Source organism: Sciurus carolinensis, chromosome 13 (genome assembly GCF_902686445.1).
Source record: "Sciurus carolinensis chromosome 13, mSciCar1.2, whole genome shotgun sequence".
Taxonomy (NCBI): Eukaryota; Metazoa; Chordata; class Mammalia; order Rodentia; family Sciuridae; genus Sciurus; species Sciurus carolinensis.
The window spans coordinates 63487948-63560036 of record NC_062225.1 but is presented as its reverse complement, the minus strand read 5'-3'; the positions used below and the strand labels follow the sequence as shown (position 1 = coordinate 63560036).

At 35.1% G+C, this 72089-nt stretch overlaps 1 protein-coding gene and 1 non-coding gene across 3 annotated transcripts; one reads left to right on the top strand and one right to left on the bottom strand.

Moving 5' to 3' along the window:
- The first annotated feature begins 8918 nt into the window (after positions 1 to 8918).
- Positions 8919 to 8992, top strand: Trnas-cga (transfer RNA serine (anticodon CGA)). The gene has a single exon. It is a non-coding gene; the product is annotated as a tRNA-Ser (tRNA).
- A 5008-nt stretch (positions 8993 to 14000) lies between these two features.
- On the bottom strand, positions 14001 to 65948 carry Atl2 (atlastin GTPase 2). 2 transcript variants are annotated; one of them, XM_047522486.1, is made up of 14 exons: positions 65796 to 65948; positions 39601 to 39845; positions 30700 to 30834; positions 30342 to 30446; positions 26664 to 26714; positions 26313 to 26369; positions 24701 to 24793; positions 21810 to 21948; positions 20918 to 21045; positions 19884 to 19940; positions 18848 to 18919; positions 17843 to 18274; positions 16356 to 16370; positions 15859 to 16260 (listed from the first exon to the last, which is right to left on the bottom strand). In XM_047522486.1, exons 1-14 carry the CDS (start codon positions 65911 to 65913, stop codon positions 16153 to 16155), a joined length of 1755 nt encoding a protein of 584 aa, XP_047378442.1. In that variant the 5' UTR covers positions 65914 to 65948; the 3' UTR covers positions 15859 to 16152. The 2 variants fall into 2 exon arrangements, with proteins under 2 accessions (XP_047378443.1, XP_047378442.1); XM_047522487.1 differs by lacking the exons at positions 15859 to 16260; positions 16356 to 16370 and adding an exon at positions 14001 to 15768.
- Positions 65949 to 72089: the final 6141 nt, after the last annotated feature.

Sequence of the window (72089 nt, the reverse complement as noted above, 5' to 3'; positions counted from 1 at the left end):
ACCTACTAGAAAAAAATGTAGGCCCAACTTTCTATCATATCAGTTTAGGAAGCAAATTCCTCAACAAGACTCCTAAAGCACAAGAAGTAAAATCAAGAACCATAAATGGAATAGTATCAAACTAAAAAGCTTCTTCACAGCAAAGAAACAATCAAGAACATGAAGAGAGAGTCTATGGAATGGAAGAAATTTTTTGCCACCTGTATCTTAGATACAGCATTAACTTCCAGGATATGTAGACAACTCAAACACCAAAAAAAAAAAGAACTGAACAGACACTTCACAACTTCACAGAAGAAGAATTATGATCAGTCGCAATTACAGGAAAAAATGTTCAACATCTCTAGCAATTAGAGAAAAGCAAATTAAAACTACACTGAGAGATTCCAGTGTAGTTCTCACTCCAGTGAGAATGGCAATTATCAAGAATACAAATAAAAATAAATGTTGGCGAGGAGGTGGGAGAAAAGGAACACTCATACATTGCTGGTTGGACTACGAATTGGTGCAACCACTCTGGAAAGCAGTAGGGAGATTCCTCAGAAAACTTGGAATGGAACTATTTGACCCAGTTATCCCACTCCTTGGTATATTCCCAAACAACTTAAAATCAGCTTACTACAGGGACAGAGTCACATCAATGTTTATAGCAGCTCAATTCACAATAACTAAGCTATGGAACCAACCTAGGTGCCCCTCAACAAATGAATGGATAAAGAAAATGTGGTAAATATACACAATGGAATGTTACTCAGCCATAAAAAAGAATGACTTCATGACTTTTGCCACTAAATGGATGGATCTGGAGACTATCATGCTAAGTGAAATAAACCAAAGGCCCAATGTTGTCTCTAATATGTAGATGCTAACACACAATGATAGGAGTAGGGAAGAAAGAATAGAAGTTCACTGGATTAGACAAAGGGGAATGAAGGTGGGGGGAAGAGGAAGGACAGTAGAATTAAATGGACATAATTTTCATATGTTCATACATGAATGTACAACCAGTGTAACTCCACATCATGTATAACCCCAAGAATGGGATCCTAATTAGAAAAAGTTATATACCATGTATGTATAATATGTCAAAATACACTCTGTTATGTATATCTAAAAAGAATAAATTTTTTTAAAAAATCTTGTCAATCGACTGGCTGACCAAGCACCAATCAGATTCTTCCTGTACTTGAACTATCACAGAGAGAATAAATCTTGAGATGAAAATGATTAAACTATTATGTGGAGTCAAAGCTGGGACAGCCATTTTGTTCCATTTCAAGCACCAGAAGCCACCAAAGAGGAGACAGAAAGACATGAGAGATATATAGGTCTTGGAACTAAATAGAGTAGTCTCAGTTCCCAACATTCCAGTGGCGTTTCCAAGTGGCCGAACTGTCTTGTCCTTGGTTGTCTGAGTTTCTCTTGAAACTATACAAAATTGGGCAGAGTGTCAGAACATCCTTTCCTTACAACCAAATAATCTTCCATAAAGACACTGAGAAACAAGTCACAGTCTCCTAGAACAGGTACAAATTTACCCACAGAAGGGAAAGCCGCCTCTAAGGGTGGAGACACGGAGACTCTTCTGGGCAGTAGATGCAAGGGCACTTCTCTAGCTCAGGGCAAACTGAATTCCAGAGCCAGTGACGGCAGTGGTACTCCTGAGGACACACAAAGACACTGCTCAGCTGGGGCGAGCAGTAGAGTTGAAGCCAAAACCAGGAAGACTTTCCAAAGAAATATGCCTTCAGCCTAGCACATTATTGCTAGAGCTGAGGGCCAACACTTAGTGGCCAGTCCAAGCGGCTTCCCAGGACCCTCCGTGGAGACTGGCTGGTGCTGGAGGACTGGGAAATTCACCAAATCAGGAGATGAGGATCACGACAGGCCAGAATGCAAACAAGTCATTTGAAAAAAGTGATAAAACTAGGAGACATAGCCGACTTTGGATATGACCATATGGGGAAAGGTTCCCATCCAGGAACTGTAAGTAACTCAGATGGTGTTTGTCATGAGATTACGAAACATGGCGGAAAACTTGTGGTTCCTGTAATTTGTCTGCCTCACAGAGAAATTATTGATTTTCTTCTGGAGGCAGAATCATCAATTTGTTTTGCAGTGTTGATAGTTCCCTGGCTTCTGGAAGAAGCTTGAATCAAAGAATTAAAATGATCATCTCTACATTGGTTTTCTTCCTATTTATAAAGAGGGGCTATTGCTATTACAATGGCTTTCGGGCTACGGAGATAGCTCAGCTGGTAGAGTGCTTGCCTTGCAAGCACAAGGCCCTGAGTTCAATTCCCAGTACCACAAAAAAAAAGTACAATGGCTTTCACAAATATCCAAAATGTAATTATTCCAAAAAATATTTACCCTGAAAGAAATGTATGTATAGTTTTCTTTTTTCCAGACTCGACAACAGGGACACCTAGAATCAGGTAAGCAATAAACATAAATGCAAAATCAGATGCTAGTTTCCTTCAAAAGTTGAACTGTTAACAATCTGCACTGGGAATGCTAGGCTACCACAAACACTTTTGTAAAGTGGACTTCATCTGCCCCCTGCTGTACTCTAGGTGAATGACAGGACGTCCTAATTTAGCATCCACAGATAAGATTATTTGGCAGGTAGTAACCTTCCTGGCAGTAATGTAAAGGCTATGGCAGCAGACACAGGGCATGTTCACCACTGTGTCCCCAGTATGTAGCATATAATATGCACTTAATAAATGTGCTAGGTGAATGAATATGCAGAGAAGGGAAGTATGCTTACAGACTCTTGAGCAGGTTAATACTAATATTTATCAACCCAAGAAAAAAAATGCAAATGTTTGCAATGCTCTGTTAATAAGCATTTGAAAATAACATGGTGCCCACTGGGCACACATTGTCAACAATCCAAAACCTGGAATCCTCTAATAATTTCACTAGGCTACAACTCGTTAAATTAAAATAGTAACACTTAAAGATACAGGCAGATTTTTCTAAATGTGACTGCCAAGAAATAATTCTTTGAAAACTTAGGAGCTAAAATCCACAAGGGTAGAAAACCATAGACTTGTCTCCAATATGGCAGAACTTGTTGAAAGATCATATAAAGTTCCCTGTCATCTTCCATCCCTTGCTCCAGGGGACTCTTGCTGCCAGTCCCCCAGTGACTATCCATAGTTCTTGCAAGGATTAATGAAGGTAAAGATGAGAAGAAGATAGACACCATCTTATTAGGGTACACTTATTAAATAAGTTATGGTAGGGTCCTAAGATGGGCCTGACTTCTTCAAGAAGCTGAGCTTTGAGGAACACATGTATGAATCAAATAAGCCTAAAAAGAAAAAAGAAAAAAGAAAAATGGAAAAGGCATTTCAGACTGGGGGAAATGACCAAGAAAAGACACACTGAGCATGTCCCTGAGCCACTCATGAGAACAGAAGCAAGCCTTTCATGAAGCTGATCCCATCTTGCGTACTCTGACAGTTAACTTCAATGAAACACCAGTTTTCCTCCTGTTATTTCTGCAGTGACATTCACTAATCCCATGGTAACAACTACAAAAATCAAACCTTGAGAGAATACCATACCTATCCAACAAAAACAAACGAAATTTTCAAATTTTGCATATTTATCCATATAACATTCATGAGAATGGATTCTAAGACACTAGATCAAGGTAGACTGAACTAAAATTTTGACAAGGATTCCTTTGGCAGAGATTCTAAATGTAAATAATCAAGCAAACTGGGAGAGGTTCTAATTGTTTGATCATCTGTGTCCTGAAATCTGGACTCAGTAGTAGCCTCCACTAAATAAAGTGGGGAATGCCAGAATTTCTGTGGTGTAATGTAAAAGACTGCTTCTAAGCCACCCAATGCTTACTCCATAATTTAATGAACTCAGGGCCATGAAAGTGGGGACAAAAGTTATGTCTAGGCTCAAAAAACAGACTTTCTCACCAAGGCAGGTCTGCATTGCTGAGGGCCTAACCTGTCAACTGAAGCATCCAACTCTGAGACTCCAGCTGAGTGTGAGGATGAAGGGAGACCAGTTACTAACCCTAACCCTTTCATCACACAAAGACTGATTTGTTTTCATTGATTGGGACACACACTTATTCTAGTTCTGGATTTGTCTTCTCTGAATGCTGTCCTTTGTGGACATACTAAATACCTTAACCATGGTCATATTCCCCTCAAAGGTGCTTTTTATGTAGGAACTCACTTGACAACAAAAGTAATAATGCAATAAGCTGGTGCTCACAGGATATATGGTTAGTCTAGTGAAAGCTTTCACTGCAAAGCAGGTAACCTTATAGGATGGAGGAACGGTCTTCTGGAATCTCCATAACCAGTCAAGAGACAACACTATGTAGAATTGGGTGTTGTCCTATCAAGAGTAGGATAGACTTTTCAACACTATTATGATAGTATTTCTCTGGGAACTGATAAAGGCAGATGATCGACCTTTCGATCCATTTAAAATTGTCATTTGCCATCCTTATGATTTTAGACTGCTGGTTTAGAAATATTGATGTCCAAGAGATAAAATGTTTCCACCAGGGGAATATGTCTGTTTAAAATGGCCACTTGTTTCTTTATACCACATTACTAAACAAGCAAATAAAAGGGGAGGGTGTGTTTACTATTTTACCTGAGGCCATTGATCCTGGTTATCAAGGGAAGGACTGATGCTACATGAGATGGGCAGGAAGGGACATTTGAAAACTAGAGGATCCTTTGAAGAAATATCCTTCTACTGTCTTGTTTAATAATGAAAGTTAACTAGAAGAACCCTGGAGAATAAAGAAACACCAGAGACTCAAATCCCTTAGGAATCAACAGTTTGGTCACTCCGCCAGGTAGAGTCTAAGTTCTGAGTACAAAGGGAACATAAAATGGGAAAATATCAACTGCAGCCTCATTTTCCTCCTTCTTTTGTGTGTTATATACGTAAGTACATATGTTAATTATTTTTACTACCCTGCTGTCTTCCCTAATTATTCTAGATCGTCGTTGTTGATTAATTTTGTAGTTCGTTTACAGTTCACAGAATAATGGTATTGTGCTTAGGGGGATGAACATTAAACCAAACCCTAAATGGCATTTGGAGATTTCCCCTTTTTAGGAAGGAACAGCATGTTTTGTATAAGGGACAGTTCCCTCGTGTTGTACAGGTAAGAAATCTGAAGATTTTGGAAAAAGCATGCACATTGATGCTGGACAACCAGAGGGTGAAATGCAGTGAAGCGTGTCACCGGGCCTACTGCAAGTCTTCCAAAATACTCCCCTCACTTTGATAATTCCCCAAGAATAAATCCTGCCTCCCTCAGACAGAATTTAAAAAAAAAAAATACACAGAAAATTTGAAATTAGGAGGCCAACAGGTGTGTTAGTTTCTATCAACAAGATCTACAGGTGCAGAAGTTGTTTTGGAAGTGAGTTTTCTGGAAAAAGCAGTTCAGACCCAGGGAGCCAAGGCAGCATGGCGATGGTCAGTGGTGATGGCGGCTAAAAAGTTTTCACCATCCACACAGCAGAGGCCATGTCACGCTACAGTTCCCTCTACGTCAGAGCTATTCCACGAAGCCTCCCTAGCTTCTCTAAAAACTCTGCAAGTTTCTAGCCTTTGTGATTCTCCTCCTACTTAAATTATCTCGAGTGAATTCTGTTGCTAGAACTAAGAAGCCTGGCCTGGGGTGCCAGGGTGCACATCCTGTAATCCCAGCAACTGGGGAGGCCAAAGCAGGAGATTCACAAGTTCAAGGCCAGCTTAGGCAATTTAAGGAAAGAAAGAAAAGGGAGGGAAAGAGGAAGGGAGGAAGGGAGGGAAGGAGGAAGGAAGGAAGAAAAAAAGAAAAGAAAAAGAATGGCAGGTAGTTTAATGGTAGAGCGCCCAAGCGCCCCTCAGTTCAATCCCCAGTACCAAAGGAAAAAGAAAACGAAAACTGAAAAATCTTAAAAGCCCTCTGGAAGAGTTTAGTAGCCAAGGGGCAATTGGTCTTGCCTCTCTCAGTCTGTTTCCTCATCTTTGAAAACTTACAAGCACTGTTGTAAAGATTTGAAATAATACAGGCAAAGTATCTCCTACCTAGGAAGAACTCAAATCATGACTTCTTATTTCATTAAAATATATGCCAAATCTCCTTCTTTCCCCCGGGTCATCACTCTCTCACCTTAATTATTTCAGTCACCTCCTAATTGCACTTTCACTACCCTGTCCCTCTTGCCCCAAATCTATTCTCATTGCAATATAGAAAATAATCCAGTCAAGTCTGTTCCTATCTTCTGTTCAAAATGCCCTAATCGTTCCCAGTATTCTTCCTACCAAAAGTTCCTTTCAACAGCTGACAGGACCTACGTGATCTGGCCTCCTTTCTGCCTGGCTGACATCATGTCTTAACTGTTCTACCCTGTCCTGGCATTCCCCATCACACTTGCCTCCTGATCATCCCTTTCGAATGATACCTACAATCATTCCCCAGACCTTTGCAAGGCAAGCACTCTACCAACTGAGCTATATTCCCAGCCCACCACCTGCTTTTATATTTTTAAATTTTCTGATCTGACACACACTTTATACTGAAGAAAAAAAGTACGGGGTAATTTTAAAGAACAGGGTTTACAATACAGTCCCAATCCCTAGTGTTTACAAATGGAACTTGGTCTGCCTGAACCAATCTGTCTTTGGGAACAGAAGCATAACAGGAGTTTTGAAGTATCAAGAAAAATTATCCAAAACTTGGAAATAAAGCATAAGAGGACAGCATATCCTTTCAAAGTCACACAAAGGCTTTGTTTAACATTGCCTGCCAAGGATATTTCTTAATATAGGGTAGTGGTTGTCAAAGTATAATTCAGGGACCTCTGGGAGTCCCTAAGACACCTTTGGGATTCTGTAAGGTCTTCACTTTCCTACTATAAGCTGTGAGGTCAGATTTTCTTCGTATACTTCAACCAAACCAATATATTGTAAAATGAATGCAGAAGCTGATATGAGAATCCAGTTTGCTGATAAGTCTATCATTTGTTCATTTGCAAAAGTGTAAAACAATGTCATTTTTATCAAAATATTTATTTGAAATTTATCATAAAAACGTTAACATGTAATAATAGGACGCTTACATACTGGAGAAAATATTCACAAACACTGAAATCTGAAAAGGGTTTAATATCCAAAATATATAAGAAAATCACACAACTGAATAGTAAAAAATTAAAAATTGGGTAAAGAACCTCCATAGACATTTCTCCAAAGACAACATATGTCAACAGACATATGAAGGTGCTCAACATCATTAATCCTCGAGAAAATGCAAATCAAAACTACACAATGAGAAATCACCTCTCACCTGTTAGAATGGCATTCAAAGAAAAAGATGAGAGGTACTGACCATTGGCAAGAATGGGGAGAAAAGGAAATTCCTGTGCACTGTTGAGGGAATGTAGACTGGTGCAGCCACTACAGAAAAGAGTATGGAGATTTAAGAAGAAATTAAGGCCGGGCGTGGTGGTGCACAACTATAATCCCAGCAGCTCGGGAGGTTGAGGCAGGAGGATCACAAGTTCAAAGACAGCCTCAGCAAAAGCAAGGCACTAAGCAACTCAGTAAGACCCTGTCACTAAATAAAAAATATAAAATAGGACTGGGGATACATCTCAGTGGTTGAGTGCCCCTGAGTTCAATTCCTGGTAACAAAAAAAAAAGAAATTAAAAATAGAACTCCCATATGACTTGAAAATCCCTTGAAGGAAATATAATCATCACCACCACGTAGTACACTCCTACGTCCACTGCAGCACTAAAAAACAAAAATATCTGTCAATGGACAAATTTAAAAATTCTGATACTCAATGGAATGTTACTCAGTCTTAAAAAAGAAGATCCTGCCATTCGTGACAAGGATGAAACTGAAGTACATTATGTTAAGTAAAATAGAAAGAAAAATACTGTATGATTTAATTAATATGTGGAATCTACAAGAAAGAAAAATCAAATAGAAATAGAGTAGAATGATGCTCACCAAGGGTAGGGGTGGGGAAATGGGAAGATGGAAGTCAAAAAGTACAAAGTTGCAGTTACGTAGGATGAATAAGCCTAGAGATAGAATATATAGCATAGTAATACTGTATTGGACACCAGAAATTTACTAAGAGGATTTTAAGCAGACTTACCACAAAAAAAAAAAGGATAACTGAGATGGACATGCTAATTTGCTTGACTATAATAATCACTAAGCATATCAAACCATGTTATATCCCTCAAATATGTGTGTGTGTGTGTGTATACACACACACACACACACACACACACATATAAATTTTTTACAGTGAACACATACTAGGCTTGTCATTTTTAATTTATTTAAAAAGTTTAATTTTTAATAGGATAAATACTGCTAGACCAATTAGAGTCCTCAGTTTTTTAAGAGTGTAAAGAGATCCTGAAACCAAGTCTGAGACCTGCTGATCTAGATGTTTGACTTTGCTAGTTATTGTTAAGGGCTCAGACTACTGAGTACACTTGTTTCAAAATACCCTTCATGGTGGACTACAGAACTCCTATTCCTCTCATTCTCTGAGTAGGTTTGCATTTTATTGGCTTTCTTATTAAGAAAGTGAATAAATTTTTATATAGATTATATATTTGTAGGATGGTTATGTTTAATTTTAAAGACTATACTTTCATAGGAGGTTTTTACCTCTGTTCTTTTCTCTGCATTCAAAAGCAGATAAGAAGAGAACATCATGAAGTTTCAAATCATTTTTAAACACTTTCCTAATGAATGACAAATGCAATGATCAACTACGCCTAAAACTAATTTGTTCCTTAAGGAAAGTATTTAAAAGAAGAGAACCAATCCAAAGTTTGTGAAGGAAAGTGGCATAATATGTAAGAATATGTAAGGTTAAGAATGGATTTGGGGCTGGGGATATAGCTCAGTTGGTAGAGTACTTGCCTCGAAAGCACAAGGCCCTGGGTTCAATCCCCAGCACCACAAAAAAAAAAAAAAAAAAAAAAGAATGGATTTGTCCTGGGCATGGTAGCACACACCTATATTCCCAGAGGCAGGAGGATCAAGAATTCAAAGTCAGCCTTAGCAATTTAGTGAGGTCCTAAGCAATTCACCGAGAACCTGCCTCTAAATAAAATATAAAAAAGGGTTGAGGATGTGGCTCAGTGGTTGAGCACCTCCGGGTTCAATCCTTGGTACCAAAAAAAAGAAAAAAAGAATGGATTTGTGAATGAGTATGGTGGCACACACCTGTAAGTAATCCCAGTGACTTGGGAGGCTGAGGTAGGAGGATCTCAAGTTCAAAGTCAGACTCAGAAACACAGTGAGACCCTATCTCAAAATAAAAAATAAAAAGGGCTGGCTGGTAATATGGCTGAGTGGTTGAGCTCTCCTGGGTTCAATCCCTGGTGGAAGGAAAGAAGGAAAGAAAAGAAGGAAGGATGAATGGATCTGTGATCTGGGAAACAATATTCATTTTAATGCAGAAGAATATACTTTTGATCTATTGTCAGTATCTGTCCTTCCCAGCACAGGCCCCACTTATCTCTCAGGAAAATAAGAGATTACAACAATTTCAATATTTTCAGTTCTCACTGTGCAGAAACCTTCCCTAATCAGAAAAATAGAAAACAGCAGGAAAAATTCACAAGCCTATTACCCATTATGAAACACTGCACTAATACAGCATTTTACACTGCAGTATGCAAGAGTGATCTGAGAGGATTGGTAGAAACATTTAAATTCATATAGTGTGGATGAAACACAAGAATATGCATCTATATAACAAGTACTCCAGGTGATTTCCGACTAAAAATAGAAGCAAACCCATACTTTAAGAAACTATCCTAGGGCTGGGGAGATAGTTCAGTTGGTAGAGTGCTTGCCTTGCAAGCACAAGGCTCTGGGTTCAATCCCCAGCACCGCAAAAAAAAATAAATAAATAAAAATAAAAAACTATCCTAGAGTTATTAGAATTACTACTTAACTATTCTGCTTTCCTAAGAACCATCCACGTATCTGTAACCTAAACAGCAATTTCCTTACATGGTCCATAAGACCCTTCACCATCTGGCCCAGGTCTGCATAACTTCATTTCCACTGCTACATCCATCTCTGCCCTTAGTCAACCTACACCACTGTAGGCCTGGCTTCCCACCCCAGTGCTCTCACTTTAGTAAATATGAGTGACCAACCTCTGAGCTTCGGATAACTCCTAGAAGAATCAGAGATGAAAATACTCTTGGCTACTGCACTGGCACAGGCAATAGTACCTAAATATGTTTGGTTTCTTCCCCCTACAAAACCTTCACTCTTCACACAGAAAGAATACTGGTCTATCCTAAGTAACATGAACATTTCTTCTTATAGATACACAATGATCATAATAAGGATTTTATCTTCTCGACAAGCTGTAAACCCAATTTGGGGAGAATTTAGGAGCAGATACTGAAGCTACATTGGAACAAACTGGTATGCTGAAATTCTAAAGAAAATCCAAATCCCTAAGAGTAGCTCACCCTAGACCTCCCCAAAGTTATTTTACCACGAATTTTGGTTAATGATCATGTTGCTTAGTATTTTGATGCCAAAAGGATAAAACTCAACCACTGATATTTAGAAGACCATTGCCAAACAACTATCCAACTCATCCACAGTAGATGTTTTTTGTGTAAGGAAGGCAGGCAGGTAGAGGGGATGAAGTTGACTATTCTAGCACATTTTTAAATACTTTGAGCCTTTACTATGTATAAAAACACTTGATAACAACTACATATACATGTACAATTTCTTCTTTCCAAGGAGCTTAATCCAGTTGAGGAAAAATACTGATAAATGCTTTCTTCCATAGACAAATAGCAACAGTCGCTATGATTCAAACTTCATCTTGTTTATTCTCTTCAGAAAGCAGGAGGTGCAAAGTTAAAAATAGGTATAGTTTGGAAGACAGATGCATTTTTTTAATAAATATCATCCCCGTACAAAGGATTTAAGGAAACATCTATCAGGATTTTGATACATTCTCATTATATCCTCCTGAGATCCATAAAAGACAGATATTATTCCCATTTTATAGGCAAAGCACCTGAGGCTGAAATGTTACATAAGCCTTTGTTCAAGTTCACAAAGCTTAGAAGTAGTCATGCTGGGAACAAAGCTCAGGTTTAATTCTAACGTCCACTTCCTTTTCCTAGAATTACAATTTAAGTATTCCTCTACTCTAGGTTACACAAGTTGTAGGTTGTCTCTGTATTTTGTTAAATGGGATTTAGATGCCATTTTAGATGATCTTTCTTGCTTTGTCAGTGACTATAGCTCTATAGACTTTCAGAAGGATTATGTTATTTACTAACTACCATAAACTTACCAGGTTTTAAAAATTCCTAAAGGCCTTGAGGATGCAGCTCAGTGGTTAGAATGCTTACCTAGTATGTACAAAGCCTGAGTTCAATCCCCAACACCAACAAAACAAAAATAAAAATCTTTTTTCTTTTTACAGTGCTGGAGAGCGAACCTAGGGCCTTGTGCTTGCAAAGCAAGCACTTTACCAACTGAGCTATCTCCCCAGCCCAAAAATAAAAATCTTTAACAGCCTAAATGAAAAAGTTGGGGGGAAGTAAGTTATGGACAAGCTTCAGGAAGTACAGAGGGCCAAAGGAAATCGACAGACAGGTCTTAACACAAGCAAAATTGAGAGTGCAATTTTCTGTTCCTGTACCTGCTTGGCAATCACTCTTCACGTATTATTATTTGATTCTCTTCCCAATCTTGTAGCAGGGGAAAAACTATCACAAAAAGAAAAAACTAAGAGTTATTTTTCTTTCTGAAGTAATACAAGATCTGGTGTTCGCTTCTCAAAACCCCATTTACCAGCTGGGTATGGTGGCACACAACTATAATCACAGTTGTTCAGGAGGCTGAGGCAGGAGGTTCACTCGAGCCTAGGAGTTTGAGGCCAGCATAGGCGACAAGTGTGAGATAGCAACTCAAAAAAAATTTTTTTTCTGAGATGTCCTCAGAATAATTAAGGCAAACTATTGTTTGAATATTAAAAAATTAAAAATTTTGGAAAATGTCCATGTTATATTAAAAAACCATATGTAGGATAATCCTATTTTGTGTAAAATAAAACCAAGAGTATGTATTATGCACATGCAGACATGTCAATAAGCATAGATTTCAATAGTACATATATCAAACTAAATAATGGCTAACTGAGGTATTCATTCAAACCAAATGGACAGGGGGATTTCCACTTCTTGATCACGATTAATTTCTTACATACGGGTAAATCTTCACCGTGATTCAGTATTAGCAAAATTGTATTTCACCTACTTTTTAGTGCTTTTCAGAATGCAGTCAAGACAGAGCTTAGGGATGTTACTCACCTGTGTCTAAAGCTTAATACCGATTCAAACATCTGGAAATATGTATGTAGCTGAGTCCTAGGTTTGCAAGCCTGAGATACTTAAGACTTTGTTTTTGATGATGTAATTTCCTATAAATCTCACAGAATTGTCATGAATATGAAAAGTACAAATATATATGTGGAAATATTTTACTAAACTATGCAACAGCTGAGATCCCAAGTCTTTATACACATATTTAGATATTTTTGGTCATCCAAAAAGTTGCAAAAGTCACAAATTTAAAGACCATAAAAGTTGTATTTTACTGCAGAATGTTAAGGGTAGCTCAATTCCTCAGCCTAAACTCCAACAAAATACAAATCTGAGAAGAGGAGATCCCAGTATCTAGTATAAGACTTAGGTAGAGAGGGTGGCAATTCCATGCATGCTGCTTTGGGAAGTCCAAAATTGGCTTTATTTGACCAGGAAATCAACAACTGAAGGATCCCCAAAGTCAAGTTCTATGGAAGAGGTTCCTGATTAAATCCAAGTAAGACAGTCATTTGATTTGTAAACTCTTGCCAAAGGAGAAAATGACTGCCAAAGGCACAATGGCCAGCTCTCCAAGCAGATTTGCATCATCACCCACAACTATAAACACGAATGGAAAAGCACTTAAAATGTACACATCAATTCTGGTCTAGTTAGTAGGTAGAGATTCAGATTACAATTTTTAGGGTGAAGCCTAAAAGTGTGCAAAAGACCTAAGCAACCTATACTAGCAGACAAGCAGCAAATCAAAAAGTCTATTTTAGGCTAAGCAATTGCTTTCCGAAAGGCCGTTTTGGATATTTACAGAGTAAAACTGAATGGTGATATCAGTATTTTCTGAAATTTGATGGTGTATTTTAATGGGTTCTTACCCATATTAATACCAAGACTCTTTTTTTATTCCCATATTGAAGCAATGAAACTAAAACTAACAGTCTATATCAAGAGGGAAGTCTCTAGACGCACCCAGCTCAATTTTGAAATTAAAATAAACTTCATTTTGGAGTTTGCTAAAAATAACCCTCAAAAGTGAAATACTGCTATTCAATTCTAAAATAGATTATTTTCTTTGAGGCAAGGATGACCAGTCATCTACTTTCATGAGAAATAGACAGGCATATTCAACAGCAGGGTCACAAATGACTGACCCTCTCACAAAAGTAAACCATGTCTTAATTAAGAAGAGAAATCGTTTGTCATTGAGAAAATCATCTTTTTAAAAACCTAATTTGCGATATAGATTACTAAAAATTATACCACAGAAAATATACTAACACCAAAAGTGTTTCAAAAATTTTGACTCTGTCTTTAATCCCTTTTATTGCTTCTTGATTAACAATGTTCAGAGCCTTTCAGCTGAAACGGAAGTGCTTTCTTGGAGTTCTGTAGAGAATTGTGTCATCTTTGGAGAAAACATCTCTAACAAGAAATACTAAGAAATCGAATGGTCTAGATTTCACAATTTTTTTTTTTAAAGGTAAGCTAAGTCTTCCATGTCAGAACAACTGCTACTATATAACAAATTTTTATTTTTTCATTCATAAAAACAGTCCACAGCATTCATAAAACAGGGTGGTTAAAGAAATAAAAAGAGACACTTTTTAGGTGGATTCTTTATGTTTAAGAACAGATGAGTAGGCAGCAATTTAATACAGATGGAAAACAAATACAATCCATATAAAAGCAAGATTTGAATGGAGGTGGGAGAAAAGCTATTATCAACCAAAGTAAATTTAGAACTTTCATGCAAGCAACTCCATATCTGAATTTTTTTTACTTAAAAACCAAACTAAGTGCTTTAGTAGGTGTTTTACTGTAAAGAAGGCTACAAAAGTAATTTTAAAAGGTCAGCCTTACATATACTACACTAACACGCACCAAAAAAAATAGAGGGAGGGAGGAGAAATTAATAAGCCTCAGCTACACCTAAGCTACTCACAAGTTTTCTCTTACATAGACAGACACAGAAAAACAACTTTACAAGCTTAGCTTCAAGGTACAATACCTTAGATTTCTCACTTGGGTGTTTCCTGCTCATGCTCTTTTCAGTATAAACAAATATGGTTTATGTAGTGGAACACATACTTGAAGAATTCCTTAAAAAAGAATCACAAATTTCATTTTATATATACAACAAATTTTTAATTATGTACTGAAAATAAATTACAGGAAATAACTTTAAAATGCAACAGAGGACAAGTCACAATAAACATTCCCATTGAATTCCCTTGGGGGGGGAGGGGTGAGATTGCAGTGCTCAAGGAAGATAAATATCACAAATATATCAAAAACTTCAAATTGTCTATGCATTCACACACTGACGTGAGCCACAAACATTCCTTTCACAGGAACTGTACTTATTAGCCTACCACAGAACCAGATTTTGCCATAAACTACAAAACTTTTAATACAAAATCGTATTTATATATTTATAATTCATATACATGCCCTATCTGTGATTTTAGAAAATAAAAGCTACACACTGTACAGACACTCTTAACTCATAGCTGTAGGCAACATTTTTGGATGGAATTTCTCCCCCAATAAAATTAATGGCATATTTTATGTACATGAAGGCTAAACTGCAAAAAGACAGTTCAGTTTCCCAGATATGCATCTCCTTTTAGGGCAGGTTTATAAATTTAAAAAGGCAAGACAAATGTACACCTCAGAATAACTTTCTCAGCTATAAGAGTTGCCATGTAATTTTTGTGAAATTTCTGATACATGCATTTATGTAATACTGGTATTGAAGGCAGTAAAGCAATATATACTTTAATGTAGTGGCTCAATAAAGGCTTCATTGTCATTCCGATCTGATTCTTGATACAGTGATTCATAAATTCTTTAAAAATTAAAATTTCAATGGGACGCTGTATTAAAGAGACTCTAAATAGATTTCTTAAAATATTTCCCTGAAATATCCTTTTACATAAGACAAATTTCACTAACATTAGATTAAGTAAAAAGAAGAAGAAAAAAAAAAAAAAAAAAAGAATTAAACATGGCACAAATGTGCATGATATACTAATGCTCCTCAGCCAATCTCCAGGTCTAAGGAGTCTTTAAATGAATGCTTAAAACCAACAAACAATTTTCACACTCTGTGGCAGCCATCTGTGAAGCCAGTTATACTAAACTACTTCTACAGTTGATTGTAAACTTTGGTTTATTTTTATTTGAGTTCTCATTGTACAGCAAGCATGAAAAAAGGGAGAGTGGAGTCCATGAGGAGATGAACTGTCAGTCTGTCTTTAATCTGGCATGATGAGACACCTGGTCAGTCAGGCCTGCTTTGATAGAGTTTGTTACAGACTGCCTTATGTTTTCCTCCATCAAATTATCACCCAGGGGCTTCAATACCTGTGGTATGAGAAATGTGCAAAACAAACAAAACATGAGGTAAAAAAAGAGTTACATATAAAAATAGATATAAAAATTCAATTCAAAGCAATGACAAAAATAACCAGGAATGTGAGAAATAAAAAGATGTTTCTCCCAAAAAAAAAAAGTTATGATGATACAAATAATGCATTTAGACATTTTATAATGCAACAAAAATTACTTTCCTCTTATTCAAACCATTTACAAATCCTATGAGATGGATGTGCAATTCCATACCCTATATGCAGCATCAAATCTGGTATGTATACAGCATTTATGCAGACCGGCCCAGACGGTCCTGCTTATTGTCCTACATGTATAAGTGTGAACACTTCAGATAGAGAAAAAAGTTAAAAATACTGTCTAATTTTTCTTCTTGTTATTGTTGGATGACAGTCTCTGTCGCTGTGCTGATGAAAGAGCACGATGAACCATTCGACGTCTAGTAACTTCAAACAGTTTGGAAAACACCTAAAACATGGAGTGATTTGTTAGGAGAATGACTCATAGTGCCTTGATGCTAAAGAGTTTACGACTACAAGAATTTGAGACTGTAGGTTTCTCACCTTCCTGGGACTCCTCTGAAGCAAAAGAAAAGAGAAATGCAATAAATTTTAGACAAGGTTTGTTGACACAGCACAGATCTTCTCTGACTAGTGAGAACCTTACCTCAACAATACTACTGAAAATAATTTTCCATAACTCAGATTCTTCCATTTAATTGTTTTGTAATATGGCACCTGTGAAATTCTATAATCAATGCTGAACAGATCAGTGTTTTTTTAAAAAAAGACAATGTAAAATTATTGAAATTCATGTTGCAAAAAAATCAGTAATGGTTCAAAATGTTAATGCAGATCATACTTTTTTTAAAAAGTGAGGTGGTGATAGTTTTTAATCCATCTTCTCTTTAGCAGTTATCAAAGGACCATGAAGTAGTAAGATTTATAAGAAATCAAATTCTAAATTTTAACAAATATCCCAACACAAACTTCCAATCAGATCTTAATAAATAAAGTACTTTTCTAAAGAGAAAAGACAAAACCCAAATTAACACAGTTGGGTCATAATGACCTTATTACAAGAAAAGTCTATATCCAATCAACTTTCTTCAAAAAATGGTCTACTTCTTCAGTCTTTTAAAGGCAAAACAACCATGCACCTGCAAACCCTAAATCTCTAAATAGGTTCAACACCTTACTGAGCCAGAAGGAGCATACAAAAATGCCTATCACATTGTTCATTGATAATAACCTCAGATTTCATTCTGGTCCTTGACATGACGTTCAGATATTTCACGATGATCATTTTAATGACATCCTTAAGGAGAATTATCTTTAAACAGGCAATTCCAACATACAGGTAGCAGATATATTAAAAGGCACTCCTTAGTAGATACTTGCTGGGCAAGAGTTCACAGCCTGAGTCTGAATTGGGGTTTGAGGTAAAAGATTATGACTGAGGTTGGTTTTCAGCTCATGATGCTTTGCTTTGTCCTTTAGTATTTCCATGGTACAGATGTCAAAGTTTCTTTGGAAAAAAATCCCTGGGATTGTTCTTGTGGTACATCAATAAATCACCACTTTCTTCATGGAAGGCAATGAAGACCTGTCTGTCATCCAATGTTTTTCCTGCACTGCTTCTTGGTTGTATTAGTAAGAAACTTCTTTTTCTTTCCAAAAGCATGACTGTACTTCCAAACTTCTTTTCCTTACCTTTAAAACTATTCATTGATTATATTTTCTTTTCTCAAACAAAAAAATTTTATTAGAGATCCTGGTTCTGCCCACTGACTGGCAAAATCAGGCCTATAACTTAACTAAGAATCTATCCTGAGAATATTACAGATTTAGGCTAACCAAAATACATTATGACTTTAAAGAAAAAGAAATCTTCAATTAGTACATCCGCATCCACACAAAACAGAAAACATATTTTTATCATGTAACACAAAGTAGGTATGTAGATGTGTAAACACTGCAAGGGAAGGGGGGGAATGGAGGGAGTCATAGAGAAAATGAGATTAGTCACTGAAAAACCAAAAGATACCAACCTGTTCCCATAGTGTTTCAGCAATCTGATCAATCATTGTTCCAATTTCTCTGAACTCCCCAGAGTATTTAACATATGCCCAAGTACAAAGGGATGTCAGTGCTAACCCCATGACAAGGTTACACAAGACAGCTATAGAGTTTAGGCCAATGAAGCCAGTCAGTCCTGAGATTATATACATAGCAAACATGACTGCAAACAGTGTGGCAGGAGTACGAGCAGCATAGAAGATATTTTTGCCATCATTGTGCTTTATAAAATTTGCATAGGTTTCTTCAATTTCAGCTTCAAGCTGGTCCTGATAACGACGGCAGAACTCATCTCCACCCATTTTTTTCACAGAACGAAATTGTTTAAGTGCTACTTCCTTGAGATCCAAGTGTTTTCGCTCCAGATCTGAAGGTGCAATGTAAGGCTTGTCACCACCACATACCTGTACAGACAAAATTACAGTAGGAGAGGTAATTAACACTAGAAATAATTAACCCTTGAAAGAAGTTCGCTGCTCATAGTATTAAACCACTTAATACAATTTAGTTTTAAATTTGTATGTAATATTTTCAGATTATTATAGCCTATTATTTCTTACATGTTTGACTCAAACAAGTAATTTTCCAAATATGAATACCACTAAAAGCGAAGTAAAAAAACCTTTACACTGCACTTGATACCTGACTTCAAAAAGATTACTTACTGATACAGAACTTCAAAGGTTGAACAAGCTTACGGCAGAAGCTGCTACTAGCCTTAAGCTAATGTTACTTTTATAGCAAGTTATTAAGAACAGTGCTTTGAATCACAAGTCAGAAAACATTTCAGTAGAATAACTTACCATCTGAATTTTGCACTCTAATCATGTGAATTATTCTTAGTTTTCAACAGAGATTATATGGGGGAATTGTGGAATTATATGACAATATGTAAGGAACGCTAATTTGCTCAATTACTTTAAATTCAAAAGTCTCCTATCCCACTCTAGTATCAAATTTAAATTTTAGTAACAAACCTGTTCCATGCTTTTGCAATAGAGATCTCTTGCTCCTGCTACGGCAGCAAGATTATTAGCTTCAGCTGTTGCCTGAAAAATAAAATTAAACATACCATTATTGTGCAAAGAAATACCCTATGACTCTACAAATTCCGATTAACGCAATGAATTATGTATAGTGAACAAGTCTAAATTGAACCAGAAAAAAATATCAACTTAAAAGTTTTCCTTTCCTTTAGGAGGGTACATCAGTAGTTTATGATGCAGGCTTCTAAAAGAACAGTTGCCTAAATTTTGCTTTGGTTCATACTTAAAGAAGTTTTCAGAAAGTACCACATGTTTAGGAAATGGATAAAAATAAATAGACACAAGCCTAAAATGCGCTAAGTCTCTAGATGCAAGGAATCATGAATTCCTTCCTTACACATAGTTCTCTCATTACCAGATTCACATAAGACATGCTTTCAAACCTATAAAACTGCTTACTACATGAGTTTTACAGAAAATACTATTTAATCCACTATAAAACTGAGAAACTGCCCAAAGTAGTATGTCTTAAAAAATAGAACCTGGATTAAATAACACTATTTCATAAAAAAAGAACATAATTTAAAGGGGTAGAGCCTATTCACTAGAAGCAGCTCTAAGTCAATATCAAATGAAAATAAACCTTTTTTCAAACAACAGTCTTTGTCAAAGACTCAAAGAACAGAAGTAGCTTAGTTCAGACAGGCCCACATTAAACCATCTTATGCAATAGAAATGTTCCTACACTTTGAGCATCTAAAGAGAAGGTACCAAGGGCTTTATTCCTATTGGCCTACACAAGGTTCAAGGTCTGCAATCTGTAGTTACTTTAGAACTCATGACACATACTGCCATATAAAATTTATTTTCCATGCAAAAAAGAACATTCCCCACACTGCTATTCCCAGAATTTTTCTTTAAAGCAAGACATTTGTTCTCATAAATAAGGTTATGTACAACCTCCTGCCCATTCCCCCTCATCCCATAAACACACACACAAACACAGAGTCTCAGTCTTTTTCTCTACCTGAAGCATGGACTTTGGATGTGGAAGTTCCTCTCCTTGATAAATTTTAATGTAAGCCTAAAAAGACAAAAGATTCATTATACTGTAGGTTACACAATTTGATTTGACATTCCCCAAGGAAAAATTATTAAATATAAAAATAATTGGCACCATAAAAGGAAATTCTAGGCTTTAAAAATCATATACTCACATTTCAACAAAATTAATTCTATTATCAAATTATTAAGTACATGTAGCTAAATAATATCCTAGAGAAATGTTTCTATTTATAATTCCAACTTGTATAAGTTCTATTTCATATGTACAAGTTTTATACATAAAATGCCATCACTTTATGAAAAGTAATCCCTAATTCTCCCCAATGGTCAATCTTTCAACAACTTTCTGACTCAAAAATTGATTTATAACTAAATGAACATAGTATGAAAGTGATCAAGCATCTGATAAGTGAACAAAAATACACTCTTAGTTAACTGTTTCCTCCTACCTACCTATAATGACTAATAATAATACAACCCTCTACAATGGTCTTGTTCTGGCCGGTAAGCTATTAAGAGCTAAAGAATAACAAAGACACGGGAAAACTAATGAATAATTCATTTGAACTCAAAAACCAGTAATAGATACTTTCGACAGCTCTTATCAAGTCCTCAGAATTCTAAGTCTGAGGGAATGTTTTTTGTAAGAACTCAGGATACAGAATTATGTTTCCAATCCCTATTATCACTCACAAATGACAAAGCAGTATTTTCAGTATAAATTAATGGCTCTTCTCTCCACGTCAGAGATGGAGAACAAATAGAATAATTTTGTGAACAAATAAAATCATTTTTTAGAAGACATAAGTAGTCTGCTACTATCTCTTAAGTACCCTTAAATGTCAATGCACCCATAGGCACAAAAATACAAAAGTTTTCTTTTGTTGTTGTTGTTGTTTTAAAGTAAAGGTTAAGAAACGTCTTATACATACAGATGAGTTCTAAGCTGGCTACATTTCTACCCTAGTCAAATTAATAATTTAAGATTCTGCCTACCTTAAAATATTCTACAAGATCTCTACAAGTGACTTTAGATCCACTTATCTCTTTTTCCACCAAATTTTCAGGGGCAAGCAGCAATGGAACCAGATTTTGAAGCTCTCGTTTAAAGTCTTCATCAATATCTGGTGAATATGAAATTGGTCAACATATTAGTCCAAAATAAATTTACAAATAAGTCCCCATTGATAAGAATTCATAAAGTTCTATTTTATGAAATAGAGTACAAATCATCACTGAAGTAGAATCATTTTTGTAAAAAGTTCATCCAAATGTGCCATATCTCTTAGGAAAAAAATAAATTCCCCACTACCCTAATATACCATTTGTCACACTCCCCCATAATTCTTCTAGTTCAAATTGTGAACTACCAAAACAACTTCTGCATTATTAAAACTAAAATATCCTTTTCAAGAAGCAAACAATTTAAGAGATTAAATTAAATTTTAATACTATATTTTGCTTTTCCAGCCATACCGTAACTCGTTAATCCTCAAGACTCTTGCCGTCAACACACAAATTAATTCTAAAACAAACATGAAAACTTACACTATCAACTATGAAACAGAGAAATTTAAGCCTGATTACATCAATATAATAAAATGGTTAAAGCTTTTTAGCAGACTGCAATTAGATGAAATATTAAGATGTATTCAGACTTCCAAATTCTCAAGACTTCAGTTCAGAGCAAAAAAACACATTATAAAATAGGTTAATCAATATGCTAGATGGTTGCAAACAAACCAATAAAAGCTAGAGAAACAACACTGAGCGCATTCCAATCACATTATTATTCATACATCATTATGTCCTCTAACAATTAAGACAGGAACTTTAAGGAATTATGTATTTGAAAAAACTTGATTTTAGCAAGAATGGGAATTCCTACCTTTCAATCTCCCATCAAAACTAGGATTAGTTGCAACTTTAAGACCAGGATGTGGCAAAAGGAAGCAACCCAGATTTGAGAAACAATTGTGAATGTGCTTCCTTACATTCTGTAGCTCTTCATGTTGATTTTGTTTTACCTGAGGGCAGAAAGAGACAGGGTGATGGTGCAAAGAGAAAGAAAAAAATTTTAATGTTAAAAAAGAAAATTAACATGCATACTCTCATGTATGTACATTCAACTTAGATGGTTCTAAAGGCCCATTTCTGAACACTTCGATAAAGACCTTACATTTTCTTAAAACCAGAAATGTTTTTTCCTAAGTAAGCTGCCTGAGATACCAAAAAAATACAAATAATAATCAATGATAGTATCTTATGTCTGAATAACAAGTTGTGGATATAACTTATAAATTGATTTACCTTTATTTATTTATAATATTTATAAGTATTTATAATGTTAAAATAAAACAAAACAAAATGAAACAAAAAAAAAAAAAATACTCATATGCCTTCAATAAAAAGATTAGCCCCTGATCAGAATAAGATCCAAGTCAAAAAGCTCCAGTATAGTCCCAACTATCTTAAAAATAGTATTTTAGGGCTCTCTTTAAGTGATTATCTATGATTTATGCTAGCTATCAGAGCTTTGAAAAGACAGACCACTGTTTATTTTCTGGAAGAAAACCTTAGAAACATTTTGGATAATTATTAACTCATCTAGAAGTAATTCACATACTCTTCTAAAGGTTCTTCTCGATGGCCATTCTAACAAAACGTGCTATTCATAATTAAAACCTGGAAACCACCTAAATCTCCAACAACGGAATAGAAAAACAGTTGTCTATTCCATCAGTGAAATGTTATATAGCAATGAGAATAAATGAACTAAACTACATGCAACAACATGGTTTAAACTCAGAAGCGAAATATTGGTATAAATGCATTCTACTGTCATGTACAACTAATTAAAACAAATAAAAGTTAAAAGTTAAAAAAATATTGGGGCAAAAATTGTAGACACAAAAGAACATATCTATAAGTGCTTGTATTCATATGAAGTACAAAAACAAAGCCTGTTAAAAGGATAATGGTAGAGATTTGGGTGGGGATAAGAAAGCACATGGAGGTGGGTGCTTCTGGGTAGCTTCAACACTACATTCATTTTGTACTAATTTATCAAACTACACACATGACCTGAGCAACCTCCTGAATACATGCATGACTTCAATTAGAAGTTTAAAATCCATCTTGCTTTGAGGTACCTAATTCAGATATACTCTGTTAATTTCTTCTGAACAAACCAGAAAAAAAGCTGTGATAAATGCAAATATCTGAAGGAGCTGAAAATGCCTTTCTTTTTTTTTTTTTTTGCCTTTCTAATATAATAATCCAAGAGTGAAGAACTGGTCTTAATCTCATTTTAGGAATAAGAAAATCAAACTATACCACAAGTCTTTGAATGTGATTGAGAAACCAAATGCATCATTCTCAGAGAATAAAATCTTATTCGCCTACTATATGAATAAAGGGATCTCTATGTATCTTTTGTGTATGTTAGTAGATGGTAGCCTGTAACTATCTGACCTGCAGGTTTCCTAATTATTTCGATAGGAGGGTACTTTAGGGATAAAGGATGATGATCTTGTTGGTGAGGTTATTTTCCAGGAATGCCTTCATGTGGCATATCAGAAAGGAGTGAGAACACTTGGATCCTATATTCAGTTATCAATAATTAGTTAAGTAACCATAAGCAGGTCACTTTTCCAGGCCCCAGTTTCACTCTGTATAAGAAAAGAAGGCTGACAAACTATGGAACTAGCCTAGGTATCCATCAGTGGATGAATGAATAAAGAAAATGTAGTGTAATACAAAATGACATTTTATTCAGCCATAAGGAAGATGGAATTATGTCATTTGCAGGAAAATGGATCAAACTTAAGAACATTACATTAAGCAAAAGAAGCCAAACTCAGAAGGGTCGTTTGTTTCTCTCATCTGTGGAAGCTAGAAAGGAAAAAGGAGAAGAAAGGTGTGGAATGTGTCTCATGAAATTTGAAGGGAAATCAGTAGATCAGAGGATAGGGAACAAGGGGACAAAGGAGGAGAGGGAAAGAGGAAATACTGGAGAATGACAATGGCCAAATTATATTGTTACATTGTGTGCATGCACAAATATGTAACAGCAAATCCCACCACTGCATATAATTATAATGCTCCAATAAAAAATATGAAGGAAAAAAAAGAGAAAAAGGCTGAACCAGATAATGCTTAAAATCCCTTTTCTAGCTCTAGATGCTGTCACTCTATCACAGATAGTATAAGATAGTATTCCTTGGAGAGGGGTTCTCATATCATCTATGTTGAATACATAAACATTAACCAGCCTGTGCTAAATGTTGAGAAGCTGAGCTTAGAAAGAGACTAGTGAATATTCTAAGTGGATCAAAATCTCCTTTAAAAATGTTGACCCTCAGGAAGCTAAGGTAGGAGGATATCAAACTTCTTGAGGCTGGCCTGGACAACTTAGCAAGATCCTGTCTCAAAATAAAAATCAAAATAGGGCTGGAAAAATATCTTATTAATAGAGCACTTGCCAGACATGCTGGGGGTAGAATCCCCAGAATGAATAAAAGGAAGGAATGAATGGAGGAAGAGGTAAGGGGAAGGAGGAAAGTAGAGAGGGGTAAAGGAAGGTGGGGAAGAAGGAAAGGTGGGAAGGTTGATCCTTTGAATATTTATTTACTGAGGGACAATTTGTTCTGGGGAGAAAATACACGTAACCACTTATGTACATACAGTTAGTGACTGACATTGTAAGCACAGACCAGGCAGCCCATCCCTTTGTCTGGTGAGGTGCTTGTGCTCTCCCCTCCAGGAAATGGGGCTTACCTGCAATCTCTTTTCAAGGAATTGTTTTCCACCTTCCAAACCATATGAATGTTCATAAGGATAACTCCAATCTCGAATCAAAAACATTAATGTCTATACACAGAAAAAATATAAAACATTTTTTTAAAAATCTTAAGAAAAACCATAACGTTAATAATTAAAACCTCCTTTCTCCCCTAAAGAAGTTAAAGTAACTAAATGGTTAAAATTACTCGTGGTTATATTAAGGGCCCAAAAACATACTCAACCCCTGTACCAAGTAATCACCTCCACTTGAATTTGACTACATAAGAAAAGTCACCCAAGCAATAATATATGATTTTAAAAAGGAACAAAAGGCATAGCCAGGTATTTAGATCATAATTTTAAATCAAGGTTGTATAATTACAAGACAAACCAAATCAAGATGGCTAATTCTATGCTGATTATAGATTTGATGTTAATACCACTATTTTCACAGAATGTTTTTTAATTCATACAGATAAGTTTCTCCACCTCAGCGCTACCGACATTTTGGATCAGATAATCCTTAATTATGCGTGTCTGTCCTGTGCACTGTAGGATTCTGAACAATATTTCTGGCTTCTATGCACTACATACCAGTAGCATTAACCTCCCCAAAACTATGACAACCAAAAATGTCTCCAGACATGGACAAATGTCTCCTGGGTGGTAAAATTACCCTATTTCAGAAAATCTCATAGATAATATATTTTGACCATATACATAAAAGGAAGTCATAAACCTGCCCAATCATTTCATAAGACTGTTTTAACCAGAACAGCAAGACAAAAATGAGACAGAATCAATGTAAACCCACTACCACTAATAATCACTAGCAATGCTATCAGAGAGGAAGGATTTCACACACTGATGAGCAATCACAGCAGTCATTCGTCCCCACCCTAACTGCAACTGACCCAACAGTATTAATGGCAACCTGCAAATTGTAGTTGATTTGAAAAATAAACTACCTAGAACATTTTCATATTGAACCAAAATAAAGAGTAACGGACTAACTTCAACTTGTAACATACCACAAAAAAGAAACCCACCATTATTTCTGGAAAGAGAAGTTATATTACAGTAGTTGGAAGTAATTTTAAAAGAATTTCACTTTTTACTCTACATAATGCCATATTGTTTAAATTACTAAAATAAGTGTGTATATCTTTGCAAAGTTAAAAAATAGACCTATAACATTTTGTAGTAGTATATCATCTATAAAAGAAATGTGATATGACTGTCTTAAACTTCTCATCTAAGGGCTGGGGTTGTGGCTCAGTGGTAGAGCACTCTACTACCATGTGTGAGGCACTGAGTTCAATTCTCAGCACAACATAAATAAATAAATAAATAAATAGCTAGATATTGTGTCTATCTACAGCTAAAAATAAAAAATTTTTAAAAAGAATCAATCTAGATTTGTTTGTTCTATTTCCTACTCTGTTGGCCTCATACTGGTATTAAATTGGTGATAACACTACCAATGGTCAGTTTCAACTCCACTGATTCAGTTGCTACAAATGAGTTTGTTGTAATATCCTGTCTCCGAAGTTATAAGTCAATAAGTCATAAGTCAATCTTTTAAAATGAGAAAACACTTACTTACCTGAAATGGTTTCTGGTAGATTTCTTCCATTGCAAGTCTTCCATACTCTGTGAATAACTATTAAATCAAGTTATTTAAACTAATGTCCCCAGGGAAAATGACAGAAGATATTTAAAACTGTTCTATATCAGAGCATAAGCTGTCAGAACTTTTAATATCATCTGAAAGCTAAGTATTTAATTTTCTAACACATAGGGTATATGTTGAAATTTTCCCTAGTTAAGAAATCATAGGTTAGTTTTAAGCCATATAATATTCAGTTTTGTTATTCCATCATAGGCTTCTAAGTATAAACTCACAATAACATAATTCAATTTTAATACTTAAGCACATATTCTGAGACATACATACTTGCAAGTGTTGAAGATCATCTTCTTGAATATTCTGAGATAAATTATATACCTATTAAAACAAAATTCATTTTGTTTTATTAGCATCTTATTTTGAATGCGCAGCTTATGTATAATTTTCCTTGTGAAATCTAAGGCTATTTTATACCTCAGTACAAATGAATCACTCAGCCACCACCTTAATCAGTGGCATATGGAAAGGACTTTCTCTTTTTTCCTAATAGTCAGATAAGATATTAAGAGGAAAGGAGTGATGGTAAAATATGTAAAAATCATGAATAAATGAATATTCACTGCCTAAAATGGCAGATATTTCCCCAAAAAAAAAAAAAAAAAAAAAAAAGTGTATTGCAATAGCCAAACTATAGAACCAAACTAGATGCCCTTCAACAGATGAATGGATAAAGGAAATGTGGTAATATATACACAAAGGAATATTACTCAGCCTTAAAGAAGAACATTCATGGCATTTGCAGTCAAAGGATGGAGCTGGAGAATATCACACTAAGCAAAATAAGCCAATCCCATAAAACCAAAGACCAAATGTTTTCACAATGGGAGGCCCTCTAGGGGAAAATAGAGGTACTATGCATTAGACAGAAGGGAGTGAAGGGAGGGGAGGAGTTATGGGGGTAGGAAGAATAGTAGAATCAATCAGACATGCCCTATGTACATATATGATTACACAACCAGTGTGATTCTATCTACATTATGTACAACCACAAGAATGAAAAGTTATACTCCATTTATGTATGATGTGTCAAAATGCATCCCACTGTCATGTATGACAATTAGAACAAATGTTTTAAAAAGTAAAAAAAAATTTTTTAAATATATTATGTAAGTTTCTTTTTCTCCTCAAAATTTAATGTCATAATAATTTAAGGAAAAAAAAAAAGAGTAAAGGTTATTTATACACCATTTTTCCAAACTGGAGAATGTGAGGGGCAAAATTTCTACAAAAATAAATTCCTCCCTGGTAGAGTATATAACTGATCAGAGGGAATCTCATCTAACTTTGATCTACTGCAATTCTTTTTTACTTAAAACTCATCAGTCTAAACAATTTTAACAGAAAAATTTTAGCAGACTCTGGAAACTAATAAAAGTAACAGCAGGTGGCACTCTTGCCCTGTCCAGAATTTTCTGGAGGCTTTCCAAGGCACATAGACCAGAACCATAATAGAGGTTTTAAAGTACACTCAGGTAAGAGAAATTGGAGAAAAGGTTAGGTCCGGTCCTTCCAAGAAAGAGCTTCAGAAGAGAACTCAGGCTATTATAGGAGAAGAGTGGGCATACTGCTAATATATCTAATATATACTGCTAATATATATTATATCTAATATATAATTTACTTATATCTAAGTAAATAGGGGTACTCAGAAAACAATTTGTTCTAACAGCAAATAAATGATAATCTAGATGAACTTGGAGATTGAGAATACATACACTTGATGTAAATCAGCAAACCTAAAATGATATTCAAGTCACTAATTAATTCTAAAGAGTATTTTTAAAAAGTGATAAATGCCTGAGGTAATTAAACTTTAAAGTAAACCTGACAGTATGACTATATCCATCCAGTAGGCCTTAGCTTTTAGAAAACAGGTCCAGATCCTCTCATTGTCAGGACCAGGTCACAAAGAAAGATGGAAACTTGTTTATCTTAGATCATTAGTACTTAGAATACTACCCTGGATTTAACAGGTGCTAATAATTTGTTGAAAGAATAAATGACAAGATCAATTTGTTACTGATATATCAGTCAGAATTTATTTAAGGAAAGAAAACTAACCCCAAAGGTCAAGAAGAAAGCATTAATAGATATTTTAATCATCTTGTTTTTTTAGAATCTACAAAGCACTTTATGCATTATCTTATTTAGATCTCTTAACAACAGCCACCTGTGACATAGGCAAAATGGGTAAAACTTTCACTTTACAGATAAGAAAGTGGCTAAGTAGGTTTTAAGTTACTGTCCAAAACCAGATTTCTAACATCAAAAAGTTGAATAAATAAACAAGAGAACCCCAGAGATATATTTTAAGACACTCTCTCATTATAATTTAAAGCAAGGGCTACTGCCAGCTAACTTGAGGGACTACACTATGATAAGGCAAGCATGAAGACATGGCTTCTATGCTATTCCAACTGTGCCATTTTGCAAAAGCAGAGAAAAAAAGTAAAAGAAAAAGGAAAAAGAGATAGTATCACTTAGTGGGTAATGGCCATTATCCCCAGCCCTATAAGGCTGAAAAGTAGTCCTTTTTTAGCTCATCTTAATATCCTTCTTTCCACTCTGACACCTAGGTACTTCAAACTGAGAAAGAAGGGAAATGGGAGCTTACAGAGACTGGTTGTATGTTCCAGTTATTATTGGAAAGCATTACAAAAGTTTCAAGATACTGTGACAGTATTACTTATAAACCACTATCAATAAGGAACATTTCTTATCTTGGGAGGATATTCACAACATACTTTTTTATGTACTATCATCAACCGGACCTAACAAACCATCTTCAAAACTTTTCAATGAGAGATATAAGCACAGATAATCTTAGAAATGAAAAAGTAATGAAATGTGTTGGTTTAATTCAGAACAAACTGTCTAAATTATACAGAAATGGCCTAACTTGAAGAAACTAGAACTTGATAGAACACTAAACAAATTAAAAGAGTACAAGTGAAAAATAGAAGGAATTTTACCCTTTTCTAAATAAAACTGGTCCTGTACTATACATTCCTAGTTTATAAAAATATCACTTAGGTTTCTTAAATTAAATATGAATTAATACTTATGCTTCTGTCTACTTTAATTCAAATAATCAAATACTAGTTGTCATTGACATCAAATACAAAAAAACACTTGTAAGTTTAATACTTGTTCTTTGTTTTGCAAAACTACAAGCATATTCTCTACACTTACTATATCTGGCAACCGTATAACTGATTTCCTACAGTTAACATGCAATACCTTTCTCTTTTAAAAAAGAAAAGAAAGCATAGATTCTACAATGAAAAATTCAAAGAAACTGGTTTCTGGTCTATTGCTTCCTTTGTTAACTATCCAAAATACAAAAGTTCACATTACGGGTCAGAACACCAAGCATGGAAATGTAAATAGCCAGTAAGAAATGTAAACAGTGCTCTTTAATTTTAATTGTATTAAATTTTTTCTTCAAAATATAGACATATACACAATGGAGTACTACTCAGTCTTAAAGAATGAAATTATGATATTTGCAGGTAAATGGATGGAACTAGAGAATATCATGGTAAGTGAAATAAGCCAATCCCAAAAAACCAAAGCCAAATGTTTCTCTGATAAGTAGATGCTAAACCATATTGCGGTGTGCAGGAGATGAAGGAACTTTGGATTGTGCAGAGGGGGAGTGAGTGAAGGGGTGGGGCGGTAGGGATGAGAAGGACGATAGAATAAGACATTATTACCCTATATACATGTATGATTACACTACTGGTGTGACTCAGAACTATGTACAGCTAGAAGAATGAGAAGTTATGCTCCATTTGTGTACAATGTGTCAAAATGCATTCTGTCATATATAACTAATTAGAAAAAATAAAAAATTATTTTTCTTCAACCAAAAGACATTTTGAGGAGAAGCTGAAGGTACTAGGATCATATGAACTGATGACATCACTTAATCTCATGTCTCACCTGCACAGAGCTGGTCATAGTGCTCAGAGCAAATACAGTTGCACAGTCTTTAATAGTTGACTGGCTATCAAAGGCACCCTGGGTATCCATTAGCAGCACAGCCACCTAGGAATTCAAAAGTTTAGCATACTTAGTAAACAGTCACCAAAAACGAATATAAAAATCATACATTAAGTGATAAATTTCAAAAGCAATAATTAAATCAAGAATACTCATACTCTATATATTTTAATGTAAAAATCTGTACATTAAAGTTACCAGACATTAAATTCCATGTAGTTTTGATTTTTTGCAACAGAAAATAGCTCAAAAAATATATATAGGAGATAAAAATAGAAAAGTATAAGTAAAATTTTACTTTTGTTCCATTAGGTCTGTCAATCACAAATACTTCATTCCACACTTGTATGCCTGTTGTTTCTCTTTCACAACCACCTCGCCAAGTAAAGCCAGTCAATGGTTCATTGTTTCCACCAATCCAACTTTGAGAATCCTGTTAAAGTCAAAGATAAATGTAAAATAAAACACACAAAAATAAGGGGGGGGGAAAAAAAACTAAAAATATTATCCATTCCATATTTTACAGATGAGGAAGGTAAGTCCAAAGAGATAAAATACACAATGTAACATCATCCAAGTAGTTAAAAAAAAGTGGTCCTAAATCCTGTGTGGGTTTCTATAGTGATGCAGTTTCCCTCAAACCTTAAGTTTCTCAAGTCAGTGCAAATTTCCCCTCTAGGATTCTAGGTAAGTAGAGTCACAACCACTTTTCCCTCCTTGGGAAAGATTTCCTATAATGTAAAACAAAAAATAGATAACAGCTATTTTAATATCTTCTTACATAGAAAAGTAAAATTAAGTTCTAGAAAGAATGACTGTCAAAAGAGTATTCCTCTCTTGGTAGAGCTTATACTAAATGTTTTCATAATACCTTGTTGTCTTTAAAACATGAGACTTTAAAAATAACAAAGTCTGTTTGGAACCTGATTCAAACAATCCAACTGAAAAAAAAAGCCTTATTTGAAATGAACAGAAATCTGAACCCAGAATGCATTATCAATTGGGATAAATATGATTGTCTAATATAAATGATGTCATAGTTAAGAAACAGTTGCAAGAATCCTTATCTGTTAGTTACTCAAATATTTGTGGTAAAAGGATATGACTGGCATTTGCCTTAAAATATTTCAAAAGGCACACATACATACACAGAAAACAGATGAAAGAAGACCAGCAAAATGTTGGTAAGTACACTGGGGTTCATAATGCTATTTTCTTTATTTTGGGGTAGATTAAAATTTTCCATACACACACAGTGTTTTAATTAAAACTACACGGCCATAGTATTATAATTAAATATATGGGGCTAGAGGTACAGCTCAGTGGTAGAATGTTCTCCTAATATGCACAGGTCTTGGATTCAATCCCCAGCACCACAAATAAATAAGAAATAATATAACAGTTAATATACCATAAGGCAGTTTATCTAGAAAATTAAATCTGGGACATAAATGAATACCTCTCACAGATGTCAAGATGTCTTATATCACAAAGGAAAAAGCTGTTTCAGAAATACTTCTGATAAGCCTGAATATCTAGTCCAAAACAGATTATAAAGCCCAAATTAATGGTGGAAAGAAAATGTTTCAAAGCAGAATCAATGAGGAATGAAACAATTTATGAAAAAAATAGCAAACAAAAGTCGCCAGACCGTAATGTAATATGATACAGCCTCAAACTTTAAATAATCTACAATCATTCCACAAAACTCCCATCTCTACTAGGTTACCAGTCTTATAAATCATAAAATTCTCTATCTGTTTTCTTCAGGTTTCAATAAGTTCAACTAAAGGCCCTCATCTCTGACGGTTACAAGGCTGCCACAAGGCACAACTCATTCACAGTACATACAATGAAACTGTGCTTCATAAAGCACCCTTCCTGAGGATAAACCACAACTGGTGGTCCTGCCTCTGGTCTATATTTTAGATGCTCCAAATGTTCTTGCACCTCCTTTCTGTACTCCAACCCATTCTTTTCTTCTTACAGCTAATTTTCACAAGAAATGTAATCATGCCACTGTCCTTCTAAAAAATCCATCTGTGCTTTCCCCATTACCTATAAGACCACCCAGAGATGTGTTTCATAACAATGCTCCTTTACTTTCCCCATCTGTTTCTGATATTCTCCATACATCAACACTTACACGTCCAGTTTCTACCATATCCCTTCATCAAAAAAAGAAAAATCACCACTCCCCAAATGCAAACATTGTTCAGCTCAGCCATACCCTTCTTTGCCTAGACTCAGATTTTTTTAACATAGTGTGGGAATCAGATGCCACATGTGAGAACCTATTCAATCCCAAACAAAGCAAAGAAATCTGGATTTGAATGAACTATTTTTAAAAGGTCCAACCTACACAAATAAGTTAAAAGAATCTATCCTCTTAGAGAATTCTGCTTTTAATCTATATTTTATTTATCTTGCTTCTCTATCTTCTCTATAAGAATATAAGTTCCATGAAAGTAGTTGTGTTTCATTCTCGTGAATTTCCATAAATAGTTCCTGGTTTGCAATTAGGAACTCAAAACATTAAATGAATAAAAAAATTTACTTATAAACCTTAATGTGCTCCCTTTTGAGCATGGGTAATAGATATAAAAGAAATATGAGCTTCTTTATTATTTCTAGAAACAATATAATGACATGGACAAAGCAGTAAAAATAATTTTTTTTTCAAGTATGGATGACTAGAATCATAGGCTAATGTGCTTATTTTAACTCCTCTTCGAAAAAAATTTTTAAAAAGAATTAGTGTCTCATAAAAATCTATGTATCATTGCTTCCTAGTAAATGGGAATTTTGTACAATATTATATGGATTAGTTAATAAAAAGATGAAAGAAAAGGTAAATCAGAAAACCAAGTTAATCAGATTTTCAAAATTTTGAAATGTTATTCCTCTAACATACTGAACACCAAAGCTCTCATAAAATATATTCATTCATTCATTCATTCATTCAATTGGAACAGTTAAATGAATAAGGTAAACCTCTAGATTAAATCTGGCAAATAGTTCAATGAACTAATGAACCTGTAATAAGTACAATGTTTTAAAATAAAATACACAACTATCAGAATGGCTACAATTAACAAGACTGACAATAATATTTACAAGATATACAACAACTGTAAGTCTCCTACATTGCCTAGTGCAATTGGTAAAACCACTTTGGGAAAATATTTGGCAGTTGCTAGTAGAGCTAAAAAGGTACTTTATCCTATGACCCAGGATTTCTACTCCTGGCTATAAACCTAACAGAACTGTGTATATTACCAAGGCTTGTACAAGAATATTCACAACTTTATTTAGAAGATACAAAAACTAGAAACAACTCATGTATATCCATAGAAAATGGGATAAACTGTAATATAGTAATCCAATGAAATATCACTCAGCAACAAAAAATGCTATTTTTGATGCATTTAACAACACAGATTAATCTCTTACACTTAATGTTGATTGAAAGAAATCAGACACAAAGTATACATACTTTTACAATTCATGTCAAATTCCAAAATAGACAAAGCTAATCTATGGTGATACAAGTCAATATAGTGGCCTTTGAGAGCTGGAGATAGTAATAACTGCGACCGGAAATGAGTGAGTCTTTTAGAATGCAGAAAGTGTTCTGTCTTCATCTGAGAGGTAGTGGTTACAAAATATACTCAAAAATTCACTGGCTATACTAAGGTTTATGCATTTATTGCATTTAAGTTATACCACAATAAAAAAAATAAGATGACCAAAGAAGAGGCATTTTAAGATATTGTTCTTCCTCCAAGTACATTTCTTTCTTGAAAAATGCATATGAAACAAGTTTTCCTTCATGTATTCACATATTTCCCACGAGTCTTTTAACTCAGACATTGTTAGCCTTAGAGTGGAAAGTGAAATCAAATTCATCATCCATAGGGTCGAATCATATGTTTCAGGTAAGTTATACAATGTACTGTATATGATCCTTAAATATAGCTTTTAGTCCTGCTCTCTGGCAGCATTCTAGAAGCAACCCTTTAAATAGTAAAAAATAAAAACTACATAATAGGATAGTTTCCTTTAAAATGGCTTTTATAAATATGGGATGAGTCAAAACTCTATGTACCAAACAAAGCAAAACCCTTCATTCATTTTGCTTGGAAATCAGTGGACAGCAAGAAAAGTTACCACATTTACACTAGCACATGTCCTTCTATCAAGTCTGTTTCACCTTCTGAAGTAAACAGTGAAAGCAAACATCTATAAAAGAGCAATTCAGTGTAGGAACATCCTGTATGGAAACTCTACATATTATAATATGTGAGAAAATGATGAAACTGGCCATGCTACTTAGTTTGGACCTCATTTCTTAAACTAAGCAAGTTGAAATACTAATACTACTAGTAGTGTAATGTAAATACTTAGCAAGTGCTTAATAATCAGAGTACCTAGAATTCAATGAATACTCAACTGTTATATTACAAGATACTATGCAATGGAAGAATATATCTTCATCTATGAAGTCTTCTTGTTGAAAATGAGTAAAACCTGACTCTGATCAAGCCTATAGATTCAACTAAAATTTTTACAGAAAATTCATAAGACAAAAACAAGATAAACCCCACCAATGGAATAAAATCATTGAATTCAGAATGGGAAGCTCTATAACACAACTGGTCTCTTCAACAAATAATTGCCAAGAAAAAAGAAACAGGTTTAAAACAATTTAAAAACAGCTAGTCATAATGTAAACCTCATCAGGTTGAATTCAAACCATTAAAATGCAAATAAAGTAACTAAAGCAAATGAAAGGTTTTAAAACATTTCACAATATTAAAAATTATTACTGCTTTTATGTATGATGACACTATTGTAATTTCCTTATCTTTAAGAGACACTGAAATATCTATAAATGAAATTATATGATGCTTGGGATTTACTTCAAAACAACATATTAAAATGTGGAATGAGCTGGACCTCATACGAAATGAGACTGGTAAAAGTTCATGATATCTAAAAATAAGAATGTGGGCATTCATTATATGATTGTCTAATCTGACATGCTTAAAATTCTTTATAATAGTTTTTAAAAAAAATAAGGAATGATATAAAGTAAAAGGAACTCTGCATAGAATTAAGGTCCCTATCTAGATGAGTTCAACAATAGCTAATATTATTATTAGTGTCAATATATTAAGCATTGTGTTAAGTTTTACATACATTACATAATTTAATTCTACTACATTAATTTTTGAGTTATATAAACTGATTCCAGGAATTGAATGTACTTTTATTGTAGCCATATGTGACAAGCTGATCAGTATTTTTCTAACAACTCCTATTGGTACTGGAGAAATCTATTTCACTTTGAAAATATGTCACTCACAAAAAATCAGCTAAAAATAATTAGATCAAAGCAAATATTCATCAACAGATTAATGGTTAAATAAAGCACGTATAATCAAACAGCAGAATATTAAAGCAACAAAAATAATGAACTGTGATGTGTACATCTTACCATTAAAATGTTAACAAAATAAGCCAAATACAGAATATCTACAGTATGATTTCATTCATGTGAAGTTCAAAAATGGAGGAAATGAGCCTATGATGAGAGATCCAGAATAGTAGTTACTTTGGGGAGATAAATATTAACTGAGAGAGAAAACAAGAGATGTTCTATATCTTCATCTGGGTGGTGGGAATATGGTTGTATACACATGTAAAATTTCATCACACTGTATAATGAAGATTGTGTAACTTTCAGTATGTAGATTTTACACTTAAATTTTTTTTAAGTAAAAAAATATTACCTGAACAATACACCTGAACAACCAAAGAAGAATTAGAAAGGGAAAGACAAACTTGAGGGTATACACAAATATTTTGAAAATGGAAAAAAAAAAAAAAAAAACCTCCTTCCCACCACTAGTACCAATTTTACCTGATTACAGATTTTAATCTTTTGTATAACTCACTTTTACACATGAAATGATATTTTTAAATATTGATATAATAGACTTAATAGTTTTCACATAAATTTTTACATTTCAAAATTATTTCATTTAAAACTTAACAATGAATTTTACAAGTAACACATTTCTATTCCCAAATTATTAGGTACAAAAACAACAACTAGACTTCTATAGTATACTTCATATATGGCATAGATTGTGGAACCAATTTAGATGCCCTTCAATAGATGATGGATAAAGAAAGTGGTATATATACAGGATGGAATGTTGCTCAGCCATAAAGAATAAAATTATGGCATTTGCAGGTAAATGGATGGAGTTGGAAAACATCATGCAAAGTGAGATAAGCCAATTCCCCAAAACCAAAGGTCAAATATTTTCTCTGGTAAGTGGATGCTGATATATAACGGGGCGGGTGGGGGGTGTTAGGGTGAAGGGAAGAATGGAGGAACTTTGGATTGTGTAGAGAGAAATGAGGGGAGGGGCAGGGAGAAGAAAAGATGGTAGAATGAGACAAACATTATTACTTTATGTACATGTATGATCACACAAATGGTGTGAATCTACATTGTGTACAACCAGAGAGATGAAAAGTTGTATTCCCTTTGTGTACAATGAATCAAAATGCATTCTGCTGTCATGTATAACTAAATAGAACAAATAATTAAAAAGATGAATGTCTGGATATCCTTATAAGTTCAAAATATTTTCTGAGATATGAATTCAATAAGTCAGTAATTCTAGTTACACTTTTATGTCTTGCAGTTCTTAATAATAATTAATTCTGACATGAAATGAGGGAATTTAGTCTAGATAAGCCTTTAGTTCACCTCTCAAAACTTACAAAAGAAAAATTCCTTTCTTCCCATATTTCAAGTAAAAAGCAACCTGTTTTTTTTCCATCGAGTAGTAGCTCAAAAACTATAAAAGAAGCTGCTCACAAGAAAATAAAACCTAAAAATGAGAATTCCTCCTATATTTGGAGATTTAAGATATAAATCTCAAAATATTCTTAGATTTTAAAACCCTTCTACTCAACTGTATGCTTTTATCTAACAAAAAGCTCACATTCGGCCTTACATTACTATTCCTCTACTAATCACTCAAAAAAACACTCATCTATTTCTAAAGTATAAAGTAAAATGTTTACACACTTAGCTCCTTTAGTGAACTCACACTTACATAAATGATTCAGGTCAGCAGAGAAGATACTAAAAGAGGATATAAACGGCTGCTCTTCTACTTCTCTCAGGAAGCATACCACCTTTGCAGGCATATAGGTTAAGGAAATGAATTCAAATCTATTCCATTATTATTCCATTTACCTTCTTTACTTACATCGCAATGAAAAAGAATTATTAACCACCTAATCAGTATGTTATCTCCCAAATGAGACACTATGTAATTTAATTTCTGATTAACAGAATAAAGTAACATCAGGAATTCTAAATGGAAACACTATAAATTAAAGTACATAAAGATAATTCAACTTAAAGCCAATAACTAGGTATGTAACTTTACTGAGGTCATCAGAACCTTTGCACGGCCTCAGTACCTCCTCCAGAAAAGGGGGAATTCTATTAGTTTCACAATTGTGATTATATGACAAATGTGGGCTGCTGCTCCTCCTCTGAACAGTCACTAATTTGACCAGAGATGGAATCAGAAATGCCACCTGAGGTGAAACTTACCTGTCATTCCTAGACAAGCAATCTAAGCTTCTTTCCCCTTCTAACATTCTACTTACTATCTGTGACCTACCTGGAATCAAATGCATTTACAGCTCAGAAACAGATATGACATACACAAGTTAAGATAAGGAGTTAATAAACCTCAAAATATAGAAACTGTAGCAGCTTCCAATTTACAGATTTTTTTTAAATGCCACTATTTATACATTTTTCTATTTCAGATATTAAGCTCTGGAAAATAATCAAGTCTAAATGAAAATCTTTTTAACATTCCTTTTCTTAATTTCCTGAACACACAAAATGTCACTCCTTAGTATGAACTACATTTGTAATACTCAGGCATACCTGAAAATGTCTGAAGAGATACCTATGAAAAGAATTTAGTAAAAAGCTCCCTGGAAAACCAACTGGGAATGTTTACCTTATTTCAAGGAATACTCAGATTTACACAGAACTTTAAAAGGTGAACACTCAGATAATTACACAATTCTGTTAAGTCTTACTTCTAGTGGCTTCTGAATGTCAAAAATCCCTCTAAATAGCCATCCGCCCTAAGTGATTCACTCCAAAATTTTCAAATCCTTCTTCTTGGTCTCTATGAAACTTTGAATTCCTCAGACTTGACTCCAGCTTTTAGAAAAACAATGAGTCAAGTGGTTTTGGGTTTTTTGTTTGTTTTGTACTGTTTTCTTTTCTTTTATTTAAGGAAGAAAGGCAAAGTTAAGGAGAAAGGGATAAATAACTAAAAGTAAAAGTGTGTAGAGGGAGGGAGATTCATCAGTCAAACAGACAATAAGTGTCTACAAAACACACAGTTGCGCTACGTACCAAAGATAGAATAATCAAGGAAAGTCCCACTACTAACCAAAGGGTAAACCAACCATAAAACTAAAGTAATAACAATAAAACATGTGCCATAAGAGCTGGGAAGAGAATTAACAAACTTAGAAGTCAAGAAAGGCCTACTATGAAAAGTTAGCAAAGAATACAACAAGATTTCAGAAATAATATGACATATTAGAAGAACAGCAAACACTATAGCATACTTGATATAAGGATGCAAGTGGTGGGGCTCAGATATCAAGGAAGGCCATGGAAGCCACTCTAAGGAATTAAGACCGTATTCACTAAAAGTGACTTATTTGAGGAACACAGTTATACTTTTACGAAGATCTCTATCAGAAAACTTCACTAACTGTAAAGGTGTCTAAGAAAAAGAAAGTGAAGAAATAATAAAAAGGAAGAGAGAAGATAAATAGTACTTCTGATATTTTCAGGGTACACTCAAACATGTTGGGTTAGAACTACATTGCCTAGAATATAAAGGTTCAATCATATGCATCAATATGTATTCTATTCCCAAAAGGAATTACAGAGATAAAGAAGAATCAAGAGCTCAAACTTACATTACTGTCTTAACAGAGAAGTCTTATTAAAGAACAATATTTCTGTAAAATTAAAGAAACAATTCTTGGTTTTATCTATTTTTTTGAAATAACTGGTTGGCAGTTATTTGTTTTAATTAGGTTCTACTTAAAAGACACTATTCACCTTGTTATACATATATCTAAGCATGAAGTCCAGTAGAAATGATTTCCCTTTACGAAAAGCTCCTGCCACAGACACCACAACTATGTTAAGATCTCGTATGTGCTCCTGTAGCAGTATCTGCTCCAAAGCTTCTTCATCAAGCTCAAAGTTATGGTCATCTTCATGAGCAAGGACAATCTGTACTGGACAAGGTTTCTTCATAACCTCATCAGAATTTACTAGGTCATCATCTTCATAATCCTCCCCTAGAATTTTAAAAAGAAAGAAACAAATTACTTTAATCCCTGCATTACAAATTTTTCCTTAAGGACAACATCTAAAGCAAAAATTCAAATGTACCACCCCCTCATTCTCATTTGAGAAAAATTTAATAAAGTAATAGATTGTCAAGTAGTTTTAGATTTCCCACTCTCTCTGTAACAGGACAAAGAATGTCAGTCAGATCTACCACTTGAGCAATGCATCATTCTGTGAATGCTTTTTGCTACTGTATGCACCAAGAAAATACAAACTGACAGGGGATAAAATCAATTTCGCCTGATACTTCAGATTCCAGTTTTCCCTGTAGGCATCACCTGGAAAATTATTCCACATTACAAAGACTGAAACATATATATGAATTTTGAATGTTGTCTTTCATTCTGGAATTTAAAGGGCAAAGTTAGAGTCCTAAGAAGCTTCCAAAAATGACATGATAAAGCTAAGTTCCTAATTTTGTAGGAGTAACCTAATATGGCTAAGGTTATAGCTCAGTGGTAAAGCACTTGCCTAGCATTCACAAGGCCCTGGGCTCAATCCCCAATACCAAAAAAAAAAAAAAGTAACCTAGTAGTATAGTCTTTCTTATCAAACACTATAACCAGATATGTTATTTAAACACACAAAAAGTTAACTTTCCAGGAAAGATACAACACAGTTAAATTCCAAATTAATATATTATTAGGAAAGTCCAGATAAATAATAAAACAGTATGCAAACTGTGATTAAAAGTTTCCAAGCTTAGTCAGCGGTTAAGACCACAAGCTAGAGGGCAAAACTGCCCAGAGGATGTCACAACTTCTTTGTTTTCTCATCTGTAAAATGGAGATAATAACAGTACCTCCCTCATAAAGTTGTCATCAAATGAGATGAGTTGAAACATATATGGCACATAGTAAGCACTATAGAAGTTCGTTATTTATGTAATAGTAGTTTTAGAATAACCAATCCAACAGGAGAGGCTTTTATTTACAACTTGAAATGCCAAAACACTACAGTGATTTTCAACTGCCCAGTAGTTAGGTTCTAACATTACCCATTTCACGAATTTGGAAGCTGTCCTTGAAACATCTCTCCTTTGCATTACCCCTAAATTTAAGCAACAGCCACATTCTTAACTTCACCTTCATGTCACAATTTCTGCTGATAGCATCTCTGTTCCCATCACCACTATTTTGACCCACTTAGACTACAGTACCCAACTGCTCTTCTTTCATTAATGCACTTGTTCTCTTCCCCTAAACCAATACAACTGGAAATTGTAGGAACTAAATAATGTAGTCAAATATAAATTTGATTGTTACTCTCTTTCTTAAAATCACTGTTACAGAAGGCTAATGATTAAAATCCTATACACGCCTTACAAGATCCTGTACATGCTGCCAATCTATGGCTGCATTTGGTGCTACTCTCTCCTTTTTAAACGAAGCTAGTCTTTCTTTAGCTCTTTATGCTATTAAGCTCTTTCTAGACTCGGACTTCACTTGTGACATTCCTCTGTCTGGAATACTCCTTCCCATGCCGTTCCCCTAATCAATTCATATTTATTCATTAAGTCTCAGTTTAAATGTCATTTCCTAAGAACAAGAATCTTCCCTGAGGGTCCTAATCAAGTTTAGTCCTTCTATACTCCCTTAATCTGAATCTAACATTTGAATATTTATGTAAGTAATATTTATTGTCTCTCCTTATAGTGCCAAACCACTCCTTGAAACTCTCAATTATTGTCCCACTATAACCAGTGTATTAAGAAAAACAAGCAAAAACAAACAAACAAAAAAACACCCACACCCTCTAAGTTCCTTAACCCAACCTCCACAGTACTGTGCCAGGACCCCTGCCTCCCCTCTTATTTCATTTTATTACATACCCCTGTTCATTTCCTCAAAGCCCTGGGCCATCTGGCCTTCTTGTTCCTTTAACAGGATAAACCCATTTCCCACCTTAGAATACTTGCTCTGTGATTTTATCTCTGTATGGAATGCTCTGTCCCTAGAAATTCACATGGTATCTCACCTCCCTCACCTAGGCCTCAGTTCCCCTCAGTGTGGTCTTCCCGGACCACACAATCCAAACCATAGGCCCCACCCCTAACACTTTAAAAGGGGATTTTTCATAGTCCTTTTCGATATCTAAAATAACCCTTTTTTATTTATTTACACGTGTATCTCCTAGTTCCCCCTCCATACAATGTGTGCATCACTTATGTGTGCATCACCAATTATCCTATTGATCATTCTATCTTCCAGCAACAAAAATAATGCTTAACACTTAGCCCAGAAGATGCCTAATACTTTTTGAAAGAATATATTGAAGCATTTCAGGAATCTTACACCCACCCTTAGCTATTTTAGAAACAAATGTAACAATCCATTAGGTTTGGGGAAATCAAAGCCAAATCAAGGGTAGTTAAGTATATCAACCACAAAATTACAATGAAAACCATCAAGTTCCACAAAGTAAAACACTTTAATTTAAAAGGAACTCAAAATTAGTAAGTACTAAAATACCACAACAACCAAAAGTGGGGACTGGTGATTTTATAAAAAAAAAAAAAAAAAAAAAAAAAAAACCAACAATTTTTTTCTTGTTGTAAAGAAAACATTGGTTTTCTTTTTTCCTTATTTGAAAGGAGGAACCCCAGGAAGAAAGTCTTTATTAACATAAAATTTCACCTGGATTAGTTAGCTACAGTTACCATGTGGCTAGGTTTCTTTTATAGGCATGGATAAAGACAGGCACCTCAGATAAACACATACATAGACTAAAGACTTTTTAAAGGTAAGTGTGGCAAAAACATTTCAAAGGTATAATGGAGCACAAAGTGATGTGATTCACCAGCCTTAACTCCCCATGATGATATCTCCACCAAATCTGGCATAAAGATAAAATATTTCATCACACACTGATCAACTGAATAAAATACAACTGTATGTTAATTTCATTAGATTGCCTGTAAATATCAGCATCTGGTGATTACCTACAATTGCAAGTCTCTTTCAATTTAGCAATAACCCAAGATTTTAAATGGCACTAAAATCCTGTGTACAGAACACTTATTATGTTTCCATTCTCATATGCCAGAATACTGGAACAAGTAGATTTCAGTCCTACAACATTTTTCCTAATTCAGTTCCAAGTCAGTTCTCCCTACTCCAGCCCAAGTGGGTCTTTCAAGGTCAAAGCTAAAAAATAACTACAGATGATCACCTATTTCTCAAATTTCTCTCTACACCTTAGCCCTAAGTATATCTAATAATCTATTTGTTACAAGTCCTATAAAAAGGCACCTGTCAAAAAAAAAGACCCATGGTTGCCAGGATTAAGGGGCAGGGAAGGATGAATAACAATTTTTTTAGGGCACAGAAATGAATTCTCTATGATACTATAATGGTGGATAACTGATGTTATACATTTTCCAAAAACCCACTGAATATGTAACCTCGAGAGTGAACCCTAATGTGAACCATGGACTTTGGATAATAATAATGTGTCAGGGAAAATTAATTAAATTTAACAAATGAACTACTCCAGCAGGATGCTGGTAGTAGAGGGAGGAGGAGGAATGTGGGAACTGTACTTTCTGCTCAATTTTGCTATGAATCTAAAATTGCTCTAAAATAATAAAATCTACTTAAAAAGACACCTGTCTTTTTAGTGTTTAATCATACTTCATCTTAAATCTGTCAAATTCATACATTCAACATGGATTCCAACAGCAAAATTTACACTTCAGAGCTGACCTAGATCTGTCAGCAAACTTCAAGCTTAATTATTAGATAAGACAATAAAATGGTGCTACAAATCTGCATTACAATAAACTGTTACTAATATTAGGTTACATCAACTCAAAACTAAACTTACAAAAAGAGAACAAAGTAAAGATTAATTTACTTTTCAGAAGCAATTAAAGTTTATTTTAGATTATTATTCATATTTCAAACAGAAATCTCAAATTTTTATGGAAAGTAATCTTAATTTCATCTACTTGGTTCATTTATAAAAACCAGATATCTGAAAAAAAGCAAAGTAATGTTTTAGAGCCCATTACTAGGACCTTGACTTTTATAATCTATATTCGAATGAAAATAGTAGCTAAGCATTCAAAATTTCATTCTAGCACATATTGTTAAAAGTCTTGGAATACCTATTTTTAAGAATTTATTTAAAGGAATAAGCAAAAAAGCAAACAAAGATGTACAAGTTTACCAGTGTTATTTCTGGTAGTGAAGATTAATGCTGTGTTTCTCAGACATGGAAAGTATCCCAAGTTTTAGTCATATTATGACATATTATGTAGCTTAAAAAACACTCTTATGAAATGGACAGCATTTATTTTTTCAGCATAAAATTAAGTAGGAAAAAGGCAGACTTACAAATATAGATCATCCCCCAATTTTGCTTTGCTTTGTACCTATAAAAATATAGGTAAATGGGGCAAGAGGAGATTGGAGGCTTCCAGTCATTATAGCAACTGGTACCAGAATATGGCTCTCTAACAGAAGAAGCAATAAAATTAGACAAAACAACTTAAGGCATTATTTTCAAACCCTTACAACATGCAGTATAAGACAGTAATCCCTAAGAAGTCAACCAAAGGTGAGCCCCAAAGATCACGCCCAGTTCTCTGAATGGGAACAATTCCCCCCAGAGCATCAGTGATCTAGGACACAAGCAAATAAAGATCTGAGTTCAGGATTACTAACACAGTAGGAATCTGTAAGGCAGGGTGCATGAGGAAAGGAGCTGTGCAGAGGTGTCCCAGAGTCTTTAGTAAGGGAAATAACACCAAGCAAGGCTCACCAGGGGACAGCTACTACAGGGTTGGGAGAGAAACAGCCATAGAAAGTCAAACAATTCTGAGACACTGGACCAGCCAGAGTGGAGTTATCTTACATAGCAGGCATCAACCTGAGACACCAGAAAGGCTTAGAATTAGAGATCATGTCCTAGAATAAAGCTTTTTGAAAGATCCACCCAAAGCAAAGTCTAAAATCAAGGCTTGAAAAGATGTGCATGGTACACAGTTCGAAGATATAGTACAGACAACTTTGGGGGTGGGGAGGGGTCTTCTAAACTTTCCACAGATCCTCAGGAATGAAATACAGAGTCACAACTACACAAGGTCAAGATTTACCAGTAACCGAACTGCTTGCCACAACAAAATCTAGATAACAGAATCTCACAATGCATAACATGTAATATATAATATATGATCAGAAATTACTAGACATACAAAGAAAGACAATGTAGCCAATAGTCAAGAAGGAAAAACAGTAAATAAAAACTAATCCTGAAATGACCTAGATGGGAAATTTAGCAGAGAACAGCTTTTAAGTAGATACTGTAAATATATTCAAGGGCTTAACAAAAACAAAAAATAAGGTCTTAATAATAAATGAATAAACAGAGCATCTCATCTAAGAAACAGACTATTAAAAGATAAATGAAACCAGGCACAATTGTGTATGCCTCTAATCCCAGTGGATTGGGAGGCTGAGGCAGGAGGATCCCAAGTTCAAAGCCAGTCTCAGCAACTTAGTGAAACACTGTCTCAAAATTAAAAAGTAAAAGGGCTGAGGATGTGGCTCAGTGGTTAAGTACCCCTGGGTTCAATCCCCAGTACTTAAGAGAAAGAAAGAAAGAAAAAAGAAAATTCTAGAACTGAGAATTGCAATTATTTAAATGAAATAGTCACTGAATAGACTTTAAGTAGACTGTAGGAAGAAAAAGGGGGGGGGGTCAGTAAACTTGAAAACAGAAAAAGAAATTCTCTAATCTGAAGAACAAAGGGAAACAAGAATGAAGAAAAAAACTCAAAAGAACTATGCTGCAACATCTACTAGAGTACCAGAAAGAGAACAAACAGAGCTGAAAAAATATTTGAAGTAATAGTTAAAATGTTACCAAATTTGATGACAGACTTAGAGACCCAAAAAGCTCAGCAAATTTCAAGTAAGGTAAATACAGAGAAGACCACGTAAGTCAGACTGCTAAAAACTAACCACAAAGGGAAAATCTTTAAAGAAGCTAGAGGATGAGGTGAAAGAGTGATACATATTACACAGAGGAAATAATTCAAACTGCCTCTTATGAAAAGAAATAGGGAGCAGAAGACAATGTAATGCTATCCTCAGAGTGCTTAAAGAAAAAAGCATCAGAAACTAACATTCAAAAAAAAAAAAACCCAGAAACTAACATTCAAAAATGAAAGTAAGGGGTTGAGGGTGTAGGTGGATGAAGAAGAGGTCCTAGATTTGAACTCCACCACGGAGAGTTGGGCAGCAAAATAAAGACAGTAAGTAAAAGCTAATATCTGTCACCAGCAGATGTATACTACATGACAGGCAAAATGGTGTTAATTCAGGCTGAAACATAATATTACTTATTGGAAAGTCTCTATTACTTCATATAGATCTGAATCAGAAGTAGTCAATAGATACAAATATAAAAAATTGTTTCCTCACAATAATTTCCTTAAAAAATAACTGATCATTTAGAGCAAAAAATAAATTATGTGGGGTTTATGATATATGTAGAAGTTAAAAAATTAAAAATAAGACAAATGCTATAAAGAAACGTAAATGAAATTACACTTGAGAGGTACCCTAGAACAATGACTTTAAAAAATAAAAATAGTGGGGGCTGGGGATATAGCTTAGTTGGTAGAGTGCTTGCCTCTCGGGCACAATGCTCTAGGTTCAATCCCCAGCACTGCAAAAATAAAATAAAATAAAATAAAAAATAAAAATGGTATAGCTAAAAAAGTCAGTAAGGAATCAAAATGGAATACTAAAATATACTCAATTTGCCTGAAAGGAAAGAAAAGAACAAAAACAAAACGGACAGGGTAGGGGGTAAAATTAGTAAGATAGCAAACTTAAACTCAACTAAATCCATAATAACATCAAATGTAAACACACTGAATTCTCCAACTCTAGGATGTGGAGAAAATTACTAATGAGAATACAGAATAGAAAGCCCAATGCATATGAAATATTAGCTACATAAATTTTCAGATTTCTGGTAATCACATTATAGAGTAAAAATGAAAAATAAATAATACTTTATACTTATTAACTCAACATACTCCAAATATTATCATTTCAACAGTTATTTTAAAACTGATACTTTCCTTCACACTGTCTTCAAAATCTGTGAATTTTACATGTACAATATCTCTCAACTTAGACACTAAATGTTTATTAGAAATCACTTATATTTTATAGCATTTACAAATGAGAGTACATTCACATATACAAGTTGCTCCATAGTTCTCCATTCAATAACTGAATTGAATATAAAAAAAAAAATTCTACTCATACTTGCATCCATGTTAACAAAACTTTTTAAATGGAAATTAACTAAAATCAAATTATTTTCTTCACACTATCCATATTGCTTTAATATGCATTGCTCTGATTAAAACTGATCATTTCTCTATACACATTTGTCTCCTATATGAATTATCTATTCATAATCTAGATAGCTTTAAGAAAGCAAAGCAGTTTATCATCCAGAAGTCCCTTAAATTCTACAATAACAAATGCTTTAACAGCATTTTATAGTTTTATAAATTCAAAAGAATTTATGTGTTGCATGAATATTTAAAAGTTTACTGAGGTACTTTGTACACACACATAATTTAATGCTGAAAACTAATTTAAAAGGTTTATGGTTGCTATTCATTGGCTTCTATAATCTACGACTTAACTTCTACAGAACCCTGGGTCAGAAATGCAACTTTCAACTTAACATTGTAATACAAACTGTTTTTCTCATGGGAAAATGTGGTTCTCACCTGAATAACAGGGGTAAAAAGCTGGAACTAGCTATAAACACAGACTAGACAGCAAGATCCATAAGGCCCTATCATGGCCTCTATTTAAAACAAGCCAAGCCTCGAATTAATATGACTCTGCTGTCAATAAGCCCTATCCTGATTTCATGACCTCTGCCATAATTAAGATGCCCACAAACAAAACTCAAAATTAAAAATTTACAATTTTATAAATCAAGATTCACAGTGTTTATAATCTAAATACCACTAGCTACTATAAACTGAGGATCACTGTGCAATTTGGTGAGGCTGATAGTCCAGCTTAAAATTCTAGAGCTGTGCTTATTAGTACCGGTATGTACTCCGTTCTCTGTTTTTTGTAAATTTTCTTCAAATTTTGAAACTTCTTGCCTTAGCTGTGATCTTGGGGAAAAAAATAATTGCCAAAAGTCAAATTGCTCAAGAAAAAAATTTTTAATTGTCATCCTAGAACTACACAGCATTTTAAATCTAAAAAAATGAGAAGAGTAAGAATTATCATCCTAGTTTAATCATGTTCAACAAAGCACAGTTGTGAAGGACAAGGAAACATAACCGAAGGAAGCACAGATCTCTATGACCATGCAATTACCAGTAATTTTTGTTAAATGTGACAGGTTGGTTAACAATGCAGGAAAACTTCATAGACTAAACATATCAGTAAAAGCAAAAAAATCCATAAAACTCTGACCCAAAGCAACAATTTTCTTAGATGCTCTATCAAAATGCTTCAAATTGGATAGCAAACTATCAAAGAAATAAGTTTTTAGTACAAACAATGGTATGAGAAGTTTAAGAAGAGAACAGATGGACACTGAAATTCTGAGGGAAGTGTCATCACAGACGTACAGAAGAATTTTGCAGTAATGTTAAGAAGATACTATGATTTGAGATCACCACCAATAAAAAGGAATTTTTTGAATTATGCTTTCAGAAAAATGCTACAAGCTACAGTACCAAGAAAGAGTAATGCAGGTTTCAAGACAAACTTAGATGTATTGTTAGAATCTCACTCAAAGGATCTCATCAACGAAGCACTTCAGAAGTGGAAAAGAAAGAAATGATTAAAGAAAAATGTTTTTCTTCTAGTATTTACTATTCAAAGTTATAGAGCACCAACAAGAAAAATAATACCCATATAATAACATCTTTGGAAATAATCATAAAATCTTTGGAATAATATAGTTCTCCAATGATTGCTAAAGCAAAATCTACCGGGAAAGAAACGCTGAGTTTTATTTGTCCCTATAAAAGGAGCTTTAGAAGAGGATCTAAAACGTTTCACTCAATTTAGCCAACAGAGTTAACAAAGAAAAATTCCTTTAAAAGCTACATTAGTTACATTATTAAATAATGATTTGCTTATATTAATTATCTGATATTTGTTCTTAATATGTCTGTAAAATATTTGTCCAACTTTCTTTTCATTTATCTTCAAGATCAAGTACAACACAGAATAAAATAATTTCCTAAAAGGATTCCAAAGAGAAATAATGCATTTATAGAAACTAATAATCTGACTTAACACTGTTATCCAGGAACCAATTAAGTGGTAAGGTCTGTCTTCCATAAAAAAACCCACTTAATCTCCACTCCCTAGAAATTGGAACTCCAAAAAAGCAGCAATGAACAACAAACAGGACTACAGGGTAAGAGTGTGATGCAGTACATTATAATGGATAAGATCAACACCTAACTCCCCTGAATCAATCCTAACATGACAAAGGGAAAATCAGACACTAATGGTTCCTGATATGATGCATCAAGAAGCATAGCATGATGTATTGGTGGGGAAAATTTTCAAAAAACCTAAATCTAATTGAAGTTCCAGATCTAACAATATGGAAGGAAATACAGGAAGCAGAAAAACATGCTAAACATCCCAAAGAAAAAATCTAAAACACAGGTAACTCCACTGGACAAACAAAACTTAACAAATAAATTGCAAAAGCAGGGGGGTTGGGGAAAGGGTACTTCAAAAGACCAAATGTATGTTTTCAAAGTATCCAAGTCATGTGATTCCCAAATTCTGCATTTACTCCACCATCCCCCTTAATATATTCCTTGAAAATATAGTTCAGAACTATATTTTCATAATTACTTTCTCCTATATTCTGGAAGCAAGAACTCTACCCTAAGGGATTCATCATTAGATGACTGACTAAAAGAAGGTACTCACTCACTAGTACGGAAGATTGAAAAGAATCAGCTTCAAAATCAAATCCACTTAACATCCTACAATGAAAACTCTAAGCCCAGATGACTTTCACTATAGTATATGCTATCAAATATTTACGGAAGAACGATACCAATTCTACAGAGTCTTCCAGAAAAAGGGAGGGGATATTTCACAATTCACTTTATAAGTCACTGTTATTACAAATATCAAAACCACAGAGAGACACCGCAAGAAAACAAAACTACAAATCAACACCACTTGTGAGCACACAACAAAATCCTCAATCAAAATCTAGTATTCAGGATATATAAAGAATTATTACAATTAAATAAGAACCATTCCATACTTAAATAGACAAGAGATTTTAACAAACACATCAAAGATGATATATCAATGGTAAATAAGCACATGAAAAGATACTCAACACTATTAGATGTTAGGAAAGTATCAGTGAGATATCACCATACATTCACCAAAATGGCTAAAATGTACAAGACCAACAAAAGAATACATGGGGAGTAAGAAACATTGCAAGAAAACATGGCCCTTATATATATTTCTGGTGAAAATATAAAATGACACAATTACTTCAAAAAACTTTTTGGCAAAACCTTCTAAAAGTTAAACAATTGAAAAACAACCAGTCATCACACTCCTAGAAAATTGGGAACATATGACATCGAAAGACTTGAACACAAATGCTTATAGCTGATTTATTCATAATGAGTTTAACAAATGTGTTAAATTCATGAGACAGAGTGCTACTTAGCAATGAAAAGAATTTTATATATGTGTGTATACACACAAAAAATAGGTGAATCTAAATAGCATATGCAAAGTAAAAGAACTCTCACATAGACACACACACAATATTGTACTGTATGATTCCATTTATATCATATATATCATATGATTCCATTTATATCATATATATCATATGATTCCATTTATATTATATCTAGAAAAAGCATAAATTACAGTGACAGAAAACAGATTATTAGTTGTCAGGAGCAAAGAAGAAAGAATTGACTACAAAGGGACATAAGAATATTTTGAGGTACTGTAAATATTCTGTATCATAACTGTGGAAAAGGTTGCAAACTACACATTGGTCAAAATTCATCAAACCATGCTCCCAAATCAGTGTAATTTTATATAAATTACATCTCAACAGGAAGGTTTTTTTAAAAATCAGATGTGGTCTATTCCTCTTAGCTCTTTCATTTATCAAACACATAAAACAATCACTTAAAAAAAAAAGATGTTTTAAAATGTTTACATGATACACAGGTAGGGTTAAAAACTAATGGTCTAGAGTGATCATTAGTCACCTGGATGAGCTTTTATGGCCTTGCCTCCCAGACGAATGCAGCCTAGAACAGAATATTGAGAAAACATAACATAGACTTCAGGAAGACATTGATTTAAAGGGCAGAAGCAGCTATTAGTCAATCAGCTCCTACAAGAAAATATTTAAATTCATAAATTGCTCTTATAAAATAATGTTAGTAGGAATTGATAAGGTTAAATTTCTCTCATGCAAAACTGGAACTATAAAATAGTAAACTGCAAAAAGAAAAACTCTGAAGACTCCAGAGATGAACCTACTAACAATGTCAGTTATCAAATACTTTTCCCCACTAGTCCTGCCCCTTTGGTCAACAACAGGCTGTCCTAAAACACTTCAGGCTTTTAAAAATGCTCTAAAGAGGATATAATATAGTTCATTTCTTTTCTTCATTACTATCAAATCAGGAAAAAAGAGTTGGTTTTCCTATAAGATTCATATATTATTTTCCACTTAAAATCTACCCTGTTTCCATAGTAACCAGCACTGATGTCTCACAATTTTTGCTGTTCCAACTTAAAGAACACTATGGCATAAAAATGCTTTTATGTATTTATCTAAATAGATGAAAATGTAAAATAGATTATAAATGTGTAAGCTCAAAAGCATTTTCCCCAAAGCTTGCCATCAAATATTAACCAGTTCTTTAAAGCACAAACTTGAATTAAGTGTACTTTAAGATAAAGAAAATACTGAAGTTAATTTAAATTAGATATATGAAATGAGGTTGCAATTTATGAAGTTGTTGACTAGTTAAGAAATGCTAGAATACGTGATGGTCCAGGGGACTCAAAGCAACAGCACAAAAATTCAGCAACATTCTATTTAGGTTCTCCAAATCCTCTCACTAAGGTAGTTCTCCATTTTCTTCCAAAGGGAAATCTTACAGAAAATCTCAAGAAATAAAAAAGGGTCCTACATCTGCTCTTAGGTATTTTGGTGAGTGGGGAAGTAATATAATTTTATTCTGTGGGCCAAAATTGAGAGTATAAAATAATGAAACTTTTTAGTTTAATATTTTTAAGTTTTTTATACCCTAGAGGAATTCCTACACATATGCGTAAGAGACATGTTTTCTTGTTCACTTAAGTTGTTTAAAAAAAAAAGAAAGAAAATAAAGAAAATGGAACAACCTAAATACCCAAGGATAAACCATAAGTCAGAAAACTGAAATTAATAAAATCTAAATATTTATACAAATCTATACTTAGAAAAAACAAATCAAGTCACAAAAGAATATATGGTTTTAGCCATTACTACAATTTTTTTACACAACAATTTGTATCTATTATTTATGAAACACATATACACACTATAGAACTATTAAAAAAACAGAAATGGGCTGGGATTGTAGCTCAGTGGTAGAGCTCTTGCCTTGCACATGTGAGGCACTGGGTTTGATCCTTAGCACCACATAAAAACAAATAAATCAATTAGAAGTATGTTGATGTATAACTAAAAAATTTTTAAAACAAGAAACATATGCCATGTTCAGGATAGGTGTGTATACAGCAAGGTATTTGGTGAACCCCTCAACTATACAATAATATTCTATTTCTCTTTTAAAAAGGATTCAAAACCAATATGGCAAATATGTATTAAATTGTATGCAATAGGAACTTGAGCTCTACTATATCTTTGTCACTTTTGTAAATTTGAAACATTACAATTGTTTTTAATGAAATATATTAAGTTGTCTCAGAATTTACTTCCACAAAGAGGGAACTTAACAGGCACTGACTTGATGACTTTCAGTAAGGTACTGTGAATATAATCCTCTCAACAACCCTGTGACCTAGCTATCATCCCAATTTCAGAGAGAGGAAATATATTCAAAAAAAATTTTTTTTAAATTCTCCAAGATCCTACAGCTAAAATGTAGTACATACATCAAGATTTCTACTTTCTATTAAACCCACCATGCTGCTTTCAAATTGCCTTTCTATGTTATTCAATATTAAAGGATAATTTTTAAAAGATCACTCATTGTTCCCCAGTGGCATAAACATACAAATCAGTCAAACAAGTCCATATCAGTCCCCACTTCTTTTTGGGGGGGTAGGAGCTGTTTTCTCCCCTCTGAAAAATTTTTTTATTGATGTGTTATATAACACAGTGGGATTCATTGGGCCGTATCTGTACATGCACACAATATAACTATAATTTGGTCAATTTTGTTGCCTAGTACCTCCTCTTTCCATCCACATTTTTTAATGACACATTAATGACACATTTGAATCTACATTGTGTACAACCATAGAAATGAAAAGTTGTACCCCATTTGTGTACAATGAATCAAAATGTGTCTGTAAAAATAAAAATATTTTAATAAAAAAGTCAAAAAGATTTAAAAAAATAAATCCTAATACTAGCTCATCTATCATGAGTAAAAACTGACAAGTACAGAATACAAGTAGGACTAAAGGATTTGTTTTTGTTTGGAAAAGGTGAGTTAACTAACTTTTGGCATTTGAGATTTCTAGATCCCTGACATTCCAGATAAAACTGGACTATTAGACAATAAATAGAGTGATCAAAATAATCAGAACTATAGATACATAAATCTTCATTAACAGATAGGGGTGAGGTGGTCTTCTTGCACCAGAATTGTCAACCCATTTATAATTTAGTTATAAATGGACTACAACTGAGTTATTTTGTCAATATTTAACTAGTCACAAACACAGGGTAAAACAATGAGCCATGCGTACTAAAGCTTAAGAACCATCCAAAGTCTTGCTCAGAATTTAGATTCTCGTACCTCACCTTCAGAATTTGGTTCAGTTCATCAGATATAGGGCCCAATCTACATTTTTAACAAACATCCAGTAACAACCGCCAAGGTAATTCTGATGCACAGGATGAAAAAATTAGAACTGGAGAAACATAAGTCTTTATTCATTCTCTTAACAGTCACTGAACACCTACAACATGGTTCTAGGAACTGAAGATTCAGTAACCAAAAAAACACCAACCCTCGGCCCCCAAAAATTCTTGCTCTTAAGTGCTTACATTCTAAAGATGGAGAAACACAAAACACACACAATGACTGCTAGTGTTAAGTACTACAAAGAAATACAAATGGATTAAGGGAACTAGACCCAGGGAATGCCATTTTATAAGAGTAATCAGCAATAGCTTCTCCAATAAGGAAACATTTGAGCAAAAAAGTGAATAAGGTAGACATCTGGGAGAAGAAAGGGAAATATTATTAAGAACGTTCACATCACTCAAAATAATTTACAATATGAAATAATTTCAGGTGGTATATATACTTTTTAGTATAGAAGAGAAAAACACGAGAATCTACTCTAATAACATGTATTATCATTTTAATTCTCAAAATCACTTTATGGGATAGTTATGAGTTTCTTTGTTTTCATAAAGGAGGACACTGAGTGAGGTTCAGATTAAGCAATCTGCAAGAATACACATTTTGTATGTAATCAAGTAATGATGCAGAGTCAGGTCTTTGTGATTAACAAATCTATCATCTTCGAAATATGCCAAACTCCACCTTTATTGCTAAAAGAGAATATCTGTTGAACAAACTCAGGCCAAACTCCACCTTTATTACTAAAGAAGCATATCTGATGAACACACTCAGATCTGAATTCTTACATGCTCGAGATTTCTAGAAACTTGGAGAAAAAAGTTAGAAAAATTAAATTAGTTGACATAAAAAGGATGCTATCTCTCATTTTTATAAAAAAAATTTTGGCACATAGTTATTTTTTCCAAAAACTTCCATGTCTAAACTTAATCATCTATATAGTCAACAAATACGAAAGTTCCCCCAACATTTGAGGAATACAAATTTTTTCTTCATAAATTTTCTAGAAAAGCAAGTTTTAAACTGCAAACCTTTAAGATACAATAAAAGTATATCTGCCCATCTTTGGCAAGGTCTGCACATATTTTTGCAACTCACTGTTTCATATTCATTGTCTTCAACAATGTTCAATACAACTACCCATGAATAACTGCAGAAGCCCCCCTCCCGCCTACTTCAGGCTAATAATTAGAAAACACAGCATCACGCTAGATACTAGAAGCACAATTCACTAATAATATCCTTACTCTAGAGGTTCTAACACAAACATGTATAAAAGGATAGTAGAAAGAAAATGCTATCTGAGTAAAACAAAAGTTGTACAACATTGGATTACGTAAACTAGGGCTATTAATGAAGACATCCTAGAGATGGCTACATTTCTCTAGCCCTGGAGATCAGGTTAAGGCTAACCTTAAAAATATAGGCTTGGGCTGAGGCAGTGGCTCTGTGGTACAATGCGTGCCTAGCATGTGTGAGGCACTGGGTTTGATCCTCAGTACCACATAAATAAGGTATTATATGCATCTACAATTAAAAGAATGCATTAAAAAAGAAACAAACTTAAAAAAAAAATACAGATTAAGAATGCTAAGAATGCTTATTCCTGAGGAGAGCTACTGAAAATTTTGGAGCAGAGACAGGACTAAACCTATGTAGCAGAGAAACTAAAAGCAATGAGGAAGAAGTGTAACAAACTAAGAACAGGGAGATCAGATATAAGGCAAATTGGAAGAGCCTACATATAAGTGAGAAGCCCAAAATCAAGCTGACAATAAAAAATAGGAAAAGATGTATGCAAAGGCTAGTCCTTTTATATATATGTATAATTTTTAGTTGTCAATTGACCTTTATTTTATTTATTTATATGTGGTGCTAAGAATCGAACCCAGTGCCTCACACATGCTTAGGCAAGCACTCTACTACTGAGCCACAACCCCAGCTTAAAGGCTAGTTCTTAAACATCCTTGTTTTGGCCTAGAAAATGGATAATAATAAACTATTCCATATTTTTCATAAGGGACATTTTCTTTATTAAGAGTCAATGTACTCCATTTCCATTTCCAAAAGCATTTTTGCACAGTAAATTCAAGGTTTTATAACACAGAGATCATGAATCCATCAAAACCAAAGTAGGTTTCCTCAGCTTGGGCAAACAGTTTAATCGTTCCTTTTTGGGCCCTAAAATTAGCTTTGTAGAAGTTAAAAGACAACAGATAGGTAAGAGAGTTAGGAAATTTGTGACACCCAAGGAAATCTCTCTCTCTCTCTCTCTCTCTCTCTCTCTCTCTCTCTCACACACACACACACACACACACACACACTTAAATTTAGAACAGGGTTATCATAACAAATCTCAAAAAGGCGCTTGCCAAGACCATGGAAATAAGACACTAAATTCCATTTTGCTACATGTCTCTACCTCAGATGACTGTTAGAGCAGCAGTTTTTAAAAAAGTATTCAAATTCCAGACTTGTCTCAATACAGGCAAAATTCCTACTACAAGAGCAGTTGTAAAAAGAAGGGAATGGTGCCAAAAACAAATAAACATCAGATAAAATGTGACTAATTTGAAAAAACAAAAGAATAGGAAAGTGAGAGTTTCCCACTACACTCTCCTTTTGTCCCTTCTCTAGCTAGGCAATTTTAGGGTACATGTATTAGAATTCTTTGTGGTAAATAAAGACATAAGCTCAAAAACAGAGGGAAGGGGGAACACATCTCTGAGGTTTTTAAGTCACATTTTGGGCTAATCAGCTTTTCCAGGAATTATCTAGTCTTTTAAATTAACTCTATGCTCTATTTGGCTACAGAAAAAATAGCCCCATATTCTTTTTTCTTATTAAATGTTCTAACATTATTTGTTCTTCCGGTTACCTCTAATTATGTCTTTAAATACTTGTTAAGCATTCTTTTAGATTGAAAATTCTTTAAAATCAGGGACAAGTGCTTAAATTAATTTGTAAGTTTACCAACATACTGTCTTTAACTTCAAGCAATAATGTGCTAAGACCCACTCAGCCTTTAAGGTCTAACAAAACCCACTCTCCTCCATGAATTTTCCTCACCAACACTAGCAGTAATTCTACTTCTGAACTTACAAACTTAACTCACAAATATGCATAAGGTCTCTCTGATCTCCCATTTACATGGAAGCTTGGAGCAGGGATCTCTCTATACTTTTCTATGCTGGTACACATAAGCAACTGAAAAGCCTTATTTATAAGGTAGATATAAGATGTCAAATGACAGCATAAAAGGGAAAAAAAAAACAGTTCTAAGTATGGTCCTCAATTGGCCTGCCCTACCAACCCATTCTCTACTCTCAAAAGAAAACTAATCCCATTCCCTTCATGTTCTCCCTTATCCACAGAAAGTATAACTTTGTACAATCAGTACATGCCAAATGTTTTTAAGATATTATCTTTTAATCGTAAACTTCTAAAGTCAGTTTTTATAACTTAAAAAGCTTTGATGGTTATAGAGAGTTGAACCTATCTCCTAATCTTGCTTTTCTTCTGCCACAATTCTGGGCACTAAAGCGGATGCCCATACCCTAGCAATTAAGATTCAGAAACAATCAATATTTCACAAAGAATTTAGAACAGTAAAAAAACAAAGTATTCCAACAGCACACGGAAAGTCAGGAAGTTCAAAAGTTGCCAATTTAAGAAATACATTCATGTGAAAGAAATAATTATTCTTAAATTTTTAAGAAATATGCTATCCTTACCAAAAAATACAAAATTAAAAAGCAAATATGAAAAGTAATATATTATGTACAAAAGGGATTTTAAAATAAAAGAAACTGAGAAGAGGTCAAAGAACACCCAAAAGCAATTAATAAAAAGAATTCACATTTCAATTGTGATATTACTATTTCAACATCAATTACAAAAAGAAATACAAATTAGTCAGGCACTGTGGCAAGCTTCTCCAGAGGCTAAAGCAGGAGAAGTGCAAGTACAGGACAGCCTGGGCAACCTAGGGAGACTATTCAAAATAAAAAATAAAAAGGTCTGGATATGTAGCTCAGTGCTAGAATGCTTACCAAGCATGCATAAGGCTCTGGGTTCAATTCCCAGTACCACCAAAAAATAAATGTACATGTTACAAATTAAAATAGTTAAATGCTATTTTTTTTTATGTGTTGCACCTACTTCTCCCCTTTCTTGGTACTGGAGATTGAATCCAAGGGCACTTTATCCCTGAGCTACATACCCAGGTCTTTTTATTTTCAGACAGGATCTAGCTAAATTGCTGAAGTTCCCACTAAGTTGCTGAGGCAACCTGGAACTTGAGATCTTCCTGCCTCAGACTCAGAGTAGCTGGAATTAGAGACATATATTGTTAGTTAACACCCACTGTGAACAGACATTTGTAAACAAACACAAACCTAACCCTAATAACCTTTGTGAATGGATCTGGTCAGGGGTAGCTTCAATTTTAAAAGTATACATGCCATTTGACCCAGTCATCTACTTTTAAGAATCTACCCTAAAGGCTGCGATTTATCTACAAAGACATTTAGCCAACATTATTCACAAGATATAACCCCATCTCCAAAAAAGGGTTAGCTAAGTAGTACTACATCACCATTAAAAAAAAAAAAAAAAAAAAATCATATTGTAGGGATTTTTTAATCCCATGGGAAAATATGAAATGAAAAAGCAGATTATTAACAATTACAATGAGGTTTCAATTTAGGAAAAATTCTTCATTTTTTTAAAAGAACATAAACTAAAACATATTCATTAAAATGCTAGCAGTGGCTACCACTAGTTGGTATTTTTATTTTCTTCTTTTCCATTTACTTGTATTTTTCAGTGTTTTCCAAGATTTTTTCTTTTTTTTTTTTTTTAATACCAGGGACTGAACCCAGAGGCGCTTTACCCTGTCATGAGTCCTATTCCCAGCTCTTTTTTTATTTTTTATTTTGAGACAGAGTCTCGATAGGTTGCTTAGGGCCTCACTAAATTGCTGAGGCTGGCTTTGAACTTGTAATCCTCTTACCTCTGCCTCCCACTCAAGTTGCTGGGATTACAGGTTTGCACCATCACACCAGCAAGATTTTTTTTGAACTTTAAAAAAGTTAAAAGTTTGGACCATGACCTACCATTTTACACACATTAAGCTTAAAAATCTATGATCAAAAGACCTGTTCAGTAACAAGTTTTGCTGGACCTTAAACATGACAAATTTCTATCTTAATATGCACTTGTAAAAAACATTCAGCATCAGTCATATCATTCAACCTTCTCAAGAATTTCTAGTATACTTTGAAGTTAAGCTACTTTTTGAGAAACATCCAAGTACCCTGACATTTTTCTACAGTAAAAAGGCTCCTGACTCTATAAAAAAGTTCCACAGAGCCAGTCCACATTGTCATATTAAGAAATTAAAAAACTGATGAAAATAAAACAACAATTTCTGAAGATTAATAACTTTTCAAAAAAAAAACCTAAGGATGATTTTCTGCAAAAAAAAAACTTCTTTCCAACTTGTTATTCAAAATAAAGTCCCCCACCATTCTTATAAGAGTGAATTTAATCCAACTCTTTTCTCATTGATCCATCCATTAGAAAGTGAAAAAGAACGGCTTATATGACAATTTTCCCTGTTTCAAGAATTTCTTTATAGAATGCTTTAGTTTCTAAAGTGCCTAAATAGATATCTCTTTAATGAAGAAAAAAGAAAAGGAGGAGGAAGAAGAGGAAGGAGGAGAAGACAAAGGAAAAAGAGGAGAAAGAGGAGGAGGGAAAAGCAGCAGCCCATAGGGTGGCACAGGAGGCTGAGGCAGGAGGATCATAAATTCAAGATCAGTGTAGGCAACTTAGTGAAACCCTGTCTCAAAAAAACTAAAAAAAAAAAAAAAAAAAAAAAAATTGGGGATGTAGCTCAGAGGTAAAGTACCCCTGGGTTCAATCCCCAGTGCCTTCCCCCACCCCCCACCCCAAAAAAAGAAGAGAAAAGAAAGATCTATAAATTTAATAGGGTAGATATCAACTATCAGGAAGGCACAAATGTTACAGAAACATTACAGTCCCAAAATTAAAATCCAAGTCATGCTGGGTATGGTGATACACACCCATAATCCCAATGAATCCAGAGGCTAAGACAGAAGAATCACAAGTTCAAGGTCAGTCCAGGTAACTTAACAAGACCCTGTTTCAAATAAAAGGAAAAGGGCTGGGGATGTAATTCAGTGGTAGAGTATCTTTGGGTTCAATCCCCAGGACCAAAAAAAAAAAGTTTTGTTTTGTTTTTTTTTTTTTCAAGTGCACATCATTTATAAAAAAGGTTTTTTTTGTTTTTTTGTTTTTTTTTTTTAATGTTAAGGATATAGTTCTAATCACTATCCATTACTCTACCAAAAAGGATTAAATGAAGGTGGGGGAAAGGTTTTTATGGGAGTCTCTGTTTATGTGGTTTCAAATCAATCATTTTTTTAGGCATTCCTTTTATATAACAGACTCAAGTTAGATTTTGCAGATCACTGTTTGAAAAGCCAATACTTGGAAACTGCCATGACCTTAAGAAATGAACTCATACTGAATTCTGTAATTGAAATAATTCCAGAAGGTGACCTTGTCACATGAATCTCTAAAATGCATGCTTACTGAAATGAAAATAGTTAAGAAATATGTATACTTATATTTTATTTTTAAAACTGAACAAAGGCCTTCCAAGTCACAAGTCACCTATTTTAAAAAATAATTTAAGGTCAACGTCTCAAATAACCAAACATTATAACTACTTCCAACAGACTATTTGGCACAGGGTTAAGCACTTTTACCACATTCAACACTCAAAATAACTCTTAATGAACATATTATCAATATTTTACAAGTAAAATTAAAAACCTTCCCCCTTGTCCTAACTAAACCTTTGTACACATTACAAGAGAAAATTGTAACTTTTGATTGCAAATGTACATTATATATAATAGAACAAGTAGTCAAACTGGCACATTCTTACAAGTCACTGTGTCTTATTCAGTTTTACAAACTGTAAAGTATTACAAACACTTGTATCCTATCATCTGCTTCCCACAATAGTTTTGCTATGAGATTATTATCACTACTATATATGAGGGCTTCAAAGCTAAGAAAGCTTAAGTCACTCAGCTTACAATTCCTTGTTCTTCCACCACATTTTCTCTCTACAATTAAAGAAACACTGCTTCCATAATCAGCAATTTGCAGTGAAAGATGAAATGTACTAGAGACCCTAGTTATGCATCTTTTATCAGTTACATATTTCTCCAACTAGTTATTAGAGTTACTAGGTTACAGGATATCCAGCTAATCACTGATTATTTTTATGTCAATCATAGAGATATAAGTTATATGAAAAAGTTTTATTAAGCTAGTGGTTTAGCAAGGGAATCTCCGAGATTCTACCTACACTGACCAGAAGACCAAATCAAAGTAAGTCTAAAGAGCACATTCTCTCTTTAGTAAAACAGAGGATGTTTAAATGAGTCTTTCATGACTTAAGTGTTGTTTCTAGTAGCTATCATCTGCCCATATAGTTACTGTATAGACATTTTTCCCAAAGTAGCGAAGATGGCTGCCTGCACACAGTTTTACAACTCTATCCACAATATGTGTGTACACCCAAGCAATATATATTTACCAGTAACTTAAAAAATCATTTGTAAAATGGTTACTTTAGCTTCCCACTTCCAAACATTTCATGCTACTAAATAATAAGCAGAAGTGTTATACTTTCTTCACAAATTGTTCTACTCTCTTTTATATCTACCTTTTCCCTTTCTACTTTAAAATTTCCAAGTTCACTTGGTGACTTGCCTTCTAATTCCTTTTCAAATGGCCCTATTTTCTCCATCCCTCATTAGTATATTTTCAAACTTTGTTTATTCAACAAAGCCTGGTCATCCCTAGTTATGTTTGATAATGTCCAATGTATTGGGCCCCCTAGCCTTCTCTAAATCTGGTGAAGAATAGTTAAGAGTACCTCAGTAGTTTCTGAGACTGTGGAGATATCACATTCACTCTCTCCAATGGGAATAATAACGAAATTCCTTCACAGGAAGGCTTTAAGAAATAAAATGAAGACAAGGTTTTAAAGTGTTTTATAAAGTCCCAAATATTACCCTATTGCCATTTATTTTCAGGTTGGCATTGCCTTCTAGCTAAACACTTTTAAAACTATAGAGAAAACCTTCAATTGCTCTTCAGTATCATCAGTAGCAAAGGATAGTTAAGGTAGAAGAAACTTACTTGAGTCATCAATTTACTGCTGGATCAAGTTCAATTATTCTGTGTTCACATCTATCAATGACCAAATCTTCTAGAGAGTAAATAACACACCTGGGTTTTGAAAACCCAAAAAGGCTACAAAATCAGAATATCACCACACTTAAAGAATGAGGGGGGAAAAAAAGTTGTTCTTTGTCCTCACCCCAGAGATACCCCTCTTTCTTAAAGAGCTATAAATCACCATTATGGGAAAAAAGAAAAAAAAAGTATTAACTTCTACTCCCTTTCCATTTTTGGCATTGACAGTCTGCCAAACAGCTGTGCCTCTTCAAAGAAATCTTCTAATTGAGCATAAACGATTTTTTAAACACATCTAGCTGTAAAGGTAAACTGTATTAGAGAGAGCCTAGCTATGCACCTTTCATCAGTTACATATTTCTCGAACAGTTATTAGAGTACTAGCTGGCAGTATATTCAACTAATCATTAACTGATTATTTTTATGTCAATCATAGAGATACAAGTTATGAATAAGTTTTATTTAGCAGACAGGTGAGCAAGAGAATCCCTTAAATTCTACATGAACTGGCCAGAATACCAAATCCAAGTCAGTCAAAAGTGTACATTATCTCTTTGGGAAAAAAAGAGGATGTATAAATGAGTCTTGCAAGTTCCACAATTTTAAAAATATATGTTGTACTTCAGCATCATCACACTTATAGAAAGTGTTCCAAGTACAAGTAGTTGCCTAATTTTGGAAAAGGTCTAACAATTTAAAGAAAGTTTTTTTGTGTGTGAATATTACACTTTAACATTAGCCACAATTAAATTTTATTGTGGTTAGGAATGTAGCTCAGTAGTAGAGCATTTGCTGGCAATGTGCAAGGTTCTGGGTTTGATACCCAACACTGGGGGGTGGGGGAATGCAGCAAAGGACAAAAACTTTATCACAAAGTTACAATACAGTCAGTCTCTCTGTCTCTCTGTGTCTCTCTCTCTCTCTCTCTCTCTCTCTCTTTCTCTCTCTCTCACACACACACACACACACACACACACACACACACACACAAAATATCCTGAAATACGGCATGCCTATGTGCACTCGACTCCTTAAGGCCAGAATTTCGTTTTTGATCATAGTTTATTTTCCCTGTAACAAACATCTCTTTACTGTAAGATAGGTCCTCTCCCCACAAAAAAAAAAATTTTTCACAGAATTTCAAAACACCTTACTAAATAGATTTAATCACATCTACAGAATCCTATCAACCTGCAAAGTCTATAATGCTTATATACTGAGGTGCTTATTTACTTTCTAAAGATCCTGCATTCCTAAGAGTAAGCATTTCTCTTAAGAGAGATACAGAGCATCTTCTTAACTACTAAAGTGACACCTGACTTACTCCAACTCAGTTCTTCAACATTACTTCTCCAGAAAGCAAAAAGGGAAAAAAGAGTTTATACAACATGGTCGAAAACAGATGAATCCCTAATAATTCGCAGTCTGTTTGTCCTTACCTTCAACACAAATCCTAACAAATTTATTTGGTTTTTAATGCAGTAATGGGTGACTCAGAGCAAATTAGAAGGTACAGGGGTTCTTTTAGGCAGTCATTTGATAGGAACGGCTATCAAGTGAAGGTCTTCCACTCCACAACCACCAAAAGAAGGACAAAATCTATAAGTAGCAGTCAAGAGCATTTAATAAATGGCGGACCCTATTTATCAACAGTCTCCTGAGTCTTATCTCTTCTCAATAAACAACACAAAAACAATGTTCATAACCATGACAGAGTCAAACGTATGTTTTTTCTAAAAAGGCAAGTAGACAAAATACTTTGAACTATATCTAAAAGGGTTTGGAGGAGTGAGGAGCATATACTTCCCCCTCCCCTAAGGCCCAAAAGAACTAAATTAATCCATTCACATTCCAACGCAGCTAATTACTTGAGATATGCAAACAGCAGATCTAAGGCAAAGCCTCTCTTCTCCGGAAGTACTTTCTTCTATAAACTAAACAGTTCTGTCAAGTGCTGTAGTTGGCAAGCAATACCTCCTTTTCTTTTTCTCTTAGGAAAATTCTAGTTTGTTATCACCTCTGACATATGTCCAAGGGCTACAATGAATGATCAAGTATATTTATTCTAAATAAACTTTTTTATTAAAGTGAAGCCTTGTCAGTTCGGTAGCACATGCCTGTAATCCCAGCTACTCCAAAAGCTGAGACAGGAAGATTCCAAGTTCGAGGCCAACCTGGGCAACTTTGGTGGGACCCTGTCTCAAAATTTAAAAATGTAGAAGGAGGGGGATAGCCCTCAATGGTAGAGCGTCCCTGGGTGCAATCCCCAATACAAAAAATAGTAATAATGAGAATACCTGGGGTTAATATTTAATCAAAATGTTTTAAATTTCATCCAGTAAAACTTTTATCAGATTGTGAAAAAAAATTGGAAAACATAATATACTCTAAACATATTTAAAATATATTTAATATACTCTTACCTTAGCTCCACGTACTTAACTGTAGGCTTTTACTATTTATAAGCCTTTGAGAAACTTTATGCCTTTAAGTAACTTCAAAATCCTCAATCAGGATTTCAAACGTTTAATTCACACCACAGTGAAAGATCAAATGCTAAACTCCTAAAAATAGGGGTGCTATGAGTGAGAGAAACACTAAACACTGTGCTGCCAACGCAACTGCGTCTTCGAGGGGGCAGGGGCGCCTTATACACGTACAGTAGGAGCTCACATTCAGCAAAACCCGGGAGCGAAGGATCAGGTGACTTAACACCACACTTTCAGTCTGATCCGAGTGACTAGGAACCCTTGGCTCAAAACACCAGTTTGACACCTAAATCTAGACTTGGGACCCTTGCCACGCGCAACTCGCTCGAAAGGGTCGGGGACCTAGGGGTCCCCGGTACACGAGCCCAAAGCACAAACCCCGGCCTGCAGGCTGCGGTTCCCTTCAGGAAGAGTGTCGGGAGAGCCTTCGGACCTGGCAGCGAGGTGTCCGCTCTCCCCGCGTCCTTCTCCCCGGCGGGGCCCATCACGCCCCAGCCACCCCTGCTTCTCTGTCCGCGCGAAGCACGGAGGGCAGCGAGTGCCCTCCAGGTGACGGGTCGCCCCGCCTCGCCCGAGATCGAAGGACTGCGCGGCTGCCCCGCCGACCTCCCCGAGCCCCAGCCCGCAACCCCGGCTCAAGGCCGCCCCCTCGGGCCGGGGCGGACACGGCCGCAGCCACGCGGCGGGCAGCGGGCAGGGGGCCGGGCCCGGTTCAGACGCGCGCGCCGCCTATTCGCCCGACAGCTGCTGGAGCAGCGAGAACCGCGCGCGGCTCTCTGAGGCCGCGCGCGGCGGAGCACGGGGCGCGGCTGGGGCTAGGCCCGGCGGGCAGACGCGGCGGCGGGAGGAGAGCCGAGCCAGCCCAGGACTCCGACCCTGCCGCCTGCGGCCGGTGCCCGCGAGTCCGAGCGGCCGGCCGCCTCCCTCTACCCAAGCGCTGCGGCCTCTGTCCTGCCGGCCCGTACCTAGGGAGGTCGTGGACGAGACGTGGTTAACCTCCGCGGTAGGGTCGCTGGTCCGCCGCCGGTGCCTCAGCCCCTGGTGCGGCTGCTGCCTTCGCGCTGCCTCGTCCCTCTCCGCCATCTTGTACCGATTTAAAATTAACTCCCCACTGACGTCAAACGCCGCCGCCGCTTTATCAACCTCCCGGGAGCCGGCGGGGCGGCCGGCGGGTCCTAGCGCCGCCCTTGGCCTGCGCCTCCCTGTGCTGCCCCCGCCCCCGCCCCGCCCATCTGCTCCCTCACTCGGCCTCCGCCTCGCCGGCGTGCGGCCGGGTTTTCTCCGCCCCGCGCTTCTGGCAGGAACTGGGGGCGCGCCGCCGCCCTCGCCGCGGTCTAACACACCCACCTCTCTGAGCCACCTAACCACACCCCCTTAGCGCTGGGCTAGATTGTGTAAACCGATAAGGCATCTCTGGAGGACTAAGTTCTGCCTTCCCAATTCAGTTACCCTATTCTATTTACGTCTTTAGTGTTGATTCGTGCCCTGCACGTGAGGTTGCCTTCACACCCCTTTCCTTCTCGCCTTTCTATCCCCACCACCTCCTCCGCAGCTGTTCCCTTGTCGCCCTCCCCACCTCGCGAATTGTTACTTGTGCTCTTCTTTTATCTTTTCGTTACTCATGCAAGTCCCTTCTGTTGCTTCCTTTCCCTCCACCATCGCACATTAGCATTAGCTTCCAGTCTCCCCATTTCTTAGGAGATTCTCCTCTGTCTTCTTAAATGTGCATACTATCATACCCTTGCCCTCCTGTTCTTAGCATCCTGCAAGAGCAAACCAGAAAGCACTCTGATCAAAAAATGAATTGTAGTAGGTCCTTTCTTAACTGTGACAAACCTTCTTGTGGGGATCCAATGACATCCTGTAGAAAGTTCAGGTGACTTTAAAATAAATGTCAACCTCTGGGAGCGTCTGTGAAACATGGTCCCTATTCTCGAAGTTTTACCACATCCTCAGCTACATTAGAAACTCATTTTCTCTGGTAAAAACAGATATCCACGTATCCAAATAAATGCTTTGTTCAGGTCTTCTCATAAGTCTGAAGCTCATAACTTTTCATCCTGCATGATCTTTAGAAAAGCATTGGTGTGTCATAGGGTACCCTTCTAGAGGGACTTTTCTTGGACTCTTTGGGGATTGTTTAATCATCTGTTTTATGTCTGTCGGGGAAGAGATTGAGAGAGCTCCTTCTGAACTTTCTAACTCCCTGATTCCTGGGGAAGTCTAAGCTACTACTTGCTTGATAATGTAGTTTCTTTCATCATCTCCTCGTGTGATATCTATTTAATATTGTCCAGTCTGCTTTATGCAAGGCATCATCTTGGGCATGAGAAAATGCAAAGATAATATTTTTACCTATCATTCACTATTAGCAATTAATGTAGCACTAAGCCTATCCCATTATCAATCCCACAAGTGTTAAGGTGATTCCCAAGGTTGCACTGCTGGCCAGTTGGTCAGTGTATTACACTTTAATATTACACACTGTTAATCTCATTAACATTGCTACCACAATGCCCCAAGTCCACAGCGCCTAACTCCAAGAAGCCAAATGCAAGCAGGCAAGAGAATGATCATTGGTCCCAGCAACACCTCAAATCCATGTTTTAAAAGTTTTCCTTCATTGTCCTCCATTAGTCATCTCTCCTCAATTTCTTATCACAAGGAAACTTCAGCATTATTCCAGACTTCTCTCTCTTCTCTCCTCCCCTCTACACCCAAAAGTCCCATGTGAAGTCAATTCTGCCTTCTGAATTTTTCCCTTGCTCACCTCCTCTCCATCCCCTAAACCTCCTTCTTGATTCATCAGCTCCCACTAGACACACTGTAAAAACTGGTTGTACTCCTGTGGGTCCTCCACAAAGCCTCCAGTTTGAGTTTTCTTTTAAATGTAAATGTGATCATGTGATCTATCTACTCCAGATGAAATCCGAGTTCTTCAGAACTGTTGGCAAAGCCTTTTGATTCAGCTTCTACCATATATTGAGCCTCCTTTTTCAGCATTTATTTCTTCATGTGTTCACTTAACAAATGAATCTTGACTCTGTTGTGGTTGCTGAAGAGACAAGTAATGAACAAGACAAAATGGGTTTCCTTGGATTTTGTCCCTTTCCAAACCCCACAAAGACCCCTCCATCATAAAAGAGTGACTTCAGAAGCTTGGTCAGTCTTGCTCAGGGTTTATCTCCAGCATCTAGACAATGCCTGGTACATAGCAAAGTCTCAGTCAACACCCATGAATGAACAAATGAGTAAATAAATGAATGAATCACCTAATGCTTATAAACTTCTAAATCCTCATTTTTTACAATTAACAGCATTTTTATGGGATCAAATCAAATAACGGATTGAGAACATTTTCTTGTGAGAACATTATTTGACTGTAAAAAACTAACATTTATGGAATGTTTACTCTTCCAGGCACTGTTCAAAATACTTTATACATGTTGTCATTTAATCCTTATAACAATCCTAAGAGGTAAATTCTATTACTAGTCTCATCTTATAGATAGAGAAACAGAGGCATCAGAGATCAAATAACCTACCTGAGTGGTAAGTGTGGCATTCAAACACAGGCAATCTGAGTACAGAACTTGTGTTCATTCCTATTGTGATGATGTTCAGTTTACAAACTATGAGTATCTGGAGAGCAGAATCATAGCTTAACCACACCAGGGACTCTGGTATTCTTCCTTCAGCAAATGTAAATTCTAATTTATATAATTTTATATATTTTTTATCCTATGCGGGGGAAAATCAGCAAAGACATCCACAGACAATTCACTGAAAAGTTCTAAAAGTGGACCTTAAACAAATAAAAAATGTTTACTTCCTCTCAAAAAGAGTAATGCAAACAAAAACAGCACTAAGAATCTACTCATCCATTTGGCAAAAACTCAAAAGCTTATGATTACAGTGTGTTGGACAAGGTGTGGGAGAAAGTTACTCTCATACCCTGAAAATGCAAAATGATATGTTCTCTATAGAAAGGAATTTGCAATAACCAACAAAGCTATTTTGCTTTTACTTCAACCCACCAATCTCACATCTGACCATTTACCCTATAGATACAACTCCAACAGTATCAAAAAATGCATTTGCACAAGGTCATTCATTGCTACAGTATTTGCAGTTGCAAAATATTGGAAACTATCTAAATGTCCAAGCATAGGTAATTGGTTTAATATTCTCTGATAAATACTCATGGTGGAGCACTTTGCAGCTGTTATAAAGTGGGGGGGAAAGGAAGTTCTCTATGAATTGATAACATGTAATTTCCATGAAATTTTCTTAAGTGGAAAAAGCAAAAGAGAATATCCAGTATGCTACCTTTTTTGTGAAGAGGAAATAACAAAGCATACATATATCTACTTACCTATCCAAAAAGACATAACATATTACTCCAAAGAGGGGAAAAAAAGAAAGATAACCAATCCAGGTAATTTGAAAATATACTACTAAACTGTGAATATGTCATACTCTTGGGCAAAATCAGGGGAGAACAGAAAAAAAAACCTCAGACCTCTTTTTAGTAGGCCTGTTTTCATAGAGGTATAGGCAAAGCAGTTCTGAACTTATTTTAGATGTTTTATGGGATTGAGCAAATGAGTGAATATCTTGATACTGTTGAGAGTCAAGATTCTCAATGGGGAAGAAAGAACATACAAATAATGCAAGAAAGAAGGCAAGATGAACCCTATGGATGATTTAAGTTGGAGGTATTGATATGGACTCAAGATTTCTAAAGTAAATAAATTGGTATATGAAAGTTTAAATATCTATGTAAATATAAATGCATACATAAAGTATATTTGTGTAGGCATATGCGTGTGTATATGGGTATACACATATATGAGAAATATATATATATTCTCAACTCATGTAGGCCTATTAGCAAAGACATCAAAAGTATTAATGATCACACATAGTGGCCAGTCTTGGTCTCTTAATACCACTTCCTAAAGGAGGCAAGAGTTCTTGGAGAAAGAGAAAGACTGATTCCAGAACTGGTTCAGGTTTGATGCAAGATGATTCATGAGCATTGTTTCTGTGGCAGCATTTAGGTAGTTATTCAGCAGTTTAGCGGGAGATATCACCAAGACACACAAGTTAGCTTGAAGGGCCTCCCATTGGCCAAATCTGGAACAATTTGGAGTGAAGTTTATAATGTATGTAACTTCTCAAATCACTCAGAAAATATATGTGTATAGAGAAAGAAAGAGAAGGGGAGACAGAGAAAACAAATGATAAAGCAAATGAATCTAGATAATAATTATTCAGATGTTCTATGTCTTATTCTTATGCTTGAAATTTTTCTGTAAGTTCAAATTTTTTTAATCTAAAAAATGTAAAAGTAAAATAACTATTTCTTTTAAAACAAAATGTCTTTGATGGATTAAAGATCAAGAAAAGGGCTGGGGTTGTGGTTCAGTGGGAGAGTGCTTGCCTAGCTTGTGTGAGGCACTGGGTTCAATTCTCAGCAACACATACAAATAAATGAATAAAATAAGGTCCATCAACATCTTAAAAATATATGTTAAAAGAATCAACAAAAACTTATACTCCACATATTTATACACAGTTATCAAAAAATGCTTTCATTAACAATTTGTCAATAGAGGAAATATTTATAATGTCAAACAGGAAAAAGTTTCAATCATGTAAAAACATGTGGATGGGTAAAAAAAATGGAAAATGCAGTCTTCTGGTGTGGAATAAGACCCTTTATGGTTTTCTTCCTTCTGCCTTTAAGGAATCCAAATCTATTAATCTAGTTTACTATCCCTGTGTAGATTTCCTTTCCTTTCCTTTCTTTTTCCTCCCTGTCCTTTTCTCTTTGAGTGTTCTGCACATCCTGGAGCCCAAACCAACTCTCTCCCCAGTCTGTGGTTACTATATCTGAGTCAAGATAAGCCACACTCTTATTAAAAAAAAAAAAAAAAAAAAAAAAAAAAAAAAAAGTTGACTGTCCAAAACAAAGGGCAGTGACTGCTAAAGAAAACCTTTCACTGCCATTTCTCAGACACATATTTTCTTACAGGAAAGCACAGGGCATACAGAGTAAGAGAACTGACTGGAACTCACGGTACATCTTATTAACCTCTGTGAAGACAATGTGAGATAAAAGGAATGGCTCGCCTTATAACATGCAGAGAATTGGATCTCCATTCATGGAAACCATTCCCTTGATTTGGAGTACATCAGCTAGATGAGGCAGGGTTAAGCTGGGGAAACAGGTGGACAAATAAATATGAAGCAGTGACCACATTAGAAAAGGTATCTGATACTGCTGTGGCTCAAATAAAATAACACTGCCCGCTTTGGGAATGAAAAGATGCCTATGTTGGGGGTAAACTGCTTTCTCTGTGGAGCTGCTTTATCATTTCTATGATGTATTTTCTGGAAATACTGTTTCAGCTACACTACTCTGCAAAATTGTTGCTCCTGAAGATGTGTGCAAGAATGTGCACAAATGACTGATAAAGATGAGCAAGCTGTTTACTTGAACTATGGGGGAGGGTGGGATCTGGACACAGTTTCTTCAAGGCCCAGGAGACAAAATACTGCTGGGGAACTGGTCTGGAGAACTGATAGCATTGTAAGCACAGAAAGCAGTGAACTTGGCCCAATCATGCTCAGGAAAGACTCTTCAGCCACCTTTCCCCAACCGCAGGGGGCAGTGGCTATTGATTAAACCCAAAGGTCCACGATGGCTACAGTAAATAAAATGATTTGCCACCTATGAGTTTTCCTTTGGGATTAAGCATCTTGGAGTAGCCAGGCAGGAAATTTTTGCAGAGACAGAGGAAATCAAAGTTCCCGCTGGAGTGAAAGTGAACAAAAAAAGGACTCTGGGTTATTATGTTAGTCAACTTTCTGTACTATAACAAACACCTAAGATAATCAATCTATAAAGAGAAAAAGTTTATTTTGGCTCATAGTTTTGGAGATTCCAGTCTGTGATCCAGCGGACCCACTGCTTTTATGCCTCTAGTCAGATAGCAATGGCAGAGAGTGAATGGTGGAGCAAAACCACAGAACTCATCACAAACCAAGGAGCAAAGGTAGGGAGGTGAGGTCTGGGACTGAACTCCTTCTTCAAGAGCATGCCCCCAGGGACCTACCCATCTATCAAAAGCACCACCCTGGGGATCAAGTCTATAACATAGACCTTTGGGGGCTACTTAAGATTCAAACTACAGCAGTTTTTGATGGGCAGGAAGATTTTTTTTATATCCAACCGGTGAACCAGGGTTGTT

Bases quoted from the DNA above. Each gene is read 5' to 3' on its own strand.
- Atl2 (XM_047522486.1), bottom strand. From the start codon at position 65,913: ATGGCGGAGAGGGACGAGGCAGCGCGAAGGCAGCAGCCGCACCAGGGG. The intron at 26,715-30,341 runs GTGAGACATGAG...TTGTTTTAATAG, and splicing joins CTATGACCAGCTCTGTGCAG to GTATATAATTTATCTCAGAA. The intron at 21,949-24,700 runs GTAAGCCCCATT...TTCTGCCCTCAG, and splicing joins TCCTTGAAAAGAGATTGCAG to GTAAAACAAAATCAACATGA.